This window comes from Vipera ursinii (assembly GCF_947247035.1).
Source record: "Vipera ursinii genome assembly, chromosome: 7".
Lineage (NCBI taxonomy): Eukaryota > Metazoa > Chordata > Lepidosauria > Squamata > Viperidae > Vipera > Vipera ursinii.
In genome coordinates this window covers 42,731,342-42,803,430 of record NC_139521.1, presented here as the reverse complement: position 1 = coordinate 42,803,430, position 72,089 = coordinate 42,731,342, and positions in this window count along the sequence as shown.

Here is a 72,089-nt window from a genome sequence, read left to right as displayed (position 1 = left end):
CCTCTCATCTAACCCATCCTAGACATTTATGTCAGCCATCTGAAACTGAATTTGAGCCCAAGTAGTCCATGAACTAAGCAAAGGGCTGATAGGGTTCTCTACTAAGTTTGACATACAATTATAAGGCCTAACAATATGTCACCTGCTTAGACCTCAGAAGCATAGCTTCATTGGGTCTTTGAAGCAGCACATGATGAGCCCTTGCCAGATCAACTAGATCTTATAAATGTGGGATATATCAGCACTTACTAGGACATCTTCAGTTTTGAAAAGCTTAAAAACTTCATGAACAGACCAAGCACCAGATAACAGTTACTCACAGAGATACCCCATCTTTTTTCGCCTTCTTCCATGAATTTTTGGACATTCTGTTTACTACCAACCTTTGAGAACCAGGTCCAAACTACACCATTCCATTTTTGATGTCCACAGTGGGAGGATTTCTTCCAAATAAAATGCCATTATACACTGACCTGATTCATATAACCTTCCTGAGTTGCTTAACCATGGTTTATTGAATCAATGAAAATTGGCTGGGATACATAGCTCTTTGACATAAACACTATGTTTGGTGGTGTGTAAACACATCAAAGTATCAGCCTATTTAGATCAGGACTAACACTCTAACTTTTTGGTCCTTTTGTAAGGTCTCAATAAGAATTGACAAGCCGGTACGAGCGGCACTTCCAGACATGCAGGAACAGTCTGCTTCCTGCCGTCCATTTCTTTCTTTTTGGGAGGACCCTGAAAAGGGTCAAAAATCACCCTGGAGGGGCGATTACTGAGGGGAGGACTTCCCTGCAATCACAGAAGGGCGACAGCCCTCTGCTGGAATCCGGGATCATCTCCTTTGGCCCAAAGAAGAAGAGACTGGCCATAAAGATGGCCGATCACTAAGCCGCTCCCTGCCAAAAGCCAAAAGCACTACCTAGCACTAAGAAACAATCTGGAGGACCTGGGTGAGCTTTTACCTTTTATATTCCCTTAACCATATTCCTGTGGGACTTTCCTGAAAATCTCCTTCCCCATTTTTTGAGAAAACGGCGAATATCTACTTTGGGAACAAATCTTAAAGCCTCAAAACTACAAAAGAAATTCAATTAATTCAGCAAAGAATTTAAGCAATTTCATCTGTATTTACTAAAAAGCTTCTATTTGTTGCTGAGGATCCACTATCCTATTCTCTCTCTAAGCTGTAAATTAAAGAAAAACTTTGGACTAATCCTATAAAAGTTCTATATTAATTTGGAAGAAAAAAAAGAAAAAGAAATTCTTACATTGCATGTTATATGTTATTGATGACATCTTGTGGTGAAATCTGGTACAGCAAGTAAATTTCCTTTTTCTGTTGTGAGAGCTGATTGAATAACAGAGCTGTCCTTGAAACAATGCTTAAAGATAAGTGTGGGAACATCCAGCACTGAATACAACTCTTCAGGAGGTGGAAAAGCTTTGACTACTATTAAAACAGCCTCCATGGAAGATTTAACTGCAAACAACAAAATGGATGAATACATCCCACCACTTGATTATAAACTGATACTAGACACAATCTTGGCAATGACAGAGCAAATTAAAGCCAAACTCCAAGAAAAATCTGACAACCTAAAGCCACCAAATGAAATTCTGACTGTAAATGAGGAAAAGATAACCCAAAACCAAATAGAACAAGTGGAAACTAACACTAAAATAGGAAACTTCAAAGAACAACAAAAGCAACCTACAGAAAACCTTAAAGTCCAAACTTTAATGGCAACTACAAAACTTACAAGCCAAAAAGCAACAGCACCTGAAGAAAGCAATACCAAGAGTGAAGACACTAAAGGCCTTCAAATATACTATATTGAGAGTTCAATTAATTAAATGACAACCATAATACCAGCTACTACTTTCTACTTAACCCAGATAAAATTGGAAGAACAAAAAGATTTGACTGATTTAATGACAATTATATTATATCAACCACCAAAAACTGAACTACCAAAGCAAAAATACAATGGTTACAAAGGGGACATTTTCCTTGCAAAACTGACATTTGGATACGCTCCCTGGATTCAAATAAGGGGTATAGGAAAGAAAGGAAGATACATGTGAGAATTTAAAGATGCCAAGAGGGAAGTATGATTGGCACAAAAGGAAGGCAAGAGTTAGATTTGAAAAACTGAACTTGTTTTTCTTTTGGGATTCCTAAAAATAGACTATAAAAATATCTTTCTATAGATTAAAGGGAATCTTTAAAAAATATCAGTGATTTTACATTTAACTTTTAGATCTGTAAAGGAAAACAAAAGTAAGCTGTTAGAATATAACTCCGAACTGTATTATAGAATTTGGAATGACATATTAAAAGATAGTATTTTAATAATTGATGTATGGTCAAGATGACTTATAGAATATTCAGTGATTACTTCTGAACTATAGTATAGAATCTAGAATTTTATATATAAAAGATAGCATTTTAATGTTGAACAGTCAAGGCAAAAAATATATTTCTACTAACTGGTGATTTGTTAAGATGAAAACTAGACTTTAATGGTAAAACATAAGAATGTTTTGTAATGAACAATATAAGTTTTGTAGACAAAAGAATTATTCTTTATTGAAATAGGGAATTGGGGGTTACCCAAAATTAAGCTTTTTCCTATATACTATAGGCTATGCTAGAATATCTTATTGCAAAATTTAAAAACAGGATATTGATATGTATTAGTGAAAATATATTTTAAATTTTGTTGATTGACTAGGTGATAATTAGAAGTGTACTAACTTGCTTATTTTGACTATGTAATTACAAAGGGAATTAGAGAGGGCATTTCTGTTGATATAACCTGAACTATTTACAACTGGTTATTTCTTAGTTTAACTACCCAACCACCATATTGTTTCACAAATACATGTTTATGTAAATATTAAAAAATCAATAAAACTTGGGGGGAAAAATAAGAATTGGCAAGCCTAGCCAAGAAGTGTAATTCCCAGGGAAGGACTTGAGACCTTTTGCTTAAAAGTATTTTGGTCTACAACTCAGTAATAATGATTAGCATAATGAATAAAATGTATCCAGAAAATCTATTTTTTAAAACACTTAATAAAGGATAGATAGGTTATTTTATGGGAAAATATGATGCAAAATCAGTGTTACTTTTATTCGCATTTTGTTTCAGCTAGACTTGTCTTTGGAGTAAATTCTTAACAAAGCACCCTGTTCTGCTGAGTTACTTGTTTAAGATAAACATAAATTTTCCAAATGATAATATACTTCAAAATATGACTTTTCCACAGATCTCACTGACATGTGATCTCAATTTTCTAAATTCTCCAATTTCCTCACTTTTTCTTCTTCAGAAACAAAGCTAATAAATGTCTGTCATTTCTAAAATTTATACTTTGCTCCTGAACAAAAACGTTGTTTTGAAAAAGTGTTTTGGAAAAGTGACGAAGGATACAATCCTTACTCTAAAATATGCCAAAATGAGACTATATAGAAATAAAGCACAAATCAGTCTGTAACAGAAACAATATTCTGCCAGTTAAAACCATACCTTGACTAGTATGTATGAAAACTTCTAGCAGAGAGTTGCACATGTGGAACAAAGTGAAAAGAAGCCAAAAAGGAAGATGAAAAAGGTAAGGCAGTGGAAGAGGGAAATTATACCAAAATCCCAGTGAAATAGAAACTTATATCTGATGTTCCCTTCTTTTGCCTGTGTTGAGATGTATTTCTAGCCACCATAGATTCAGCTGACATAATAGTAGTCCAAATAGCTTCAGGATAAGCTCACGTCCAGTTACAATCCAGTTATATAAAATTTATGTATGAGGTCCACTGACATGAACAGGACTTAGCTCTAAATAAAAGAACAGCATTCAAAATATTTTTATAATTTAATACTCCAATTTTTAAAAAAACAAACAAACTCCAAATTTTTATCATTTTATCAGATTTTAAATAAAAAATGCTGAAATACATAACAGTTGCCCACAGAACAAAATGAGCGGGGAAGGGGGAATTTGAACCAGGCATTTGTGAGCCAAGTCCAGCATTTCATCCAACTTCTGTATCAAAGCTCTGACCTTTGTAGTACTAATAGAAATTTTTCCAGCATACAAAATCAACAATTTGGGTAGAAGAGAGGAAAACTGTCTGTCATGCAGCTGCTAAGTTCAGAAGGAACACTTTTTTTAATAAACTACTTAAAAAATCAGTTCAAATTTCACTTCAGTGGAAATGTGATGAATATCTGTTTTATTACTAATTTACATAGATTTATTTATTTATTTATTTATTTATTTATTTATTTATTTATTTTATTTTATTTCTATACCGCCCTTCTCCCTAAGGACTCAGGGCGGTGAACAGTGACATAAATATCAGAATGCACAGATACAGATATTGAAAACAAATTAAACCCTAATTTTGCCCAAATGCAGAAAATAAGTTACCTTAAAACAATAATTACAACAGAACCCGTCAGACCAGACCGGATTGCTCAAACAGATATGTTTTTAGGTCACGTCGGAAGGAGCGAAGGTCGGGAGCCATCCGGAGCTCAACTGGTAAACGGTTCCATAGGTCAGGCGCGCCCACAGAGAACGCCCTCCCTCTGGGAGCCACCAGATGGCATTCTCCGAACGGCAGAACCCTTAGGAGGCCCTCTCTGTGGGAGTGCACTGGACGGAGGGAGGTTGACGCTGGCAGCAGGTGATTCCTAAGGTACTCTGGACCCATGCCATGTAGGGCTTTGAAAACCATTACCAGCACCTTGAATCTTACACAGAGGACAACTGGGAGCCAATGTAGCTCACGGAGTAGAGGTGTAACATGGGAGTATCGGGAGACTCCCAATACAACTCTCGTGGCTGCATTCTGTACCAGTTGGAGCCTCCAAGTGGTCCTCAAGGGCAGCCCCATGTAAAGAGCATTGCAGTAGTCTAAATGAGAGGTCACGAGTGCATAAGTGACCGTACGTAGGGCATCCCGGTCTAGATAGGGCCGTAATTGGCGCACCAGGCGAACCTGGGCAAAGGCTCCCCTAGTCACAGCTATTATGTGGTCTTCCAAGGAAAGCTGTGAATCTAGGATGACTCCCAAGTTGCGAGCCCTATCTGTGGGGGGTAATAACTCACCACCTATAGAAAGAGATGTAATGTTCTGAATATCCCGAGATGCCGGTACGTACAGCCACTCAGTCTTGTCAGGGTTGAGTTGAAGCCTGTTCCTCCCCATCCAGACCCGAACTGCTTCCAGGCAACGGGACATCACATCAAAGGCATCACTGAGGTGGTTTGGGGTCGAAATAAAAAGCTGGGTATCATCAGCATACTGGTGATACCCGACTCCAAAACCATGAATGATCTCACCTAGCGGTTTCATGTAGATGTTGAATAGGAGAGGCGAGAGGACCGATCCTTGAGGGACTCCACAAGTGAGAGGCCTCGAGCTCGATCTCTGCCCTCCTGTTAATACCGACTGCGAACATCCCATGAGATAGGAGGAGAACCACTGGAGAACCGTGCCTCCCACTCCCAATCCCCTGAGACGCTGCAGCAAGATACTATGGTCGATGGTATCAAAAGCCACTGAGAGATCTAGAAGGACTAGGACAGAGGAACAGCCTCTGTCCCGAGCTCTCCAGAGATCATTTATTAGTGCAACCAATGCCGTCTCTGTGCTGTGTCCAGGCCTGAAACCCGATTGGTACGGGTCCAGATAGTCAGTTTCCTCCAGAACCGAAGGGAGCTGATGTGCCACCACACTCTCAACAACCTTAGCAAGAAAGCGAAGGTTGGAGACCGGACGAAAGTTGTTTAATATAGTTGGATCCAAGGTAGGTTTCTTGAGGAGGGGGTCTCACCACTGCTTCTTTCAAGACGGAGGGGAAACAACCCTCACTCAGGGAGGCGGATATCACCGCCTGGAGCCAGATTCGTGTTCCCTCTCGAGCTGAATAAACCAGCCAAGAAGGGCACGGATCTAATAAACAAGTAGTGGAGCTCAGCTTCCTCATAATTCTGTCCACTTCCTTTGGGGTCACAGGGTCGAACCCGTCCCATATAACATCGACAAGACCACCCATGTTCTGATTGTTAGACTCTGCCCAGTCAGAGTCTAAGCCGGTCCGAATCCGAGTGATTTTGTCCGACAGACAAACTCCTCGGCACGACCCTGTAATGGATCCTCCCTCACCTCTTGATTAAGGAGGGAGCCAGTTATCCTAAACAAGGTGGCCGGGCGGTTATCTGCGGATGCAATGAGTGTAGCGAAGTAATTGGACCTCACCATCCTCATTGCTGCGAGATAAGATCTAGTAAAGGATCTTAGTCATGATCGGTCGGATTCAGATCGGGTGGATCTCCAACGGCTCTCTAGGCCCCGTCTCCGACGCTTCATCTCCCGGAGTGCAAGAACACTCATTTCAAAAATGAGCTCTGGCATTGTATCACAAATTCCAGCTCCTGGGAATCCTTACTCCCAAATTGTACCCATTTTTTTCTTTATGAAAGATGTACTTTAATGAACATTTATCTTACAAGGCTTTGCTGGAAACAAATAAATTTTAGACTGCAGCAGAAATAGGTGACACTGAGGTTGTCAATGTGCCCGGACTACATTAAATCAAAATTTGAACAGTTCACTAACTTTAGGAAAAGCTTCTACCAGGAAATGATGTTAGTTTAATTTATTTTTATCACAGAGATTTCAGGTGCTAGAAATCCAAAAGAGCTTTTAACAGCCTAAGAACAATGTAAAGGCAAGGGTGAAAATATTTAAAGAGGATTTCAAATCCATTTACAGCTGCAGTTGTGGTGACAGTTTATTAAGCTTGCAAGGAAAGAGATATTTTTAAAAGTGAAATATTTACTATAAGCCAAATAGAATTGTCACAATGTCTTGACTTACTGCCATATAAAGCTGAGCATTAACATTTCAAAATGAGAACATTATCTGATTGATTCTTTAAGTGAAAGAAATTTGATCAAACTTAAAATATGAAGAAAAAGTACCAAGATAGAGAAATATGTAGGTTAGAAATACAGTAAGGCATATATAGCAAAGGCAAGGAGATATGGCATTTTATTCATCATTAGTCACTTTGTTCTTATAGCTGGAAGCATTATTTATTGACTCGTATATGAATTTAACAAATGAATGGTTTGACCATTGTACTAGACATTTTACAAAAGCCATTAGTGACATTATTTAGACTCCAGTGGTTCTGTTTCATTTGAGGTATAGTTTTTTATCAGATGTTTGTTTCTGCTAAAGGAAGAAGAAGAACATGATTTTGCAGGTTCCTGTGCAAGTTCTTATGCCCTTCTGAAAACTACATTCACCTCATTGTGAAGGTGATACAGGGATTTCAAATGTGGAGGGAAAACTGGACAATCCTCTTTGCTTGTATCAGAAGCACCTGCAAGATCAGAAGGTACCTTACAACAGATGTGGTAAGGACAGTAAACAAACTTTTTTTCTCTACTTCTCAGTATCATCCAGAAGAGCTTTTCTACCTGTTGGAATTTTGGACAAAAAAGAAAGGTTTATTGAACATTTGGTACCATGTGAGAAATTTGCAGAACATTTTGAAATTACAGTTCTTTGCATTTGCCACAACTTGATTTCTAGAGTAGGGCTTTTCAACCAGTTGTATGGGTACCACCTGTGGTACATTGGCACCTAGCAGGTGGTACGTTACCATTCTATAAACGTGGTAGCAGGGGAGGGGAATGAGCTGAACCGGTGATAGCACCGCACAAGCCTGAGCGAAAGATGGCTGGAGCTGCAGGGCTGTCAGGGCTCAGCGGAAGTGCCAGGATCAGTGCCAGGCTCCAGCTGGAGCTCAGCGCTGATCCTGGTGCTTCTGCTGAGCCCAGAAGAAGCATCGATCAGCTGGAACATTGCATAACCTCCAGTGTCTTGTGATTTACTTTTAGATGCTTGGCAACTGATTCATATTTATGACGGTAACAGTGTGCCAGGGTCATGTGAAGTGACTAAAACCTGCTGCAAACACCCAGCAGTTGGGGGGGGTTAATAAAAACCAAACACCCCCCACCCCACCCCTGCTGCCAATCCTCAACAGAAATGCTCACAACAATGAAAACCTCAGACAGGAGGAAGAGCGCCGGCAGGTGGGCAGGCAGGTGTCTTGCTCGGTTTGGCTTGGGGGGCACTTTTTTCTTCTTCTTTTTTTTAAAGCTTTTTATTAGTGCTTTTTTCCTTACGTACATATGTTAATTTTTCAACCAGCATGCAGTCTGAGTTCAAAAACGCTAATACATAGTCAAATCCAAATCTTTGGTTCTTCCCTCTAGCCATTTGTAAAATGACTCCCAGGTTTGGTAGTATTCTGTTTCTTCTTTATCTTTCAATCTCATAGTTAATCTGTCCATCTCAGTGCATTCCAATATTTTTTTTAATTACTTCTTCCTCTGGTGGTATTCCTTCATTGTTCCAGTATTGCGTGAAAGTTATTCTTGCTGCTGTTGTAATATGTAGAACCAAATATAAACTTTGCTTATTAATCTTTTCTGGTATTATACCTAATAAAAAAAATCAGGATTAAATACTACATGTTCTCCCAACATTTTTTCTAACCAAGCATGTATTTTTTTCCAATAAGCCTTTGCTTTATCACATGTCCATCAGATATGATAATACATGTATGAATTATGTTTACATTTCCAACATCTATCTGACATATTTTTAAACATTTTTGCTAATCTTGCTGGTGACAGGTGCCATCTATAAAACATTTTATATAAATTTTCTTTATGTGCAGTTGACATTGTCAATTTATAATTTCTCTGCCATAATTTCTGCCATTTTTCTAGTTCTATATTATAACCAAAGTTTTTCGCCCACCTTGTCATTGTTTCTTTAGTTTGCTCACTTTCCATCTCTAAAATTAACAAAAAGTTATACATTTTCTTAATTAATTTCTCAACAGAAGTTAACAATATCTTATCAAATACAGTTTGTTCTTTATAAAATCCATACAGTTTCACATCTTTTTCATATCTATTTTGTATTTGTAACTGTACCCACCATGACAGGATGATACCCTGATTTTTCAGTTCTTGTTTCGATTTTAATATCCCATCAGTATTTAAAATATCTCTATATGTCCAATTTTTTTTCAAAATCTACCAAATTTGGATGTGAAAAAGCTTCCATCATTGATAGCCACCCTGGAATTTTTACATATATTTTTGTTTTGATATTTTTCCCCATACTGTTATCAAAGCATTTCTAATATAATGATTTTGGAAATACTTATGATTTTTATTTTTCCCGTACCACAAAAAAGTGTGCCATCCCAATTGTAAGTCATGTCCCTCCAAATATAACAACCTTTTCTTCCTAAGAGTTATCCATTCTTTCACCCATGTTAATACAGATGCTTGATAATACAAAGCCCACTCGGGTAGGCCAAAACCTCTATTTTCCTTAACATCTTGCAACGTTTTCAACTTTATTCTAGCTTTCTTTCCTTGCCAAACAAACTTCAAAATTAATGAATTTAACTCTTGGAAGAATTTTTTCTCAAGTTTTATCAGAATTATTTGAAATAAAAATAAAATCTTAGGCAATATCTTCATTTTAACTTTAGCAATTCTTCCTAGTAGTGACAATTGTAAGTTCTTCCACTTTTCCAAATCTAATTTTATTTGTTTCAATAGCCTTATACAGGGCTTTTTTTGTCATAGAACACTCAGAACGGAGTTCCGGCACCTTTTTTGGATGGAACCTTGTAGGGTAGGCAAGGCAGGTTGTATGACATGTGTGAGTTCCGGCACCTTTTTCTTTTTTTATTCATCCTGAAATCACTGAGATAAGATATCCTCAAATAGGATTGAGATGCTATTAATATGCAGAATATGAATATTAATATGCAGATTATAGCCCAGCCAACTTCTACTTGTCATGTAATATGGATGAGTATCGGGCCCAACCCAAGAACAATACAAAATAATCCAGTTAAAGTTCAGCTTTTTTATTTGCTTAGATCCAATAGACAGAATCTTGCTAGATTAAACATTTAGTACTCTCATCCTAATGGATATACTCTAGTAGCTATCCTGACTCTCTTTTTCTGTCTTTTATCCAGCTCTGGGCTGGGTGTCTCTTGTCTCGACCCCCATTCTTTTGAATGTGCTCACTCATACCTGGTAAAATGCCAGTTTACAGTAGTCCATCAAAATGAGGTAGTTGGCATCCTGAATCAATACTTGATTAGGTAACAGACTATATGAGGATCAATAAACAAAGATTAAATCCATAAAAAATGGATGTTTTTTTAATGAGTGTCCTGCTGGTCCTAGATGGGTTTTCTTTTACCCTAAATGCACATATTCATGCTTGGAGATGTTCCTAAATCCAACACTGACACTCGAATGCCAACTGTTTGGTAATGTGGTATACCTTTTATTACACAAACACAGAGAGAGACAGAGACTATATACTATATACCATATACCATACACTATACACTATACACCATATTATAATATATATTATATACTAACATATTATATTATATTTACAGATTTGTATCTTATATTGCAAGCTACAACCATATATTATTATGGTCTCTATATTTCCAAAATTGGCCTCTTATTTTACAATATTGCTGGATCAGGTTGTATTTCTATTGCAATAAATCACAAAAAACAGGAGAATTATATTTATTTGAATTGAATTTATCTACATCCATGTAATAGAGACTGCATACAAACTGAATGCTTTGAATATGTATACGTGCATTTTGCAATTTTTAGTATTTAAGTCTCATGGAATTGCTGGATAATAAACTCAGTGCAATGTTTCTAATTAAAATTACCTGCATGTAATCACATTAATAGATTCAGCATCTTAAGCATCTGTGATTCTAATAGTTATCAAAATAAACCAGTAAAATGCCAGGAACGAAATCTAAAACCGTAGCTACCAAAAGTTGATATATTTAGCATAATACTTTTAATAATATAGGAACAGCACATTTTGCTTCACCTATAATGCAAAGAGCTTGTTTAAAACAGAGAATCATGAAAATTGGAGAGAATAAGAGAACTAGCATGTTAAGTAAATTTACATAATTATTTCAAGACTCGAATCAAGCTAATGATTTTAAAAATTGTATCTATCCAACAGAAGCATCTGTACTCTGTTTCCCTTACACAAAGCTTAATCAATTAAATTATTAGTACTCTGCAAAGAGCACAACTTTGCTTCACAGAGTTTCCTCACTAGGCAATTTATTCAAGATAGAGAGGAAATTGAAACAATCCACCTTGGCATCTCCAATCAAGATATCAAGAAAGACCATTTCTGCTAATTATTCAGTCCTGTACTCAGTCCTGAAGTGTAGTTAGTGTTATGAATCCTCAGTAGATACTTAATGACATTGGAAAACACATGTAGATGAAAAACAGAATAGGACTCAAAATTATATTAAAGGTTTTTTTTTAGAAAGAATTGAGTTTTACCTTATATGGATTTTTTTCTTCATGGTTTATTATCTTATTTTGTTTATCAAATATATATGGCTGCCTATTTTACACCAGGTGATTCTAGGTGGCATGCAGTATGATATATTACTTAAGAGTACCCTACATATCTCACAAATCTGACTGTTTTTGTGAATTTTGTACATTTAGAGCCTTGGTGGAGCAGTGGGCTGATGCCTCCTTAAGTAACACCAGCTGCCTGCAATTAGTGCAGGTTCAAGTCCCACCAGGCTCAAGGTTGACTCAGCCTTCCATCCTTCCGAGGTAGGTAAAATGAGGACCCAGATGTATCTTATTGTTGGGGGCAATAAGCTGACTTTGTAATAATGCCGCTTGGGGTGTGTGTGAAAGCCCTAACAAGCAGGCATATACATAGAATGAAGGCTACTGCTAAGCTTGTAAGCCGCCCTGAGTCTTCGGAGAAGGGCGGGATATAAATGTAATAAAAATAAAAATAAAAATAAATTTATGCAATACTAAAACCATTTAATGGTCTTGCTCTCATGAAGAAATGTGAAAAAAATAAATGTAGAAAAATGATTAATTGATTGATTATATTTCAGCCACTGAAAACTAGGACAACTAATGAAGTGTGATCTCTACACAGCATATCATTGATCATATCTAACCTATATAAACATACACATGTGAAAAAGTATCATGCCAAAAGAAAAGTATAGTCAAAGCTGATGAATCATTTAGTCTGACTAAATTTTCTAAAGAGACTTTTGAAACTCAGAATGGGAAATGGATAAACAGGAATATATAATGGAAGTGCACTCTTTAATTTTTCCTTATAAAGAAAGCTTTTTTTCATATATGCTGATAGAGTATTCATGTTGCTATAAAACTGTAGATTTTAATGTAATAAATCACAGCTGCACATGTTTATAACATAAATTTACTTTAGGTTTCTTCTGTGTTTTGTCAAGAGACAAAAGTCCACATTGTAGAACTGTAGAATCTGAATAATTTTAGTGAGATTTTAATTACTTTTATTGCTGCAATCTATGAAAGTCAATCTGGGAGAACAGTTGCAATGCTAGGAATTCTCATTATAGTCCCATACAAATAGCCAATGAAGATTTTTTTTCAAAACACTACTGAACTGCACAGCTGTCCCATTCAACACTGTTGCAATGAGCATGGCAAAATAGGATTGTATCCATTGTCACAATTATTCTTAGTATAAACTTAGCTTTTAACTTCTAAAAGAAGTACTTCGTGTATGCAAATAGATTCTACTTTTGTAAAGTTTCCAGATGTAAGTTCAAAATGTCTGTGATATATCCCTTAATTATTTACAGAAACATGTTGAATGCATAAATGTAAAGGCTAGCTAGACAATTCATTCAAGCAAATGCAACCCCATTCCACATTATGTAGAACTGGGTAAGGTATTCAGATTCTCAGATTCTCTTGGCCTGAAACTGTCAATTAAATGAAGAGATGGCATGAAAACTTCTTGAGACAGTTGCAATGAGCCTTCTAGAAATCATGGTTTTGCACAGCATCGTTTGAATGTACTGCACAGGTCTAGTATTCAGTTAAAACCAAACACGATTCTGCATGGATTTTACACAGATCAGTTTTAAGAAAATGCCTGTCCCAGCCCAAACAACAGCAAGTTCAACAGGTTTTATGTCTTTAATCAACCAATATGACTCTCAACAAGAGACCAACATGACTTTTTTTCTTCATGGGCATACCTGTAAAAATATTCTTTCAATAAACCCACACTTCCCTTGTTATGTATTGGTGTTGTGGTGTTACACCACGTGCATGGCTGAAACTGCCACAGATAAAATTCTGAGTAGAGTGTTGTCATGGGTATACACAGGCTAGTTGGAAAAAAGTCCAGGCTCTGAATTTCAAAGTTATTTTGTCAGGAGATATGAGTTGTCTGCCCATAAGGGCTGCATTTTATGGGGGAACAGAGTCATAATTCCCACTTCATTAAGAAACAGGGTGTTACACTCTTTACATGAAGGCCATCCAGGCATTGTCAGAATGAAAGCTTTAGCTAGAAGCTACCTTTGGTGGCCTGTCCTTGATAAGGCTGTAGAGGATCAAGTTCATGGTTGTTATACATGCCAGCAATCTAGGCCTGAAATGCCTCAGGCCCCAGTTCACAGGTGGGAGGAAATGCACACTCCCTGGTCTAGGATTCACATAGAGTATGCTGGGCCTTTTCAGGGGCAGCTTTTCCTGATAGTAGTGGATAGCCACTCCAAATGGCTGGAAGTAATTCCAATTCGTAATATGACTAATGCTATGCCCATCCAGGTGCTGAGAAAACTCTTTGCAACACATGGGTTGCCTGATGTCTTAGTTTCTGATAATGGGGCCCAATTCACTGCTGCTGAATTTCAGGCTTTTCTTAGAGCTAACCTCATCAGACATGCAATGTCTGCACCGTTTCATCCTTCTTCAAATAGACAAGCCGAATGCATGGTGAGGACAACAAAGGAGCCACTCTAGTGTACTGTCACATGTGACTGGCATCACAGATTGACAGATTTTTTACTCTACCAGCATTCTACGCCCTGCACTGCTACAGGTAAAAGTCCTGCTGAACTACATTGGGGAAGGTGTTTAATTACTAAACTGGACAGGTTGCATCCAGACAGAGTGGCAACAGAAGCCTCTCGACCAAAACCCCTGAGGGGACTGCACATGGGTGATTGGGTTTGGGCTAGAAACTATGGGCCAGGGAATTTATGGGTTCCTGGTCAAATAACCAAGGCATCTAGACCCCTATCTTACGAAGTGGGGTTGGAAGCAGGGCGACTGGTCAGAAGACACATTGACCAACTCAGGAAAAGGTTTCCAGAATGGTCACTAAGTGAGGACTGTGGCATAAGTCCCTCCCAAGGTCCTCAAACTGGCAGCCAAGCCAGCCCACACTGGAACCACCAGGGTTTCCCCTTCTCAGCAGAAGTGGAATCTGAGGAGGAACCGGGAAGCACAGAAGTGCAACATGGAACCCCTGATCAAGCAAGCCAGCTGAACCTCAGCAACCACTGTGCCTACTCTGCAGAACAGACTGACTCTGGGGTGGACCAACCTGGTGAGGCCAGTCAGAGCGTTTTGATTCCCCTTGACACTGGAGCACAAGGGGACATGGGTCTACCCAGCCCACTGGGTAAACTGGTAGACCACAAAGTGAGGGAAACTCCAAGATGTTCCTCTAGGCCACACAAGCCTCCTGCGTACCTCACAGACTATATTGTAAAATAAAGTAATGTATAGTGTTGTGAAACTTGTACCACTACCTACAGAAACTTAGGCATTTTGAAACTGCCAGTACTGTTTTGTAAGCATGTTCATCAGACGTTGTTTAATCTCATTGTAGTCCTTACTGTATTGGTAAGCCTGTTCAGACATTGTTTAATGTCATTGTAGCCACAACAAATTTATAAGTATTATTTATTTATTATTTTTTTATTATTTCATTACGGTTGTTGGGAGTGATTAATAAGTCTGACAGTTGTTAAGACTATTTAAAGGGTGTCATAGTCTGAGCTAAGAAGGAAGGGGTGTTATGTATTGGGCTTGTGGTGTTACACCACGTGCGTGGCTGAAGGAGCTAACGGCTCTCCAGCAACCCAGACAGGCCATCTCCGGTCCTGCAATTGATCAGCCCCAGGCAGCAAGCATGGGTTCAAACCTATTGGCTGCCACCTAGGGGCTAGGCTATATATTGTGGCTGGTTGTGGCCCAAGCTTCAGTACAGTTCCAGCAAGAATAAAATAATGAGTTTTCCTGTACTCAGTCTTGTGTCATCATTCCTGCTCACCAAAGCCCACGACTTAACATCTCTTATTACAAATTCTTCATAAATACATGCATAGATGCCTATTTGGCTTTATTAATTATGGTTCTTTTAAATGTTATTCAGCATTCAAGGTATCATTATTTTTCTTTCTCTGGAATCCTTGATAAAACCAGAGTTAATTTTGAAATAAAAGATTGAATTACAGAGTGCATTTTTAATGGTTTGCCCAAAATTTATTGTACTTTGCATTTGTTGCAGTTTGAAAGGAGAACATGCAAACACTGAGATCAGTGAATAAGTGACATATGGCATTGCATTTATTTCAGGGTTTGTGGTAACTTTATTTTAAACATGTGATCATTTCTTTTTCTTACTGCAAATCTTCCTTGTGATTTCCTTACTAGCAGAGCAAACACTTCATCTTGCATTCTTACCTTTAAAATTGTCACCTGTCTATACAATTGTTCAACCATCCATGTAAGAAGAAGAAAAGGAAGATCAAATCATATATACTTTCTTAAAAGTTCTGTTCCTGTGGAACTTATTTTTAGTATGTCCTGATCTGAATCGTAATATATATATATTTATTAGTAATAGAATTATTAGTAATAGAAGTATTATTAATTAATAGTAGTATTATTAATATAAAAATACTATTATTATGATTTATGATTTATTAATAAATTATTATTAATAGAAAAAAACTATTTCAATTTTATGCATAAATTATCAGATGGAATATTTTAGTCCTTTCAAGTGTTTTCCTCTTTTCTATTAATTATCAAGTAGCTGACTGCTTGAAAGTGGTAAGGATGAGAGACTTCAGTAATTAGTTAACCTAAGTATTTTTAATAGAGGCTGTGATCCATCATATAGGCCAGGCAGGCATTCCTACTGTTGCTACTACTAAAAAGTGCCTTTTATAGTGACTATGAATTTGGTAATTAGCATTATCCCCTTTATGGATTACTGCCTTGTCGTGGCGAAGAGGCTTGCATAATTCAATGAAGCTATGAGCTATGCCATGCAGGGCCACCCAAGACAGAAAGGTCATAGCAGACAGTTCTGACAAAACATGATCCACTAGAGAAGGAAATGGCAAACCACTCCAGTATCTTTGCCATGAAAACCCCATGGACAGTACCAAAAGGCAAAACAATATGATGCCTGAAGATGAGCCCCTCAGGTCAGAAGGAATCCAATATGCTACCGGGGAAGAGCAGAGGGCTAGTACTAGTAGCGCCAGAAAGAATGAAGCGACTGGGCCAAAGCTGAAAGGACGCTCAGCTGTGGATATGTCTGGTGGTGAAAGGAAAGTCCGATGCTGTAAAGATTTTTTCTCCATAGGAACCTGGAATGTAAGATCCATGAATCAAGGAAAGCTGGATGTGGTAAAACAAGAGATGACAAGACTGAATATCAACATCTTAGGTATCAGCGAACTAAAATGGACAGGAAAGGGTGAATTTAATTCAGATGACGATCAGGTATACTACTGCAGGCAAGAATCCCTCAGAAGAAATGGAGTAGCCTTCATAGTCAATAAAAGAGTAGGAAAAGCAATACTGGGATACAACCCTCAAAATGACAGAATGATCTCAGTTCGAATCCAAGGCAAACCATTCAATATCACAGTAGTACAAGTCTACGCCCCAACCACTGTTGCTGAAGAGGATGAAACTGACCGGTTCTATGAAGCCCTACAGCACCTTATAGAACTAACACCAAAAATGATGTCCTCATCATCATGGGGGATTGGAATGCTAAAGTAGGAAGCCAAAAGATAACCAGAATAATAGGCATTTTGCCTTGGAGTACAAAATGAAGCAGGAGCTGACTGTGGCTCAGACCATGAGCTTCATTGCAAAGTTTAGGCTTAAACTGAAGAAAGTAGGGAAAATCACTAGGCCACTCAGGTATGAATTAAATCATATCCCTGTTGAATATACAGTAGAGGCGACAAATAGATTTAAGGAATTAGATCTGATAGACAGAGTGCCTGAAGAACTATGGACAGAGGTTCGCAACATTGTAGAACAGGTATCAACCAAAACCATCCCAAAGAAAAAGAAATGCAAGAAAGCAAAATGGCTGTCTGAGGAAGCTTTTCAAATAGCTGAGGAAAGGAGGGAAGCGAAAGGCAAGGGAGAAAAAGAAAGATACGCCCAATTGAATGCAGAATTCCAGAGAATAGCTAGAAGAGATAAGAATGCCTTCTTAAATGAACAGTGCAAAGAAATAGAAGAAAACAATAGAATGGGAAGACCAGAGATCTTTTCAAGAAAATTGGAGAGATGAAGGGAACGTTCAATGCAAAAATGGGCATGATAAAGGACCAAAATGGCAAGGACTTAACAGAGGCAGAAGAGATTAAGAAGAGGTGGCAAAATTACACAGAAGAACTATACAGGAATGAGCTTAAGGTCCCTGATAATCACAATGAGGTGGTCACTGACCTCGAGCGAGACATCCTAGAATGTGAAGTGAAGTGGGCCTTAGAAAAGCTGAGCAACAACAAAGCTAGTGGAGGTGACAGTATTCCAGCTGAGCTATTCAAAATTTTAAAAGATGATGCGGTAAAAGTGCTACACTCAATTTGCCAGCAAATTTGGAAAACTCAACAGTGGCCACAGGATTGGAAAAGATCAGTTTACATTCCAATTCCAAAGAAAGGCAGTGCCAAAGAATGTTCAAACTATCGCACCATTGCACTCATTTCTCATGCTAGTAAAGTTATGCTTAAAATCCTATGAGCTAGACTCCAGCAGTACATGGATCGAGAACTACCAGAAGTACAGGCAGGATTTCGAAGAGGCAGAGGAACTAGAGATCAAATTGCCAACATACGCTGGACCATGGAGAAAGCTAGAGAGTTCCAGAAAAACATCTACATCTACTTCATTGACTATGCTAAAGCCTTTGATTGTGTGGATCATAACAAACTGTGGCAAGTTCTTAACGAGATGGGCATACCAGACCATCTTATTTGTCTTTTGAGAAACCTATATGTGGGCCAAGAAGCAACAGTAAGAACTGGACACGGAACCACTGATTGGTTCAAAATTGGAAAAGGAGTCCGGCAAGGCTGTATACTGTTGCCCTGCCTATTTAACTTATATGCAGAGCACATCATGAGAAAGGCAGGGCTAGATGAATCAAAAGTTGGAATTAAGATTGCCGGAAGAAATATCCACAACCTAAGATATGCAGATGATCCCACTCTAATGGCAGAAAGTGAAGAAGAACTAAAGAGCCTCTAGTTGCAGGTGAAGAAGGAAAGTGCAAAAGTTGGGTTGAAACTTAACATTAAGAAAACCAAGATCATGGCATCCGGCCCTCTCAATTCCTGGCAAATAGATGGGGAAGAAATGGAGGTAGTGACAGATTTTATTTTCCTTGGCTCCAAGATCACTGCAGATGTGGACTGTAGCCAAGAAATTAAAAGTCACTTGCTCCTTGGGAGGAAAGTCATGGCAAATCTAGACAGCACACTAAAAAGCAGAGACATCACCCTGCCAACAAAAGTGCGTATAGTCAAGGCTATGGTCTTCCCAGTTGCAATGTTTGGCAGTGAAAGTTGGACCATAAAAAAAGCTGAGCGCCAAAGAATTGAGGCCTTTGAACTGTGGTGCTGGAGAAGACTCCTGCGAGTCCCTTGGACTGCAAGGCGATCAAACCGGTCAGTCCTAGAGGAGATCAACCCTGACTGCTCTTTAGAAGGCCAGATCCTGAAGCTAAAACTCAAATACTTTGGCCACCTAATGAAAAGGAAGGACTCACTGGAGAAGAGCCTAATGCTGGGAAAGATTGAGGGCAATAGAAGAAGGGGACGACAGAGAATGAGGTGGCTGGATGGAGTCACTGAAGCAGTAGGCGTGAGCTTAAATGGACTCCAGAAGATGATAGAGGACAGGAAGGCCAGGAGGAACGTTGTCCATAGGGTCACGATGGGTCGGACATGACTTCGCAGCTAACAACAACAACAACAAATTAGCATTATAATTACTACCTCCCCAAAATTAAAGTAATGTTTCATTTAAAGACAACATTTTCTGTGTCTGATCTCTGGCTACTAAATAGCTGCTCTGTCAATCTCTCAAGTGACACAAAAGATCAGTCAAGTGAAAAAGCTTTAATTGAAATCATTAAATAAACTGCTCCAAACAGAATTCAATGTGAGAATATGTGAGAATATCATTTAATTGAAATGAAGTCCAACTTACTAGAAATTATCAAACACTAATACTTTCTAAAAAATAAGTCATGAGATCAGGAGGAATTCTGATATTCTTTGTTGTTGTTGTTAGCTGCGAAGTCGTGTCCGACTCATCGCGACCCTATGGACAACGTTCCTCCAGGCCTTCCTGTCTTCCACCATCTTCTGGAGTCCATTTAAGCTCACGCCTACTGCTTCAGTGACTCCATCCAGCCACCTCATTCTCTGTCGTCCCCTTCTTCTATTGCCCTCGATCTTTCCCAGCATTAGGCTCTTCTCCAGTGAGTCCTTCTTTCTCATTAGGTGGCCAAAGTATTTGAGTTTTAGCTTCAAGATCTGGCCTTCTAAAGAGCAGTCAGGATTGATCTCCTCTAGGACTGACCGGTTTGATCGCCTTGCAGTCCAAGGGACTCGCAGGAGTCTTCTCCAGCACCACAGTTCAAAGGCCTCAATTCTTTGGCGCTCAGCCTTTCTTATGGTCCAACTTTCACTGCCATACATTGCAACTGGGAAGACCATAGCCTTGACTATACGCACTTTTGTCGACAGGGTGATGTCTCTGCTTTTTAGTGTGTTGTCTAGATTTGCCATGGCTTTCCTTCCCAGGAGCAAGCGTCTTTTAATTTCTTGGCTACAGTCCCCATCTGCAGTGATCTTGGAGCCCAGGAAAACAAAATCTGTCACTACCTCCATTTCTTCCCCATCTATTTGCCAGGAATTGAGAGGGCCAGATGCCATGATCTTGGTTTTCTTAATGTTAAGTTTCAACCCAACTTTTGCACTCTCCTTCTTCACCCGCAACAAGAGGCTCTTTAGTTCTTCTTCACTTTCTGCCATTAGAGTGGTATCATCTGCGTATCTTAGGTTGTTGATATTTCTTCCAGCAATCTTAATTCCAACTTTTGATTCATCTAGCCCTGCCTTTCTCATGATGTGCTCTGCATATAAGTTAAATAGGCAGGGCGACAGTATACAGCCTTGCCGAACTCCTTTCCCAATTTTGAACCAATCAGTGGTTCCGTGTCCAGTTCTCACTGTTGCTTCTTGACCCGCATATAGGTTTCTCAAGAGACAAATAAGATGGTCTGGTACTCCCATCTCTTTAAGAACTTGCCACAGTTTGTTATGATCCACACAATCAAAGGCTTTAGCATAGTCAATGAAGCAGAAGTAGATGTTTTTCTGGAACTCCCTAGCTTTCTCCATGATCCAGCGTATGTTGGCAATTTGATCTCTAGTTCCTCTGCCTCTTCGAAATCCTGCCTGTACTTCTGGTAGTTCTCGATCCACATACTGCTGAAGTCTAGCTTGTAGGATTTTAAGCATGACTTTACTAGCATGAGAAATGAGTGCAATGGTGCGATAGTTTGAACATTCTTTGGCACTGCCTTTCTTTGGAATTGGAATGTAAACTGATCTTTTCCAATCCTCTGGCCACTGTTGAGTTTTCCAAATTTGCTGGCAAATTGAGTGTAGCACTTTTACTGCACTGTCTTTTAAGATTTTGAATAGCTCAGCTGGAATACTGTCACCTCCACTAGCTTTGTTGTTGCTCAGCTTTTCTAAGGCCCACTTCACTTCACATTCTAGGATGTCTCGCTCGAGGTCAGTGACCACCTCATTGTGATTATCAGGGACGTTAAGCTCATTCCTGTATAGTTCTTCTGTGTAATTTTGCCACCTCTTCTTAATCTCTTCTGCCTCTGTTAGGTCCCTGCCATTTTGGTCCTTTATCATGCCCATTTTTGTATGGAATGTTCCCTTCATCTCTCCAATTTTCTTGAAAAGATCTCTGGTCCTCCCTATTCTATTGTTTTCTTCCATTTCTTTGCACTGTTCATTTAAGAAGGCATTCTTATCTCTTCTAGCTATTCTCTGGAATTCTGCATTCAATTGGGCATATCTATGTTTTTCTCCCTTGCCTTTCGCTTTCCTCCTTTCCTCAGCTATTTGCAAAGCTTCCTCAGACAACCATTTTGCTTTCTTGCATTTCTTTTTCTTTGGGATGGTTTTGGTTGCTACCTGTTGTACAATGTCGCGAACCTCTGTCCATAGTTCTTCAGGCACCCTGTCTATCAGATCTAATTCCTTAAATCTATTTGTCACCTCTACTGTATATTCGTCAGGGATATGATTTAGTTCATACCTGAGTGGCCTAGTGCTTTTCCCTACTTTCTTCAGTTTAAGCCTAAACTTTGCAAGGAGAAGCTCATGGTCTGAGCCACAGTCAGCTCCTGGTCTTGTTTTTACCAACTGTATAGAGCTTCTCCATCTTTGGCTGCAGAGCATATAGTCAATCTGATTTCTGTGTTGACTGTCTGGTGATGTCTGATATTCTAAGAAGGCTAATTTTGAAGTATTTAAAGTTCAACCTCTTTCCACTCTGTTTATAAAGAAGATATATGAATTGTCCTAAATTCTTGTGGAAAAATATACCCTAAATAAATATGAATCATTGATTTTTGAAAAAATCTGTCATATTTTGGGCATTTCTTGGCTCTTAACATTGCATATTGAATTAAAATAAATTCTATTATCTCTTATTCACTTTAATTAGGTAACTCTAGGTACGTGTTTTATTAATGAACACTCTTGTGGGTTTTCTGTCATTTTAAAACCTCATTAAAGGTTAATGATTAAATATTATTAATGTCATTGTCTTTGTTCCTCCTATTCTTGTTTTCAAAAATGACTCATGGACTAGAAACCGTATAGGCTTTCTTTAATAAAAGAAACTACCAAAAATGGGTCATGAGAATTCCCTACTTTGTGCAGGGACAAATAACAGAAAACAATTGTCATTGTGTATTCTTCAAAATCAAGGGCAAATATTGTCTAAATGCTAAAAGTGCCAAGTTTATATTTATACATAAAAATACCCCCATACAGAAGCTTTGTGATAACAAATCTCATGATTATGCAGACTGAATCTTGCTTGGCACATATAGGTGCAGTACACTCTAATTTTTCAGGAATTTTTTTTAACATAAACATATGTTTGGGAAAGTTGCATCAATATATTTAAAAACTTGTGTTAAAATGAAATATTAGAGCTAAGGTAAGTACCAATCATGGTTAATTTATTAATAAAAGAACATGCTAAAATATTGAATTTATGTATTTTAATAATATAAACATCATTGTTTAATAATTTAATCATTTACAGTTGCTTTCTTTCTCTTTTGGGGTACTTCTATACCATTTTTGCAATGGATATCTAATATCTTCAATTTTATTTAGATGTTTTATTTCTAGATTGGTTGATTGATTATTAATTTGGTATTAACATCAGTAGATTTTTTCCAAGATGATCTGTTCCTAATCTGGTCCTTCAATCTTCCAAAAGTGCACCCATAACTACTATAACTGCACATCCACCTTGATGCTAATTGTCCTCTCCTTCTCATTCTTTTCACCTTGACCAGCATTAGAGTCTTCTGTATAGATAGGTCTTCATATAATATGTCCTAAGTATAATTTAAGCCTTGTCATTTGTGCCACAAGTGATAATTCTGTGTTTATTTGTGGGATTTTGTTTTGTTTTGTTTTGAGTTGGGTTGGTCATAGAATCCTCAAGTATGACACCTTTCTTCTATATGCTCAAGATATTTAACATGGGATTTATTTTCATATTATTTTCAAGACTGCAAGAATGTGAGCTTGTTTGGGCAACTCAGTGAATTTATATGACATGAGATTTTAGCCTGGATTTCTTAGTCCAATATCTTTATTCCTACATAATCCCAAGGCTCCGATATGGACTTACTTATTGCCTTGTGATCATAACTACCAAAAATGCCTATTGATCTTTGTTTAGCCTTTCCAATAATCTCTGCCACTTTCAAAGTACAACTTTTATAATTTTCACAATTCATAATGTTTTTGAATTGTCCATAGTTTTTACAGCTCTTTTTGTATGACACGCAGTCATGTTTAATGTGATACAGAAAGCTTTTTGCTACATAGATACATAATCTGTGGGTTTGCACAGAGTAATTTGGTTGTAAAAAAAATTGCACTCTAAAAAAGGGAGATTATTTTGATTGACAATTTGGACAGTGGAAGTGTCTATGCTGATTTTTCCACTGCTTGATAGCATTGACCTAAATTTTCAGATTAAAGCTTTACATTTTATTTTAAAAAGTGGTATAACAGCTGAAATGAGTAACTTATCTAAGGCATCTATTACTACTAACCTGAAGAATAATTGGGATTATCAGTTCATTTAGGCCAATTTTCTGCACAAATGGAGCTGAGCATTTACTGGCTGGATGCCTTTCTTTACACCACATGAAGTTCACAGCAGGGGTGGGTTTTTTTTTATTTTGCACCCTAAGAAAGAATGTGTGTTATAATTTCCCTCTGCTTTGTATGTTCTTAATATACATACATACATATATACATACATACATACATACATATATCTATATCTATATCTATATCTATATCTATATCTATATCTATCTATCTATCTATCTATCTATCTATCTATATCTATATCTATATCTATATCTATATCTATATCTATATCTATATCTATATCTATATCTATATCTATATCTATATCTATATCTATATCTATATCTATATCTATATCTATATATATATATATATATATATATATATATATATATATATATATATATATTAAATGCTTGTTAACTATCTAGACCACCTTGCTAGGCCCCAAACATGGGACAAATCCCTATTTCCTGTTTCAGCCTAACCGAAGGCCATCGACAGGCAGTAGTCACAACAGTGACAGCTCATATCTGTGTAAAAAAAATTTATTTTTTATATATATATATATTCATTCATATATATTTTTATATATATTCATTGAGCGTTTTAACAACAATAGTAAGAACTAATACAAAGTAAAATAGAATGGGAAAGAAGAAAGAGTAAGGAAAAAAGAAAAGAAAAAGCTAAAAGGGCAAAAAAGAAAAAGTAAGGATAAGAAGAGAAAAAGAAAAATAGAAAGGAGACGATATTTTAAAAGACATAAAGATGTGACTATTAGATTATCTTGTCCAATCATTAAATTCATAAATTGCAAGTTCATTTTTATGCCCCCCAAAAATCACAAATCAGTCATTGATACATATAGATGTTGTCTTTTCTCTGCTCAAAAAACTGAATTTCACCATTTCAGAAGGTCTGTCATTTTCACCAACTTATTTTTCCATGTAGTATTGCCAAATCTTTCCATCTTTGTGCATACAATAATCTCACTGAAGTTATTATAAAAGAGTATCCCATGGCTCTTTTCTATCTGTTTTCAGTTTCAGGTTCTAGAAGGAAAAGTTCTAGTTTCAATTGAATATTAATCTTTAAACTCATCTTAATCATTGTATGAATTTGAACCCAATATTTTCTAGTTCTTTTACGAGTCCACCAAACATAATAAAATGACCCTTCTTCTTGTTCACATTTCCAACATAAATTTGAAGTAGCCAATAGAATTATTTAATAGTTCACTGTGGAATTTAAGCCAAACAACAGCTGTAGTGCGGGAAAATGAAGGATATACAAATACAGAATATAGGAAGGATTGAGGAATTTAAGCATATTCTTCCTTCTTGGGTTTTTTTTCCTTATAAATACTCCTGAATGTCTTTTTTTAGAGTAAGAAATAATCAAATGCCTTCTTTTCCTTGAGTAATTTCTTTTCTTCAAATAGCTGCAGCTGTTTTTAATAATGATGCCTTCTGTTTATAATGGAGAGGCAATCTCTAATGTGCATATTCAAGGTTAGAGTTTCAGACTCCTCATTAAAAAATCTACTGTTATACCAAGATGATTCATGCTACAATGCTTTTACTAATTGAATTAATAGTTACACTTGCTTACTAAAGAGATTAACTTCTGTATCACCTTCACTAGATGGGTTAGTTGCTAGGCAGCCCACACTAGGGGTTTAGTCCATGCTTCCTATGTCTAGGGATAAAAGCTGTAATACATCTTTCATGAAGAAAATAAATGCTACTCTGCCCTCAGTAGGAATATCTATCTTTATATCTTAATTGTCTCATTTTAATCATTGTAATCATTTTTTCTGTTGTAGCCTTCCTTTTGTTGTTTGTTATTGTCTACAATATATCTTAATTTATGACAATATAGAGAATTCATCTTTAAGATATTTCCTTTTTTTACATCCTAGCTTTTGGATTTTTTTCATCCCCTTTTATTATTTTTTTTATAAATAATTCAATAAGTATAGTACCTAATTTAATTTAATTTAATTTAATAATATTTCTATACCGCCCTAATGCTACCTAATAGTACTTCCTCCTCCTATTTTCTTCATAACAACAACCCTGTGAAGTTGGGCTGACAGACACTGTTTGCCCTAAAGACACCTAGCCCATTTGATGCCTAAAGGTGCTCTAGAACTCACAGTTTCCTAATTTCTAGTCTGTTGCCTTAACCACTAGACCAAATTGGCTCTTTTTTTCCTTTTACAACATCAGAAGAAGTATTGGTAATGTTTTTAAAACTTGGGGTAAAAGGGGAATAGGAACCAAAATGTTAAAATATACAATAATTGGAATCTTGTGAGGTTAGCAGATCTCTCATAATTTTCACAGTATCATACATAGTATATATCCACATGCAACAGCACTGATATCTTGCATAATATTATGTAAAAGTCTAAGGTCTCACATTTAAGATGTTCACTTGAAATAAAATTTAACAGCATTTTTTAAAAAGAAAATCATTATAATCAGTGTTTATAATCCACGGAGGCCACCCACACAGAAATATGATGTCTTGCTAATCCCTATGACAGCATCTTGTATTCATTACCTTTGTCTGACTGGACACAAGAAAACCTACATGCTTTTTAAAATTCATTTCTATGAGCTTCATTAACTCTTTTCTAATAAAAGGTATTTCATTTCCAGGTACTATATTCTTTCACTGTATTCTGACCAAAGGTAACTACAGTACTTGTTCAATTTATTTAATTGGAAAAATTTGAAGAAAATTAAAGAGACTTAATTTTGCCTTGATTGCATCTGCATAAATCAAAAGATCTCATAATACACTTTTTGTCTCAGTTTTGAAGTTGCAAACATTTAAAAACATAAATATGTATATGTAGGTTGAATTTGTATAAATAAATATCTGGATTTATGTTGTTTTGCCATGCATACATATACGTGTGTGTGTGTGTGTGTGTGTGTGTGTGTGTGTGTTTGTGTGTGAGTGTGTGTGTATACACACAATGGATCCTCCATCTCGGGGATTATTGCTGAGGCAGTCCTGCAGCAACTGGAGTCTAAAGTGATGTCCGACTATTGACCCAAATTTTGGGCCAGATATGTCGATGACATGTTCACTATTGTCAAATGGCAAGACAAGTCTATCTTTATGAAGAAACTAAATTCAGTGTTTCCAGACATCCAATTTACAACAGAGGAGGAGGCCAATGGCACTCTGGCCTTTCTAGACATATTGGTCAGTTGCCAAACCAACGGCACCCTCCATATGACCGTTTACCAGAAAGCAACCCATATGGATAGAATGCTACACTATAGAAGCAATCATCCAACAGCTCATAAGGTCGACTGTATCCAAACGTTATTCAAATGAATAAATACACATTGCAACATGAGGAGAGCCAAGGAAAAAGAACAAGCCCACCCATATCATATATGTAGGTGCAATGGCTACCTGACCAACTTCATTTGGTGATATAATAGGCACCAATGGCCCCGCAGAATGCAGAACGATTCAGTAGCGACAACCCGGACATGTCAATGGGGTATCAGAAGTGACGGCATGAATGTTAGCACCATACAATATCTGTGTGGCCCACTGCCCAAATCAAACACTCTGTGCTAAGGTGATGTGCCCCAAGGAGCCACTACATGAGGAAGAAAAGTCATCGGTGATCTATAGAGTACAATGCAAAGACTGCCAGTGTAATTATACTGGAGAGATGGCCAAACGGATTAAAACCAGAATCCATGAACATAAGTTGGCTGTCAAAAGGCAGGAGCAGTACTCACAAATATGGACACACATGGTCAGCAATGACCATTCTTTTGACTTCATGGGAGCAGAGGCTATTGCCCAGGACACCTCTATCTACTGAAGGAAGCCTGGCTGTTGGACATATATTCAATTAATCACCATATAGAAGTACCACCGGCTTATCAGGCATTAAAGGCTCATGAACAGCAACTAAAAACACTGCCCATGCTTGGAAAGAAAGGAGCCAAGGAAGATCATGTGAGTGAGAGAAGGTTAGATACACAGTAGGTTGGAGGAGGGGAACAAGTAAGGAGTGATCCAGTGACAACTCCCAACAGCCAGACGCAGATGGGGCAAGGAGAGAGAGGATTGCATTCAGCCTATGTACGAATGGACGGAGGGCAGCTGGAGGGAATGGGATCAACTGGGAGGGGTGACAAAGAGCAATAATGGTAGGGGAGCAGAATGAACACACTAAAACAGGGGTGTCAAACTCAATTTCATTGAGGGCCGCATCAGCACTGCGGTTGCCCCCAAGGGGCCGGGTGGGTGTGGCCTGGGTGGGCATGGCCTACTGGGTAGGCATGGCTAGAGTGCGTATGGCCTACTGGGTGGGCGTGGCCAGCTCTACATCATTCACATCAAGGGTGCCTATGGGGGCCTGGGCAGGAGTGGGACAGATCTGGGGGTCTCTGGCAGAAGGAGGGTCTCTGGGCCAGGGCCAAGGCAGTGGGGGCCGTTCCCTCACTGTTTCCAGGATGGCTTTGTGGGCCGCATGAAACCACTTCGCGGGCCGGATCTGGCCCCCGGGCCTTGTGTTTGACATGTCTGCACTAAGATGACCAACCAGAGGGCCGGAGGAGATCTGGCAGACTGGCAGAGGTGGAATGATGCAAGGGCCATTGGGGGAAGGATGACAAGTGAATGAGGATGGCACAACTCACAAGAAGGAGGAGATGAAAGATGGACAGCAGCCTGCTGAGATCTGGTGATGGGAAAAGGTGAGGAGTGATCCAGCAACAACTCTCAATGATCGCATACGGATGAGGCAAGGAGAAAGAGCACTGCAACGCGTGCACACACCAGCGTGCAAAGAACAGCCGGTGAGGACGAGACTCACTAGAATGGGCAATGGAAGACAGGAGCGACAAGTGGATGCACTAGAGGAGGAACAGTGGACCGACAATGGAAGGGCACACATATCATTGGATTGGGACACGCAGCCAGCAAGGGTCACAGGAGAGGAAGGATCAGAGGATAGACCAGCAATAGCATCAAATAGTCGAGTGCCTTGGTGGAGCAGTGGGCTAATGCCTCCTTAAGTAACACCAGATGCCTGCAATTAGTGCAGGTTCGCATCCCACCAGGCTCAAGGTTGACTCAGCCTTCCAACCTTCCAAGGTAGGTAAAATGAGGACCCAGATTGTTGGGGGCAATAAGCTGACTTTGTAATAATGCCGCTTGTGGGGGCCACGAAAGCCCTAATAAGCAGGCATATACATAGAATGAAGGCTATTGCTAAGCACATTGATTTGGCTGGCTGTGTTGTTACATCTTGATTGGTTGATGGTGTTATTGTTTGCAGATTAGTTGGCTGTTTTGTATCATCTTGTGTCTTTTGTGTTGTAACGACCTGGATAATGGGCTGTGTGATGACTTCATGAGCTCTAGTGTAGTGATATCCTGAGTTCTGTGTTGCAACATCTTGGGTGGTTGGCTGTGTTGTGACATCCCGAGCTTTAGTATTGATTTGTGCTTAGATTGTAAGCCGCCCTGAGTCTTCAGGGAAGGGCGGGATATAAATGGGATTAAAAAAATATTTATAGAGAGACGGCAGCTCCGATCACGCTTTGCTCGCACAAGCATGAAGCCAAAGACACCAGGCTGAAGATGACGAGTGGGACCTCATCGAAACGTTGCCAAGACACTCTCAATCTTACACGGGAAAAGACCCGAATACACAAAGACCTACATACACACACACACACCACACACACACACACACACACACACATTGTTAAACATTGTGACTTCTGTATTTTATTAGTCTCTTACCTAAAACTGTAGTCTCTGTAAATATGGTTATTTATTTTATACTGAACTCAGTCAAGAATGCTTCTGAAGTAACAAAGATAGGATTGCCATGTACAGTCCTATGATATTAATGGCTCCTGTCCAGTTCACACTGTTCCAAAGGAGCTTGGGAGGAATCAGCTTAGTGGAGATCAGCTGAAAATCTCCTGATCATCTCAGGCTGATGATATGACCTTAAAATATGGGTTAATTTTGGTCTGAGAGCAGACCAAAATGTAAGTCATATACACATTTTTAAAAGGGCATGGGGAAGAATAATTAGCTCAAGTTATTTTTATTTTTGCATTGACAATCTAGAAGTAACGGGGTATTCAGTTAGGTGAGAATCATTCACTTTTTGTAGTCATGCAATGGGACTGTTGCAGTATAAAATAGTTCTTAAATTGCATCCACTCCTCAATATATTTTCTGCTTATGAATAAATACAGAAGAACTGAAATCTAAATACTTATTCATCTGTTCCCTCTCTTCTCTCCAAGTTGCTGAATGGATTTAATGACTTTAAGATGCTAAATGCAATTTAGATACTTTTTTATTTAATGCTCAGGAATCAATGCATAATCCTAAAGGTCATATGATAATACATGTCAGGCAGCATTATTTCACTGACAGGTGTTTTTCTTCATTGGTGAAGGATATTTCATGATGTCTAAAACACTGGCAATGAGGGAATGTTTTCTTAAAGATTCAATATAGCAATTTTCAAATATCTGGATACAATGTTGTTTACCTTCACTAAGCATGGAATCTTAATTTTAAAGCATACTTTATTGTATGTATGTAGAATATAACTTTCCAAGCCATTTTTGAAGGTTTTCCTATTATAATAGGAAAAATATACAATGATTTATTCTATAAATAAATTATATTTATTGCTTGTCAATAAATGGTGGGGGTGTGACGGTGATCGTTAGGGAGACCTTATGTCCGCGGGAGACCACCGTTCCTCAGATAGTCGGGTGTGAGTCTCTCTTTCTGAGATTTGGTTCTGGGGCACAGTTGGGCTTGCTGCTTGTGTACATTTCGCCTAGTCGCGTAGCGGCAGCCCTGCCCGAGCTGCTCGATATCCTCTCAGGGTTGGTGGTTGAGTTCCCCAAACTTATAGTTTTGGGGGACGTCAATCTACCATCCCTGGGAGGTTCATCTGAGCTTGCTCGGGAGTTCATGGCTTCCATGACGGCCATGGACCTGACGCAGGTAATTTCTGAACCAACTCATGAGGGAGGCCACACCCTTGACCTGATTTTCTTATCTGGACGGTGGTTGGATGATCTTGGTGGGGGCTTTCCATTTATTATGCCCCTGTCATGGTGTTCTGAACCAGCCCTCTTCTCGCACCCCTAATCAAAAGAAGAGACTGGAAAGCGTCCAAGGCTAAAAGGCTTCTGCCAAGATTTAATAGTAAACACACAAGAGCTTATCTTCTCAAGCAAAAGAGTTGCTTTCAGCAACCAGCCCCTCCCCAAACACTCCTTTTATAGAGAGCTCAGGGCGTGGTCTCCCTGTGCCTCCTCCCGAGGAGTCCCATAGCCTTCCTTTGTTTGTCCCTGCTCGACTGCCTCCTGCGTCGGGCGTCCTTGAACAGGGCCAGCTGTGGGTCATCATCCTCCGCACTCTCGGGCTCACACAGCTGAGCAGAGGTTCCCGGCTGAGGACTCTGCAAAGTCTCCAAATCATCATCAGCCGGTTCATTTCCCTCCTCCCCCACATCTGAGTCCTCCGATACATCGGAACCGGCTGTCGGACCCACAGGCTGACCCTGAGTCACAACACTATCCCGCACCGCAGGGCCCTTCCCCCGGGTCTGCCGATCCGGATGCGGTCGGGATGGGAACTGTTCGTGAAACGCAGTCACCAACGCAGGGGCATGAACGGCGGTCGCGTCTTCCCATGTGAAGTCCTCCGGCCCGTACCCTTTCCACTCGATCAGGTACTGGAAGCGACCTTTCAGCCAGCGGGAATCCCTGATGCTGGCGACCTCGTACTCGGGGGTGCTGTCGCCATCACGAGGTCCTGATGGGGGAGGTTCCGCTTGGCGAAGTGGACAAGCCGGTTGTTCGGGGACCAACAAGGACCGATGGAAGACGGGGTGCACGCGCAGGGAACGTGGCAGAGTTAAACGATAGGCGACCGGGTTGATGACGGCCTCGACTGGGAACGGTCCAAGGTAACGGTGGTCCAGCTTCCTCGCCGGCCGAGTGGATGGTAGGTTCCTGGTGGACAGCCAGACCCGATCCCCCACCGATAGTGGAGGCGTATCCCTTCTCGACCGATCGGCGAACCTCTTGTAGTCGGCCTTGGCCTTCTCCAGCTGCCGTCGCACCAACCGATGGATCGCCTGTAACTCCGCCATGAATTCGTTCGCTGCCGGCTCCGGTGAGTCCACGAGAGAAAGGGGGAAAAACCGGGGGTGATAACCCACATTGGCCAAGAACGGTGTCATCTGCGTGGAGGTGTGCTGCGAGTTGTTAAAGGCAAACTCGGCTATGGCCAAATAGTCCACCCAATTGTCCTGCTGCAGGTTAACGTAGCAGCGCAGATACTGCTCTAAGATGCCGATGACCTTCTCGGTACCCCCGTCGGTCTGAGGATGATGCGCGGACGAGAGGCAAACCTTAATGTCCAACGCCCGCATCAACTCCTGCCAGAAGCGGGCTGTAAACTGGGCCCCCCTATCGGAGACGACTCTATCGGGAAGGCCGTGCAGCCGGAACACCTGTTGGATGAACATGCGACTAGTGGCGCGAGCTGACGGTAAGCCGCGACAGGGGATGAAGTGCGCCATCTTGGTCAACATGTCCACCACCACAAACACTGTCGTGAAGCCGGAGGATGGGGGTAGATCCGTCAGAAAGTCCATGGACACAGCCCCCCAGGGTCTCTTGGGCGTTGGCAAAGGCTGCAGTAAACCAGGCGGGGCCCCTGTCGCTGACTTGGCCTGCCTGCATGGGACGCAGGAGGTGACATAAGACTGGACGTCGTGTCGGACTCGGGGCCACCAGAACGTACGGGAGACCAGGTTCAGAGTCTTGAACAGGCCAAAATGCCCCGCAGCCGGGTTATCATGACATTGGCTGAGGACGAGTCCCCTGAGTGGCCCTCCTGGAACATAGAGCCGGTCACGATAATACAGGAGTCCATCCGTGACTGACCAAGGCGAATCTGGCCCCACCTCTTCCTTCCGCTGAGCCACCCACACCTCCTGCTGCTGCGCCTCCCGGATCCGAGCCCGTATATCCACCGGCTCCCGCACCGCAGCAAAAGACTCGACGGGGATCACGGTCCTGGGCGGAAGCTTGTCTTCCACTCGGGTGTACTCGGGCTTCCTGGACAGAGCATCCGCTCTCTGGTTGTGCCCGCTTGGTATGTACCGCACCCGGAAGTCAAACCTCGCAAAGAAGAGGGACCACCGGATCTGGCGTTGGTTCAAATTCCGAGCGGTCTGCAGGCTTTCCAGATTCTTGTGGTCCGTCCGGACCTCGATTTGATGCCGCGCCCCCTCCAGATGATGCCTCCAAGCCTCGAACGCCGCCTTGATGGCCAGCAGCTCCTTCTCCCAGATGGTATAGTTGCGCTCCGAGGGATTCAATTTCCGAGAGTGATACGCGCAAGGGAAAAGGGTACCGTTGGGCGTCGCTGCCTGGAGTAACACGGCCCCAATGGCAATGTCGGAGGCGTCCGCCTCCACGACAAACGGCCGTTGCGGGTCAGGATGCTTCAAGATGGGCTCCTTCATGAAGGCGTCCTTCAAAGCTTGGAACGCCTGTTGTTCGGGGGCGTTCCACTGGAACCGAGTCTTCTTCTGCAGGAGCCGGGTGAGGGGGGCTGTCAAGGCAGCAAAGCCAGGGATGAATGTCCGATAGTAGTTGGCAAATCCAAGAAGTCGCTGAATATCCTTCACGCGACGCGGGGGTTGCCAACTCTGCAACGACTCAACTTTACTCGGTTCCATGGCGATGCCCTCAGGAGAAATGCGGTGACCCAAGAAATCAATGGTCACCTGGTAGAACTGGCACTTCTCCAACTTGGCAAACAGCCGATGTTTCCGGAGGCGCTGCAGGACCTGACGGAGATGCTGATGATGCGCTTCACGCGACGGGGAGTAAATCAGGATGTCGTCCAGGTAAATCACAACAAACTGGTCCAACAGATCCCGAAAGATGTCATTCATAAAATGCTGAAACACAGCGGGGGCGTTGGTCAGGCCAAACGGCATCACCGTGTACTCGAAATGTCCATAGCGAGTACCAAACGCCGTCTTCCACTCATCACCCGGCCGAACCCTGACGAGGTTGTAAGCTCCACGCAGGTCCAGTTTCGTGAAGATCTTAGCCTCCCGGAGTCGGTCCAAGAGCTCGGGGATGAGGGGCAGCGGGTAGCGGTTACGCACCGTGATAGCGTTGAGTTTCCGGTAGTCACAGCAAAGCCGTAACTCGCCCGACTTCTTTTTGACGAAGAGCACGGGCGCAGACACTGGCGAGGACGAGGGCCGGATGAAACCACGAGCCAAGTTCTTTGTCAGGAAGTCCCGCAATGCAGCCAACTCGGGCTCCGACATGGAGTACAAACGCCCCACTGGGAGAGGCGCATCAGGAACTAGGTCAATGGAGCAGTCGTAGGGCCTGTGCGGGGGTAATTGGTCCGCCTCTGACTCGCTGAACACGTCAGCAAAGTCGGACAGTTCGGGAGGCAAGGAAACCCCTGGGGAACCCTCCACCTGGCCGGCACAGATATGGCGGGTGTGGTCCACGCACTGCAAACTTGGGAAGGTGACCAAGTTCTGAGACCAATAGATCTGTGGATCATGCGCCCGGAGCCACGCCAGTCCCAAGACCACGGGGAAGTGCAGATCCGAAGTGACGTAGAACTGAATGGCCTCCACATGGGTACTGATGGCCATACACACGGGTTGCGTGGCGGCCGTGATAGGCCCGGACAGGAGCACTCGACCATCGATGGTCTCCACAAGCATGGGCGGATCCACTGGACACTGGGGAACAGCCCATTTGGCCACAAAGGCCGAATCCATAAAGTTAGTGGTAGCCCCAGAGTCAATTAAGGCATGGACCGGAATCCCCTCTGGCTTGCCAGGGAGGATCAGTCGTGCCTCCAGAATCAAATGCCGTGGAGGTTCACAGGCACCGTCGGAACGGCGTCGCTCGGCGTGATCGTTGTGGGTCGCCCGATCTTTCACACCATCTAGATCGGGCTCGGGCCGTTTCCCGATAGCAAAGCAGGGGACTTTCTCGGGGCAGGCTTGGTCACTGACGCCCGCTGACGCTTCTTCGGGCAAGAAGCAGCCAAATGTCCAGGGTCCCCACAGTAAAAACACAACCCCTCCGATCGTCGTCTGTCCATTTCCGTCACCGATAGACGGGACCTGGCGGCACCCAGCTCCATTGGCTCCTCCCTCTGGACTGGGGGCTCACGCACAACAGGGGCGGCAGGGGTCTGTGGGGTGGCACGGCGACTCTTACGCTGCTGCAGCCGGGCATCGATCCGCAGACAAAGATGGATCAGCCCATTCAGGTCTGAGGGAATGTCCACGCGGGCCAGCTCATCCAACATCTCCTCTGACAAGCCATCCTGAAAGGCATCCACGAGCGCAGCCTCATTCCAGGCGGAATCCTGGCTAAGCAGCCGGAAATCGCTGATATAGGCCTGTAGAGGGCGCTGACCCTGCCTCAAAGCTTTCAGGCGTCGGGTGGCGGTCTGCGCCTTAATCGGGTCCTCGTACATGAGGCGCATATGGTCACAAAACCCCCCAAAGTTATCCAACAAAGGGCTAGGCTGTGCCAACAGAGGCGTGCCCCAACGAGCTGCATCTCCCGACAGAAGGCTCAACACGAATCCCACCTTATCTCGGTCAGTGGGGAAATCAGCTGCTCTCACGCTGATATAAAGCTGGCATTGTCCCAGGAAGGCAGGAAACAGTTCTGGTTTACCAGCAAATTTATCCGGCATAGCTATCTGACATTTCCTCCTGGGTGGGGGGGCAGCATGTACCTGAGCCTGCAGTTGTGCCACCTGAGTGGCCAGCAAGGTGAGTTGCTGGTTGAGCTGGGCATTCTCGGCAAGAAGCTGCTCCATCGTAGTATTAAGGGGTGGGTGGCTGAAAGCAAACTGTTCTGAACCAGCCCTCTTCTCGCACCCCTAATCAAAAGAAGAGACTGGAAAGCGTCCAAGGCTAAAAGGCTTCTGCCAAGATTTAATAGTAAACACACAAGAGCTTATCTTCTCAAGCAAAAGAGTTGCTTTCAGCAACCAGCCCCTCCCCAAACACTCCTTTTATAGAGAGCTCAGGGCGTGGTCTCCCTGTGCCTCCTCCCGAGGAGTCCCATAGCCTTCCTTTGTTTGTCCCTGCTCGACTGCCTCCTGCGTCGGGCGTCCTTGAACAGGGCCAGCTGTGGGTCATCATCCTCCGACCTCTCGGGCTCACACAGCTGAGCAGAGGTTCCCGGCTGAGGACTCTGCAAAGTCTCCAAATCATCATCAGCCGGTTCATTTCCCTCCTCCCCCACATCTGAGTCCTCCGATACATCGGAACCGGCTGTCGGACCCACAGGCTGACCCTGAGTCACAACACATGGACCGATCATCACCTCCTGCGGCTGGTCTTCCATTTTGCCACCCCCTGCCGTGGGGGTACGGAGCCAACTAGATGGTACCGTCCCAGACGCCTAATGGATCCTGATAGATTCCAAGCGGCGCTGGGGTCCCCACCTGCCTCCATTGCTCACAACTCGGCGGATGCCTTAGTGGAAGCCTGGGAAAGGGCAGTCACTGAGGCACTCGACCGGGTTGTACCCTTGCGGCCCCTGACCCGGTGCAAATCCCAGCGAGCTCCATGGTTCTCCGCGGAGCTCCGGGAGATGAAGCGTCGGAAACGGGGCCTAGAGAGCTGCTGGAGGTCCAGTCGATCTGAACCCGACCGATTGCGGTTAAGAACCTACATTAGGTCTTATCTCGCTGCGATGAGGGAGGCGAGGTGTAATTACTTCTCCACCCTCATCGCGTCCGCAGATAATTGCCCGGCCGCCTTGTTTAGGGTGACTCGCTCACTTCTTAATCAGGAGGTGAGGGAGGATCCCTTGCAGGGTCGTGCCGAGGAATTTAGTCAACATCTGTCGGATAAAATCGCTCGGATTCGGACCGGTTTGGACTCCAGCTGGGCAGAGTCTGGCGATCAGGACACGGGCGGTCTTGTCAATGTTATCTGGGAGGAGTTTGATTCTGTGACCCCTGATGAAGTGGACAGGATTATGGGGAAGCTGAGTTCCACCACATGTTTATTGGATCCGTGCCCTTCTTGGCTGGTTTATGCAGCTAGGGAGAGGACACGAGGCTGGCTCCAGGCGGTTATATCTGCTTCTTTGAGTGAGGGTTATTTCCCCACCGTCTTGAAGGAGGCGGTGGTGAGACCTCTCCTCAAGAAGCCTGCCTTGGACCCAGCTGTATTGAACAACTTTCGTCCAGTCTCCAACCTTCGCTTTCTTGCGAAGGTTGTTGAGAGTGTGGTGGCGCATCAGCTCTCTCTGGTCCTGGATGAAGCGGATTATCTGGACCCTTACCAATCGGGTTTCAGGCCCGGGCACAGCACGGAGACGGCATTGGTCGCTCTGGTGAATGATCTCTGGAGGGCCCGGGATAGGGGATATTCCTCTGTCCTAGTCCTATTAGACCTCTCGGCGGCTTTCGATACCATCGACCATGGTATCCTGCTGCGGCGTCTCAGGGGACTGGGAGTGGGAGGCACGGTTTTTCAGTGGTTCTCCTCCTATCTCCTGGGACGCTCGCAGTCGGTGTTGGCAGGGGGGCAGAGGTCGACCCCTAGGACTCTCGCTTGTGGAGTTCCTCAGGGGTCGGTCCTCTCGCCTCTCCTGTTCAACATCTATATGAAACCGCTGGGTGAGATCATTCGTGGTTTTGGAGTTGGGTATCATCAATATGCTGATGATACCCAACTTTTTATTTCGACCCCAAACCACCCCAGTGATGCCCTCGCTGTGATGTCCCGTTGCCTGGAGGCGGTTCGGGTCTGGATGGGGAGGAACAGACTTCAACTCAACCCTGACAAGACTGAGTGGCTGTACATTCCGGCTTCCCGGGACACCTGGGATGTTCCATCTCTTTCTATGGGGGGTGAGCTTTTACCCCCTGTGGATAGGGCTCGCAACTTGGGAGTCCTCCTAGATTCACGACTCACTTTGGAGGATCATATAGTGGCCGTGACTAGGGGGGCTTTTGCCCAGGTTCGCCTGGTGCGCCAGTTGCGGCCCTATCTGGACCGGGAGGCCTTATGTACGGTCACTCATGCGCTCGTGACCTCTCGCCTAGACTACTGTAATGCTCTCTACATGGGGCTTCCCTTGAAGACTACTCGGAGGCTCCAACTGGTACAGAATGCGGCCGCGAGAGTTGTCTTGGTAGTTTCCCGGTACTCCCATGTTACACCTTTGCTCCGTGAGCTGCATTGGTTACCAGTTGTCTTCCGGGTAAGGTTCAAGGTTTTGGTTATGATCTTTAAGTCCCTACATGGCATGGGTCCGCGATACCTCGAGGACCACCTGCTGCCGGCGTCGACTCCCCTCCGCCCTGTGCGCGCCCACAGAGAGGGCCTCCTCAGGGTGCCTCCTGTCAAGGAATGTCGACTGGTGGCCCCCAGGGGGAGGGCCTTCTCTGTGGGTGCTCCGGCGTTATGGAACCAACTGCCGGTTGAGCTCCGGACGGCATCAGACCTCCGATCCTTCCGTCGGGGGTTGAAGACCCATTTATTTGAACTAGCGGGTCTGGCCTGATGGGGGTACATGGGTTTTTTATAGGCTTGTTTTATTATTCTTGTTTTAACTTGGGCATTGATTTAATTGTCTTTTAATTTTTGTATTGTCATTTATATTTATGCCCTGTGAACCGCCCTGAGTCCCTTTGGGAGAAGGGCGATATAGAAATCTCAATAAATTAAATTAAATTAAATTAAATATTTGACTTTTCCTATTTTTAAATAAAAAATATGCTAGCAGAATTTTGTTACACATGCTTAAGAATAGAAATAAAAAAATTATTCACCCATATTTATGTTTAATTTTGCAAATAAAGGATGGACATTATATTTTTGTAAGTTCAGTATATCAAATATTATCGTATATATAAATATTAGAATGCTAATTAGGAATCATATGAAAGAAGAGCCAGCCGTGCCATCATTTTTGCTTGGAGCTGAACTCAAAAGGGATGAAAACCCAACAGTGAAATGAAAATCCATTCAAACTGAACACATCATCCCTCTGTATAGGTCATCAGGTCCATAGTCTCTTCACCTCCATTGAAAACTTTCAAAGGCAAGAAAACAATAAACATCAAAGCCATTCTATAGTTGTATACTGCCTTTTCAACACTTCATATTTTGGACCTTTTTAAAAATGCAGTGTCAGCAGTAAATCCTTTATGGATTTAGTCAGGCTTTTGAATCAATATCCCACAGAGCATCACACTACTGTGCCATCTATGAAGTGCTTAAAACATGAGGGCAGAAATGGGACTGAAAGTCTGAAACACTTCCTTTCAATGGCTTTCATCCGCTTTTTCAATGTGTAACCTTTGAAGAAAGAAGATGACATAGTAACTATGCTTACAAACAGCTATAGAAAACTACATGGATGAATCCATAAAGTCAACAAAAGTCAAACTTTATCTGAAGTGACTTTATCTTGTTATCTTTGAAAAAGAAGTGGGCTAAGTACAAATGTCCACTGATTTTGGTTTACCAAAAAGTTGATAAGCCTTAACTTTGTCCTTTTCTTAAATGCCAGTTCAACCTTTTGGATTTATAAACTTTAGCCTTTAAATCCTATCCTTTAAAGATACTTTAATTCTAATGTCTGAGGATATTTACACAACAGGATTAGTATTTTTTTATAAATACATTATTAAGCCAGTCTAGTCCTGGTTATCTCATAATCAGTCAATAATCCACTAATAGATTGATATCTGTTTCTTACCTACTTTTGCATTAGTCAATGGTGAAAAATCACATATTATTTATTTGATAAAATGTGTATAAAGTTTAATGTGTTTTTTTATTTTTCTGGAGAGGCATTATATATGTACATAAGATCTTAGGATACCAATTCTTAATCTGATTACATTATGCCATCCATAATGGACTTAGATTTATGTAAGATGTAAAATGCAACATATCAGAAGGCTGCTGAGCTGGAGACCATTTAAGATACTAACTTTTTGACAAGCCACTTAAATTATGCTTTTATAATATTAGTATTATATAAAGTTATGTGAAACAGAAATACTAATGGGATGAAGTAATGTAATATACATGCAGGATTCTTTGCAAAAGAAACACAATCTCAGTGCTTTTTAAACTTATACTTAATTTTAAACAATGCAAGTTTTATATACCCAGAAGCATGTTTCAGCTACTACATATTGAATTAAGTTTACATTACAGATTATCTATAGGAACATCGAAATGTAGATTGAGATGCACTGGCCAGGAGTCAAAACAATCCATCACTGTAAAAGATACTTTGAACTATTAGTCTGGAGACATTAACCTCATTAATTAGGAATGTATTTATTCAAGAAATTTTCTTCACAAAGACATTTCTTTTAGGATCTAAAGAAATACATATGCCAAAAGAACAAAACGGATTTCATGAATTATATTCTGTTTGCAGATTCATGATTGTGATAAAATATTGACAAATATTATCCATAATCACATAGAGTCAAGGAGTCTATTCTATATGTTATATACTGGGTTCTGTGCTTGACTGAAGAGATGAGGCGAGTGAGTTCAGCAAGAATCATTCTTTATTTGCTTACAGGAACTGAACTGGGAAAACAGGGCTGTGAATGCAGCTATTTATACCCTGGCCTCAAGGTGGCAGCCAATAGGTTTAAAGCAACCTATTGCTGCTCTAGAAGCAGCCAATGGCAGTGCTGGAGACAGGTTGTCTGAGAAGCTGGGAGCCGTTAGCCAGCTTCCCTGCTTAAGCAACCTTCCAGCAATTAACCCCATGTGATATTCTTTAGTAAGACAAAGCCCAATGCATTACACCCCTCCCCCCTAGAATGTACACACATTATAGCAACAAAAGTAATGATTACAGCAATTACAGAGTTTACAGAGATACAAAAGTAATATGCAAAAGTACACGTTGTTCCGTATTTTGCTAATACAGAGGCTCTCCTGGCTAGCAGCAATTCAATGACACATACAACATTATAGCTCAGTTATTTTGGAACAAAATCCTGTAAATACGCAGGAGGCTTGTGAACCCTCGTGGAACGCCTGGGAGATCCGGGCATTCCCCAGACTACCAGCTTGCCCACCAGGCTGGGTAGACCAGGGTCCATGAGTTCAAGTGAGTTTGGCTGACTCGGAATTCTCTGGCTGGCCATTCTAGGTCAGCCCATCCCAGAGTCTAATTCTTCCACAGAGTTAACACAGCGGTTGTAGTGTTCTGGTTGACTATCTCTGTCAGGGGCCCCATACTCCTGGGCTTTGCCCCTCTACAACCACCTCCCTGTTGCTCTGACTGCTTGGGACCTCAGAGCATGTGGATAATTTGGCCTGGCTGCCGGTTTGAGGTCCGTGGATAGGACCTGGGACAAAGTCCTCGTTTTGTGGCCGTTCTGGAAAACTCTTCATAAGCTGATCGATATGGTGATGAACAACTCACCCACCCTCTAGGCCCACTTCGTATGAGAAGGGCCTGACATTTTGGTGATTTTTCCTGGCACCCGCAAGTTCCCATGCCCATAGTTCTGGGCCCACACCCCGTCAACTACTTTCAACTCCCTCAGGGGCCTTGGGCAAGAGGCCTCTGCTGCCACCCGGTCTGCAACCTGTCCAGTTTCCTGATTAGTTGCCTCCCCAGCGCAGCTCTGCTGGGCTTTTGCCTGTTGCTGTGCACGGTGTGGAATGTTGGCAGAGCAAAAACTCGGCCAGTTTGTGGTGCCAGTCCCCAGTCACTATGCACTTCAGTGATTCTTTTGTGGTGCGCACCATTCGTTCATCTTGCCCATTACTAGATGGATGAAATGGAGCCAATGTCGCATGCCTAATGAAGTTTGCCCTCAGGAAAATCTGAAATTCTGTCACAGTGAATTGGGTCCCATTATCAGACACTATGACGTCCAGTAGCCCGTGCATTCAAAGAGTTTTCTAAGCACCTGGATGGTCCTAGCAGTAGTCATATTTGTGATTGGTACAACTTCTAGCCATTTAGAGTGGCTGTTGACCACTATAAAAAATAGCTGTCCCTGAAAGGGCCCAGCAAAGTCTATATGAATCCTCGACCTGGGGGGTGTCTCCTCCCATCTATGGACAGGACCATGTGGCATTTCAGGCCTAGACTGCTGACATGTGTAACACCCGTGTACTTGAGCTTCAATGGCTTTATCTAATCCTGGCCAGCATAAATAGCTTCATGCCAAAACTTTCATGCGAACAATACCCGGATGACCTTCATGAAGCTATTGAAATACGCTGTCCCTTAATGATGTGGAAACATTGACCCTGTTCCCCCATAGAATATAACCCTTATTAGCTGAGAGCTCGTGTCTTTGTGTGAAGTAGCTCTGGAACTCAGTATCAGGGCTTTTTTCTAGCCACCCCATGTGGACCCAAGATAGCACTTTGCTTAGAGTCTTGTCTGCCACCGTTTCTGCAGCTATGTCCCCTGTGTGGAGGGGAAATTCCGGCAAGTCCTTAATGGACAAAACATGGGCTGCTGGGGCTGGATCTGGCTCAATTTGAGGCAGTGGAAGCCTGCTCAGGCCATTGCCGGGTTTGTGAATTAGCTTAAAGCTGTAAGCTGATAAAAAATGGACCAACATTCTAGGGGATAAGATGTGGGGCGTCTGTCTGTCTGTAGTGAATAACCCCAATAGTGGTTTGTGGTCTGTGAAGATCATGAAGTCCCTGCCATACAAGTGGTCATGGAATTTTTTTTACTCCAGCTACAATGGCCAATGCCTTCTTATCAATTTGTGCATAATTACACTTTGCAGAGGACAGTGTCCTGGAATAAAAAGCAATCGGGACTTGAGTCCCATCACTCTCCAAGTGACTTAGGATAGCCCCCACCCCATATGGGGATGCGTCACATGCAAGGCATACCAGCATCGGTTCCTTAAAGTGAGTGATTGTTGAACTGATGGAAAGTAGAGCCTTCAATTCCTGAAAGCTGCTTTTATGAACACTAGTCCACTTCCATGCAGTATTTTTGTCCAAGAGCTGGTGTAATGGCTCTGCCACTGCAGCCTTGTTAGGAAGAAATGCATGGTAAAAATTTAGGAGGCCTAGGAATATCTGAAGCTCTCCCTTCATTTTAGGGCTGGGTGCCATCTGAATGGCTTTCACTTTTGACTCAGCCATCGGCATGGATACGGAAACCCAAGAACTCAGTTGAAGGGACTCCAATGCTACACTTATTCTTTTTAAGCTTGAGGCCTGCTTCATGCAGGCTTTGAAGGACGGCTCTGAGCCTCCTTGCCAGCACCTCAGTGGACTCACTGGTGATGAGCACGTCATTGAAATATGGGCAAACCCCCAGAATGCCTTTGAGCATTTGCTCCATAATGCCCTGAAAAATGCCAGGGGCTATGCTGACCCCAAATTGCAGGTGTTTTACTTTAAATGCCCCTCTGTGTGTTACAATTGTCTGTGCCGCAGCTGTGGCCTTGTCCACAGGAAGCTGTTGGTAGGCCTGAGCCAAATCTAATTTTGCAAACATTGTACCACCTTGCAAGGATGCCAGGTTGCGGCTTACTACTGGTACCAGGTACGCATGCTGTTTGAGAGCACGATTAATTGTGCATTTGTAATCAACACAGATTCTGACCTCCCCATCGGCTTTTAGTGGCATGACGATTGGGGTTTCCCATTCACCCCCATCTACAGGCTGCAGTACCCCTGTTCTACGAGTTTATCTAACTCAGCAACTATCTTGTGTTTAAGAGCAAATGGCACTCTATGAGGTTTAATCCTGACCGTTACTACAGTAGGATCTAGTTTAAATGTTATTGGCGGGCCCGTGTACATCCCAAGACCTGAGTCAAACACATCTGTGAATTCCTCGCATACTGTCACTAGACTCGCGACTTGCTTCCGGTTGATTCCAGTTACTTGGATGCCTAGTGCATCAAACCAATCGAGCCCAATCAGGGCACCTAGGACAACCCCTTAAATTTGACAGCCAATGTGGCCTCACCTTTGACTGCGTCTTTGGCATTCTGGAAGTCGGTCAGTATAATGTCAGATGGTCTGAGCTTGCCTCATCTCTTCCTGCGATTGCAGATGAAATTAAATGTCTCAAGTGATATAATGGAAACTGCTGAGTCCATGTCCAGCTCCATCTTGCAAGAGACCCCTTGCAGCTCCACCTGAAGTCTGAACTTTGGCTTAATAGGGCGGCGAGCTCCCGTGCAGCAAATGCTTCTGTGACTGGAGCAAAACCCTATGCTATACTTCCCCGGGGCCCTGGTACCTCTCGTAATCGGAATGTCCAACTGGCGATTTGATTGCTGGTCCCTCTGGCAACCTCTACAGAAGGAAGCGATGTGGCCGGTCTTCCCACAGGCCCAGCACGTGGCTGTCCGGAACCTACAGTCTGTACATTGGTGGCAGCCACCACACCCTGGGCACCTAAGGAAGGGATATGCCTTGTAAGTTGCCCCTTGTTGCTTGTTGCTGTGACGCTGTTGGTCGTTGTGCCTTTGTAGCTTGTCAACTTCCATGTTGTCTTCGGGGTCTTCCACATGTTCAGCGTCCTCATGGTGGATGGCTTCCTCATGCTGTGCTGTTTGGCAGGCCACATGGCTCGTACGGCCCCGCTGGTGGCTTCATCCACCATGATCTCTTTCAGTGCATCTGGGAACGACAGGGTCTCTTTGACAAAGAGTTTTTACTGTAACTCTCGATTCCGTAGGCCACAGATGAGCCAGTCCCAGAGCCTCTCCTCTACACTGGAGAACTGACACAGGCATGCGGCCTGTCTCAATGGTGCAATGAATTCAGATGCTGTTTATCCTTGCTGCTGAACCCTCTGTTCTAACGTGTGGTGCCAAGCAATTACTGACAGCTTGGGCTGGAAATGGTCGCCAAGCCGTTTCTTCAAGTCCGTGAACGTTACAGACTCCAATGGCGTCAGCGCGAACAAGTTCTCTGCATTGTTGAATGTGGCTGGGCCGCAAACACACAGGAGCGCAGCAACCTTCAGGCAGTCCTTGGTGACTTGATTGGCACAGAGATAGTTCTCAACCCTGGATAGATATGAAGACCATCTTTCCGGGTGAGCTATATCAAATTCTTCCAGCTTTCTGACCTTTGCCATTTCTGTAGGTCTTCACGGCTGAGGCCCATCATATTCTTATCCTGCTCCTCCGTATGCCCAGGGACTGGTCCTCTAGGCACATGGTCGCTAGCGTGGCTGTGCTAGACCGACCGTAGGGGGTGGGAAATTGCTTTTCCCACCAGGTGCATTCCAGCCTCTCCCCTAGTGACTCTTAGCTCTGTTGGAGGAGCAGGATCCCATCCTCATCGCCAGTGTTATATACTGGGTTCTGTGCTTGATTGAAGAGATGAGGCGAGTGAGTTCAGCAAGAATCATTCTTTAATTGCTTACAGGAACTGAACTGGGAAAACAGGGCTGCAAATGAAGCTATTTATACCCTGGCCTCTAGGTGGCGGCCAATAGATTTAAAGCAACCTATTGCCACCCTAGAAGCCGCCAACGGCGGCTCTAGAGACAGGTTGTCTGAGAAGGTGGGAGCCGTTAGCCAGCTTCCCTGCTTAAGCAACCTTCCAGCAATTAACCTCACGTGATATTCTTTAGTAAGACAAAGCCCAATACATTACACTATATTTTTACTGCTGTTCTTTTTAATCAGTGATAGTCAACTTCCTGTTCTCCTTACTGCATGGTAATAATTGTATTATTACAATTCTTATGTAAAAATCCTTAGAATTTGATTGTTGGAACTAAAGAATATCTGTAATACTAATGCTGAACTATCTATAATAGTATGCAGTATTTCTCAACAGAATATCAGACAAGTAATCAGGTGTATTATTTAATCTATATCAGTGCCTTGCTAACTGAATACCTCAAATATCATAGGAAATTATTTTTACAAATGATGGAAGTTACACAGACACACACATGCATTTACACAAAGAAAAAGAGAGAGAGATAGAGGGGGTGAGAGAGTCTGCATTTGTCATAATTTACATTTATTTCTGTGTATCTTGCTTCAAATACTTTTATCTAAATGCAATTTTGCTTTCTCAATTTTTCTTTTTCACACCTTTCTAAAATGTAACTTTCTAAAAATATTCATGTCATTCATATTCTATTACATTAGCCTCATAAATATTTTGTAAGTCAAAACACTGAGAAAGTAAAATATTATTTCACCAAAAATAAATTACACAATTTAATGTACAAAATTCCCAAGGCTATCATAGTGTTATCTGATTTTATTCCCAAAAAATCATGTGAGTAATTTACATTTAAGTCTAAGATATGCCATTATAAGACTCCAAGCCATAATTAGGGAACTGGATGCTAATATAAGAGAGCAAGTTTCATGTTATGGTAAGGCATCAGTCTAGAAACTGGGAAACTGTCAGTTCTAGTTCTATTTTAGGCACCAAATGAACTGAATGAATCTTAGTATTCATTTACTATTATGGAATTTATAACAGATTTTATTTTTTTTAAAAAATCTGCCACATGAATTCCAAGACTTTTAATAAAATATAAAATTAACATATTTTGTCTGTACATTTAATTCAGGATTCATAATGTGTCTCCTTGTATTATACAAGTGTGATATAAGAATAAATCATCACCAAGGGGTATTTTAAGTATTTATAGTATCAGTATTGTCATATAAACCCCTAATAAGTAGAAGCATCTGCCTCGAAAGGTCAGATTGTTGACATGTTAATAATTCCTGCCATAGTTTTGGGGGGGAAATCTGCACATTTTTAGACTGCCTAAAGAAAAAACTTGTGGTAAATCTTCAATTGGATAAAAGGCAAAGCAATCCATTGCAAAAGACTCCATTTATCTAAATCAGCAGAGACACTTCCCACTGCATTGACCTTCACTGAATCTTGATTTCAAGACCTTAAGAGCTGCTTTTGGAGGAGGAAAAACCCCAAGGGACCTCTGTATGCTGCCTTTCCCTCTGTTATGATAAAATAAAGGGGAATTATCTGAACTAGGGATGATGGCAGCAAGATATATATATATATACTTATATTTATGTTAGGAAAACAAGTCATTGATGCTCTTTCATCCACAATTCTCCTTTTTGTGATCTTGTTCCAACTGCTCAGTTCCAGCAAATTATAAAAAACTGCCAGTTTCCTAGCATTTTTCTTACTACTCTCTCACCTGAACTATAGTTATTGGTGAAAAAATCCAGCTACAATATTCAACATCCTTCAGAATGAAAATATTTCCTCAGTCTAATGTAAAGTTGTTATTGAAGACAACAGCTATGAGGAAGTATATGTGAGTTCAGTATCAAGAAAGTATCTAAAATTCTTGATTTGCTATTTATTTGGGAACATAAAGGTTTTTTTTAAAAAAATCAGTCATGGAAACTGTTATATTTTCAGTTCGAAGGCATTAAGCAAGACAAGGTGTTGAAACAGCAACAAGTTTATTAACTCAGAACAGAACAGAAGCAAGCTAATGGCTGCTGCGCAGCTATTTATATGGTTGGCCTCTAGGCAGCGACCAATAAGTTCAAAGTAGCAGTTTTCTGCCTCAATCCTAATTATCAGCCTGGAGACAGCAAGTCTGGCTCAGTAACAGCAACTGTTACATAACACAGAAAAAGTAGGTCAGACATTAAGCAAGTGATCAGACCTTAAGCAAGTGATTTTAAACAGAAATGGCCAATACATTACAGAAACATTAGTCAGAAATGTGGACAAACAGAAGCTTTGTTTAGACTATGCATGACATACTGTTGGAACCACGGTATTTGCTACTGAAATTTAAGTACATTTGAAAATAATCTAAATTTATTGCCATTTATTATTGCCTGATATCTAATTTGTTTGTTTGTGTTTTTAAGTCACCACATTAAAAAAATACCCCACAAAAATATAAAATAATAAAACTAAAACTAATAAAATTGCTTAAAGCCATTATAACAGGCACAATGGTGACCATTCCCTTCTCACCACCTCTCTGGAGGAATTCTGTCATTAAGAGTTTCTGGATAGTCAGATAATTTCTGTTTGTGGCCTCTATATCTTCATTTCCTTTCTGCTATTTTCTTTGCCTTCTCCTATCCAAATATCAAGTTATTACGGTAAGTGGTCTTGGGGCAGGAACAAGGGTTATTATTATCTGAATTATTTGTACTTGCTGCAAATAATTCAGGTTATCAGACAACAATACGGTATTGTTTGCAAATAAAACTACATGAACATTCATATCTTCAACCAATATACCTCTATTCTCACCCCAAGAATTCCTGATACATTTTTCCATACTTTAAAAATGAAAGTGACATCACACATTCATGTCATATTCTTTTCTCAATGTTAAACCATTTACATACAGCATTCTTACTACATTCAGAAACAATCGCAACTCAATATGCATACAAAGCATTTTATAATTTAATTGTATTCACTTCATGTGTTCTCTACCATAAACTTATTTTTATTATATATAAATTTGCCTGCTGAGGGACAAAATAATTCATACCAATTTGAATTATTTGAATTCCACCCCCTTTCAGCTTCAGGCTATTACTTAGAAATCTTGTTTAAAATGGCTAATTCCCTTTTAGAGAATGGGAAACAGATATCCATTTAGTGCTGTTTGGTTGACAAAGCCACTCAGATATGCCAAAATTGCAACACGACTTAACATTTAGCTCTGTTATCTGAGATCTATTTTGGTAGGTGAAATTGATAGTGTGGTCTTCTGGTTAACCCTAGCCACTGGCAGCTTAATTCCTGCCTCTCCAACTCTTGAATAATCACAAAGACCACATCCAGAATGCTTACATTCCAGGTTCCTATGGAGAATAAATCTTTACAGCATCGGACTTTCCTTTCACCACCAGATGCATCCACAGCTGAGCATCCTTTCGGCTTTGGCCCAGTCACTTCATTCTTTCTGGCGCTACTAGTACTAGCCCTCTGCTCTTCCCCAGTAGCATATTGGATGCCTTCCGACCTGAGGGGCTCATCTTCCAGCGTCATATCTTTTTGCCTTTTGGTACTGTCCACGGGGTTTTCATGGCAAAGTGGCTTGCCATTTCCTTCTCCAGTGGATCACATTTTGTCAGAACTCTCTGCTATGACCTGCCTGTCTTAAGTGGCCCTGCACGGCATAGCTCAAGCTTCATTGAGTTACGCAATCCCCTTCACCACAACAAGGCAGTAATCCATAAAGGGGCATTGATTAATAGTACCATATAACTTTCAATGTCATTTCACACCTAAGAGATATGCATTCAGGCAAAAAGCACACATTTTTGTTACTTTGTTTCTTTGCTGTTACCTCTTCCCTGGATTGCTACCATTTATAGATAGCTTTTCTGCGCTCAACTATTTGTGCGAGCTTTAATACTGTTTCTGGCATATCATAAATATATGCAACTATGCATGTTTTTATGGTGCATCCTGACATTTTCAATTACATTTTGGAGAGCCTTGAGTACAGCATTCCTCAGTCACCCACATAAATTTCCTAGGTTCTACAGAGTCCTCTGCATGATTTATTTACTCAGTGGTTAGCTCTGGTTATGCAATCAGATTCTACTGATTATTTTAGATAAATTTATGTGCAGAAGTGGTCTATTTAAATGGAAAGTAAGGACAAGGTCAAATTAGTAGTTATGTTTGCATACTTAAAATTAGGGAATATAAAGACCTGGATCTTCTTCTATTTTTATTATTTTTGTAATATTCTGTACCTTACTGGGTTACTAAATAAGGAATAATTGAGTATAACCTAGTCTCCAGTTCAATTTTCAAGTTTCAATTTCCTAGATATATCCTCCAAGAAGAAAGTACACTTCTCAAGATATATTGTCTATTTCACACATATTAGCTTTTGTCCCTCACAATATGAATTTTTCCACCATCACTGTTCTCTTTTTCCTCAATGTACACCTTTGATTCTATTGTCTCTTGCAGAGTTGAGAATCATTTTTGTTATTCTGAAATAAAAAGATTTATTGAGATTGAACCTTGCCTTCCATGTGCAGAGCCTCAAATGATGATACAGGCCTCTATCTGATTCATTCTTTCTTGCTGCTTTTCTTCTATATAGACTACTTCTGCTGAGAGCAACTTTTTTTCCTACCTCTTGAGCACCAAGCTTTTCTCTGGTAACATTCAAGAAGAGTTTACTCTGTGATATGGGTATGCTCTTCACTTTATGATAGTTTAAAGGAAAAGGGTGAGCTTTCAGTCCTATCATTTTCTCCTCCAGCAAGGAGAAAATCTTGCACTTGTAACATAATAAATATAGTATATTCTTCAGGTAAGAAAACAAACATATCGCACATTTGTCAGCTCTCCAGCATTGTTTCCTTGGGTACCATCTTTTAGGCAAAGGTCAAGATTTGACTTTTCTGCCACTCTTTATAAAACTCCCCTATAGCATTTTGTCCTGTAGATTGTGCTTGAACAACATTCCCTGACTCCTTTCTAAAGAATGTTGTTTGAGATTGAGATATCAGTTGTGAAATGTGTTCTATTTCTAACTGAATAATGAGACCCAGGCCCAGCTATAAGCTGCTCTGGCTCAGACCATTCCCATAGCAAATATCCCATTTCACACAAAAAACTATTCATTCCCAAACGATTGGCCAAATTCAGGAACTCAGCTTTCTTGGAAAACTCTTTTATTTCTGATTGTTTTCGTTTGTTTGTTTGTTTGCCCATTCTGATCACGAACTCACAATTATTATGTATCACTTGTATTTATCTTGATATCTTCAAAAGGCAATGTATGCATGTTTGTGACAGGATAGTCAACAAACCCAAAAGCCTTAATTCTCCAGATAATCAGATGCTTCAAATCTTTCCATATTTCCAGAAATAACATGAGATAGTGGTTTTGCTGCATAGATTATATGAAAAAATGGATATTTCCATTCAGTTCAAGATACAGTTCTGTTCATCCTTAGGAAATCAATCACATATCACAAGACAGATTACATAGTGTGCCATTAAACTTGTTAGAGAAATGAGAAATGGTTATGACAGTAGCATTTTCTTATTTAATAAAAGAAATTACAGAGGTACTGTACGTATGTAAAAATCTATGGCAGAAATATTACAACTCCAGTATTAAAACACTAAGAAAGGAAGGCAGGCTGCCTGGAAGACAAGAAGAAAGGAAGGAATTATTTCAGTATGTCTGAATAAAATTGTGATGGTTTTTTTCTGGGAGAAAGGCAATATAAATTGAAGTTGCCTACATTCCGGGCATTTAGAGCAACAACCAAAAAAAAATATTTCTTGTGTCCCTACAAGCTCTTTCAGCTACAGTGGAACAGTGCAAATTCATTGGAGAATGTAATATCTTATGGTATTCCAATTTATGTGTAAAGCACAGGAAATAATTATAGGTCTATTGTATGCTAATGTTTCCTACACAATTTGAACTACTAATGGTCAAAGTTAATTGATGGTAGTTAACAGTATATAAGGAATTCAAGGTGGGCTGGACTTAGATCTCTTATGGATGTAAAGATACTCAAGACTGGTAGCACATTTAACCCCTCCCTCAGGCTCAGACTGGTTGTCTCCTACATCATGTATAACTTATTGATTAGTTTGATTAGTTTCCTTTCATATCACTGATAGGATGGAGACTAGACTTGGATTAAGGATAATATTCTGAAGATCATTTGACTATTTCAATTAACTTCAATTTCAATTAATTTCACAAAATATGTGAAATCTGGCAATGTCATATTGGGACATTTAAATGGTTAAAAAAAAATTAAAACTGCGTCTCCTTATCCCAATCCTAAATGATCCAGATAACTTTGTTGTGGGAATTGGTCTAATGTAACTATGTCATTATTATCAGATTTCTCCTATTTCAGGAACAGATGCAGTTAATATAATAGCCTTATCTGTATGTATATATTTTTGGCTATTTCCAAAATGTATTGAGAATTGTACACATTAAATCCATAAACTGTCTGGGCTAAAAACCTTAGTGAATCTGTAATCCCATCCTACAAAAATTGAATCCTTATTTCATATAGTTCTGATCAGATTCTGAACTAAATCTTGATTTTGATCTTACCTCTGAATTTTAAAAAAATCATATTTAAATCCATTCTGTCTTCTGAAACATTACTACTGACTGCAACTTAAGGAACTAAATTAGAATAACACTCATCATATAATCCAGGGGTGTCAAACTTCTGGCTCGTGGGCCGGACACGTCATGATGAAGCCATGCCCACCCCATTGCCAGCAATGGCAAAAAAAATTCTGAAAGATCACACGAGGTCACATGATGTCACGAGTTTAACATGTCTGATATAATCTATGCGTTATGTCTTCTACTTGTGCCATTATGATATTTAGAAGTGGTATTCATTATATCTGAAAGAGTTATCTTCTTTGCTTGGCACTCTCATAGAAGATAGAAAGATAAATAAAATGGGCAAAGAAGTAAATGATAACTTTTGCTAAATTATATAAAATATTTTAATTATTTTAGTTAAATATCTTATCTTAAACTTTGCCACACTAGTATTTGTAGAAAAGTTCAGAAATATTAAGGTGACATCACAATTTTACTAACTTTTTCCCCTTTCTCATTTTTTCTAGTTTTTTCCACTGCTTGCTTTTGGTCACTTATATTATCTTGCTGTGTCTCCTACTATAACATTTGCCAGTTTTTCCATTTTTCAACAATGACATTGGTTTCTTTCCCTCCTAAAAATCTAGTTACTGGCTATACTTCTATTTTCAGCTCTGCTGAAATCATTACATTTTTCAATTATCATTCAAATTTAGATGGACTGCTGTGGAAAACAGCTGCTTTTCAAGTCTGCCTTTAATTCTGCGCCTGTTATCCAATTGCACTGCAGGTAAACTGGCTTAGTCTGTAGAGTGTTCTGCCTATTGGTCAGGATAGTTAAGATGGAATCTTCCATGACATAGTTGTACTCCTGTTTTCATTTACAACTGAACTTCTAATGTGAAGTCAAGAAAAATAAATTTGAGGACACAAGGATTGGGTCACTTTATTTATTAGACTACTGGATTTGGAAAGAAACGTCTGTACCATGTAACTTGGGTTGGAGGCATTTAACATTTCTGATATTGTGCTGACTTTTCTTTCTAAAGATAGCGACTCTTTATGCTGCATATTAAGCTAAAAACTCCAGCAGATTTGGCACAGTTGGGGGACAATCATTCAGTGGCTTGTAAAACTGAATTTAAGATCAGCTATAGCAAGCAGTATTTCTGCAAATAGAAAAAGGGCTGATTGTATGAGAAAAAAAATCTTGGGGGTGTAAAGATTTTAAGAATCTAACTGTAGATATCCCAGACCTACAAAAGACCCTTTTTATTCCTATATTAAAAATTACAAGGTTCTCCCTTCCTGTCTCCAGTGATAATATTTCTGCAAGTGTAAAATCTGCTTTCCTCTACCTACAAAAGACCCTTTTAATTTCTATATTAAAAGTTATACAGTTTTGCATTCTTGAGTTGTAGTGATAAATCTCTTTACACTTGTTCATAGTTGTCCTTGCTTCAAGATGGGGCCTCTGCCTTCCCCCATTTAAGTCTGCATTCCTGTGATAAACCTTTGCCCCTTGCTTCATTTATAACAAAGACTTGTCTTTTATAATTGTCTATGTTTCAAGTTATGTTTCAAGTTATGTTTCAAGTTATGTTTCAAGTCATGCCTTTCAAGTCATGCCTTTCAAGTTAAGATATGCCTTCTTGACTGATGACAACCCTTGTATTCTCTGTTAGCATTTGTAATATGATAAGCTATGTTTTATTGTTTCCAGTGATGACCTTTGCTCTCTTCATTAGCAGATGTGTACAATGAGTTATGTTTTCCCTTTGACCTTCTATACTTCCATATGTTGCTCCCTCATGTGTGTACCTGCCCCTCCCAAATGAAACAGCCTAATAAAGAGAGGGTTTCCAAAGCTGTTCTGGGGGCATAACATCCACCCCGAGCACTTTGTGCTCTCACCTTGAGCAAACTTGTGTTGGTGCCTCAGTCTTTCCTAGGATTCTGCTCTAAACTATCGCAGTTCCCAAGTATGACCGTTGGAACTTCCGGCATACTGGGTCGGTAGCAAAGGGCCAGATCCTTCCATATTCAAGGTGTTCACCCTTGCGAGGGTCCCTCTAAATTCTCACCCCTGTTACGGGGCTCTAAGAGTTGAGGCCAGAACCCTGACCAGTCGCTCATCGCAACAACTGGGGGCTCGTCCGTTGGATCGCTCAGCTTCAACTCCACAGCACGACTCCTGTCCAGGCGTGTGCTGCCTGCATTCCCTGTTCTCACGCACCTCGGAGAAGGCTTCAAATCGTGAGTAAATGGGCTCTCCAATTTTCAAAGTTTCGTCAGATCATAGGGACGAACTTTTTAATATAATGCAGAAGGCTAATTTTGTTCAAAAACACAATGGCACCATGGTCCATCTTGTAGGAAAGAGACTTTTAACAAAACTTTTATGATATATTAACAAAAATTGTCTGGCTTATCCGGAATCAGGCACTTTGTCTGTTGTAACCTGGGAAAAGCTAGGTAAATATTTTCACAATCATCCCAGGGTGCCTGCTGACATTCTGTCTGCATGGCAAGCCGTGATGGCAGCATTAAAACTCTTGCCATCTCCTTTAGATCTAACATCTTCTATCTCTAAACCTCTTGATCACTCTTCTGATCTTCTGCCTTCATCCGTGCCACCCCCACCCTATGAAAAATCAGAGAAACTTCCTCCTATTGCTGTGCATGTCCCCCCCTCTGCTCTGCCTCTGGAGAATCTTCCTTCTGCCTTTTATTTTTGCCCTGCTGTGCCTGTCTCTCTTTCTGCTCTCGGCAAAGAGGAAAAAGCCTCTGAGCTTGTTGCCATTTCTAAACCCCCCCTCCCCCCTTCCCTCCTCCTCCTTCTCCAAATCTCTCTCCTCACTCAAGAGGCACCTTTTGTTCACTCTATGCTTATGGCTCATGCCTCCGGGACATTTCTTTTCCTCTTAATGATTCTCTTTTTCATTAAGCCTTTTCAGTTTCACCGCCTCCCCCTCCTTATGAGGAAGATTTGTCATCTTGTTATCTTGTTAATTTTTTGCCGCCACCAGCAGCCGGAGGTTAAACAATCCACCCTTGCATCATAACTTCATCAACTATGTGCAAGGATTTTTAATAAATATAGGTAAGCTACCATGGTTTTGATTCTATCACAATATCTTGTTTGGGAATCTGAATATAAATAAAAAAGAAATAGAGAAAAAATTCTTGCTGGATTACCTCAAGGAGTAAATAGGGATCAATTATTTGGCACGGGACAATTCATTACTAATGACCAACAGGCTCAAAGCCCAAGGGAGGCTTTTAATTTGAAGGGGCTTTAGCAACTTTCCACAGGATATCCTCACGGAAAAGCTAAAATGTCTTTTGCAAAAGTTTATCAAGATCCCAATCAGGCTTATTCAGACTTTGTGGATAGATTGCAGGAAGAAAATACAAGGCAAATAGACAATGAATATGCCCGAAATGAACTCCTGTTAAAATTGGCTTATGTGGGGCTTGAAAGAGCCTCTTGGGGCGAGCTGTTCTCAGTAAAGTCCAGGGGCGCGCCTGTTGAATTCAACTGCCTGGACCTGCCTGAGATCTAGCTAGCTCTTTGGATTATTGTTTTGGCCTAAAACCCCAAATTGATATGTGTGTTTTGTTCTGTTTTAAATAAATGTTGTTTCATATGTGTGTTTTGTTCTGTTTTAAATAAATGTTGTTTTAATAGTATCTGTGTATATATGTCTGTCTGTGTTGTTCTGTGTTATTTCCAAGACTTGGAAGAGGGTCAAAATCCTCTCTGATAACACCAAACAAAAAGGCCTTATTTAATAATGTATGGTTTGTCTGGAGAAAGTATGAAATGGAATTTTTGTAATGTATGGTTTGTCTGAAGTCAGTATGACATGAAATTTTTGTATGTGAAATTGTTTATGCAAGCAGTCAGAATGGAAGTGAATGAGTTAATTTGCTGATATGTACATGTGAGTGTGTTAGCCCTCTAAATTGCAGATTTTATTGTTGTAAAAGCCATGGATGATGTGTGAGAGTAAATGCATGTAAAGGAGAGCAAACTATTTTTATTTATTTTATTTTTTGGTGGTGAGATTTTTGTAAAGTTTCTTTTACCCCCCCCCAACCCTGCTGTGTTACTTTAAGAGTGAGAAAGGGAGAGACAGCCAGAAGAAGGGGGGGGTGGCTGGTCCTTTTAACCATTTTTTTTTCTCTGCTTGGAATTCCAGTCTGAAAAAGGGGGGTGGATGTGAAACTTGATGCCCACTCTTGCAGTTTCAGCTTGCAATTATTTTTACTTGAAAGAGGAGAGATTCTTTGTTGGACAAGTTTTTTGAATTCTTTGAGTTTTAGTTAAACATCACCCAAAAGAAATTACTCTGATCTTTTTGTGGAGTTGTTTTTTGTTTTTTTTTTGTTGTTTTTTGTTTTGTTTTTGATGTTTTTGTGTCTGTGTGCAGGACACATTGATAGAAGGTGATATCTGGGAGAATTTCCCTCCCTTAATCAGCACTAGCCTGTGGATTTTATACCTTACAACAGGCTCTGAGATTGTTAATACAGGAAAGGAGGAACATATACACTGACTCCAAATATGATTATGGAATTTTCAATACTTTTGGAGAAGAGAAATGTAGAGGAATTGATTAATAGCTAAGAGAAACAGTTGGCTCATGCAAAAGTTGATAGAAGCTGGAAGCAGAAAAGACAGAAGTTAGGCCAGAATGGCAGAAGGGCAGTGAATGAATGGAAAAGAGAAGGGAGAAACAGAAAAGTGGTTTTTAAGTTGGTTTGCACAGATTTGTGAACTGCATGCATGAATTGTATGCCTTAACGCAAGCCTTAGAATGCTGAAGGAACAAGAATGTACTATAGAAATATGGATAGGGAGAAACATGAGAAGTAGAAGAAAGAGAAAGGTGGATGTTGCATGATGTGAGTCTGTTCCTTTTGCTGCAATTATTTTAAACACGCCTGGACTATTTACTGCTAACCAATTGAAAATTTTGGAGTGGATTCATTTATCCCACACGCCCAAAGTTTCTATTTTAACCAGAGAAGCACAATTAGCTCAATTGATTTTTAAAATTTGTCACCGAACGAAAGCCTTGATTGGGCTGGAGATAGACACTCTTTTTGTGCCTATGTCTTTGCAAATTTGGGAATCATTTTTTCAAACCTCGAGTGAATTACAATTTTCCTTAGCTGATTGGCATGGCAAGGTTTCTTGCCACCCACCACCGATTATCGTTTGCAATGCAAATTGTTCACACTAACCAAGCAAACAACACCCCAGCGGTCAGCTCAAAAAGCTGAACTGGCTGCTTCAATTTTGGCTTGTCAACTTTTTTCCTTTCAACCTTTGAATCTTATTGTGGATAGCTTTTATGTTTATCACACAATTCAAGTGATTTATGGATCTTATTTATCCCCCTCCATTCAACCAGATTTGTTAACCTTGCAAAATTTGCTTTTTGAACACCAACATCCTATTTTTGTTGCTCACATTCGTAGTCATCAGCCTTTTCTAGGTTTTTTGCAAGAGGGAAACAATGTTGCAGATCAGGCTGCCTCCGGACCTTCAGCCTGTTCTTTGCAACCCCTCACCCCCTGGGAAAGTCATTCATATTTTCATCAAAATTCCAAAGCTTTGCAAAAGCAGTTTGGCTCATCATGGCCACCCCCCTAAGGGGAGAAGCCACTAAACATGTCATTAATCGTTGTATTCAGACCTTTGCAGTGCTGGGATGTCCAAAAAGAACTCAAACCAGATAATGGCCCTGCTTATAGCAGTCAAGCCATGGCAGAATTTTGTCATCATTGGCAAATAACACACAAATTCGGAATTCCATATTATAGCCAAGGCCAAGCCTTGGTGGAAAGGGCTAACCAAACTTTGGAACATGCTTTAGATCGTTATAAAAATCAGAACAGGGGAAAACGAAACCCCAACCTCCCAGCAATGCAAGAAATTCTTAATCTTTGCCTCTACACTCTAAACTTTTCAAACTTGACTGGCTATCCCTTAACCACAGCTGCAGAGCAGCATTTTTCTTCTTCTTCTTCTTCAGATCTCCCTAAGCCACAGGTTTGGTATCGCCAACTTCTAGACCTAACTTGGAAAGGCCCTGCAGACCTTCTCACTTGGGGAAGAGGCTACGCAGTTGCTCAACTGCCAGACAAAGTGCTGTGGATCCCAGGTCGCTATGTTCATCCGTATCATGCCTCCACAAACACAACTGCAGAACCCATTAAAGATGACAGCATGGTTTGTGACTTTTTTCAGCCTTGCTCTAACACCACTGACTGATGCCACTAAAACACAATTCCATCTGAAAGCTAACCCCAGACGTCAAAGTCTTGCCGCCTCTCACACCTTTGACATTGGTTCCAGTCAAAAATGACTCTTTTCACACTGTTTTTGCCCATCGCATGGACCCAGAAGAAACAACCTGTTGTTAACAACGAGTCTACCATCATCATCTATGTGAACTCTGTAGCTCATGTTCCTGTCCAAACTTGAAATGGTTTCAACTTTCAGGAATTACTTGGCTCCTGGTTTCCCAAAGTACCTGGTTTACAAGCTATTGTAGCTTTTATTAGTATGATTGTATTAGGATGTATTATTTTACCTTGTGTCTTGCCTATTTTTATCAGAAGTATTACTAACAGTATTTCTTTGACTGTGCTTGACTCCATGGCAGAATTAGACAAATGATTGAAAGACAGAGAAAGGGAACGCTCCCAGCATTATACTTGGTATCAAGGAATGTTTAACTTTTCTCCCTGGCTGACCACCCTTTTCTCAGCTATAGCTGGTCCTTTAATTTTATTACTACTTGCATGTGCAATTGGCCCATGTATTATGGGTAAACTTTTAAATTTTCTACAACGAAGGTTGAGCAGCATTAGCGATGACATTCTGTTGATGAAAAACACTGTTGACAGTGAATACAAACATCCTCTTTTAGAATTCACTTCTGACCCAGAGACTGACGCACCCTCACACCAACACTCTTTGAAAGGAACATTGACGCAGGCTCAGGAGGTATCGGAGGATTTCTCTTTTTCCAGCGCAAGTATCCTAGAAGAGAAAGTTCTGGATTTTGAGGGGCCTTCTCAGTAATTGGCTTTAAAAAAAACAGAAAAAGAGGAATTGTAGATATCCCAGACCTACAAAAGACCCTTTTTATTCCTATATTAAAAATTACAAGGTTCTCCCTTCCTGTCTCCAGTGATAATATTTCTGCAAGTGTAAAATCTGCTTTCCTCTACCTACAAAAGACCCTTTTAATTTCTATATTAAAAGTTATACAGTTTTGCATTCTTGAGTTGTAGTGATAAATCTCTTTACACTTGTTCATAGTTGTCCTTGCTTCAAGATGGGGCCTCTGCCTTCCCCCATTTAAGTCTGCATTCCTGTGATAAACCTTTGCCCCTTGCTTCATTTATAACAAAGACTTGTCTTTTATAATTGTCTATGTTTCAAGTTATGTTTCAAGTTATGTTTCAAGTCATGCCTTTCAAGTCATGCCTTTCAAGTTAAGATATGCCTTCTTGACTGATGACAACCCTTGTATTCTCTGTTAGCATTTGTAATATGATAAGCTATGTTTTATTGTTTCCAGTGATGACCTTTGCTCTCTTCATTAGCAGATGTGTACAATGAGTTATGTTTTCCCTTTGACCTTCTATACTTCCATATGTTGCTCCCTCATGTGTGTACCTGCCCCTCCCAAATGAAACAGCCTAATAAAGAGAGGGTTTCCAAAGCTGTTCTGGGGGCATAACATCCACCCCGAGCACTTTGTGCTCTCACCTTGAGCAAACTTGTGTTGGTGCCTCAGTCTTTCCTAGGATTCTGCTCTAAACTATCGCAGTTCCCAAGTATGACCGTTGGAACTTCCGGCATACTGGGTCGGTAGCAAAGGGCCAGATCCTTCCATATTCAAGGTGTTCACCCTTGCGAGGGTCCCTCTAAATTCTCACCCCTGTTACGGGGCTCTAAGAGTTGAGGCCAGAACCCTGACCAGTCGCTCATCGCAACATCTAACCATACCCTACTCTCTTATTTCTGCATTCATTATTATTATTATTTTGTTTACAACTCAGATTTTTTCGTTCTGTGTGTAAATTAATGAATTCTTCATGAAAGATAGATGGATGAATCTTTGATGCATAATTTTTTCTTGAATAGTTCATTTTTAGGATTATATTAATAATGCATACCAACATATATTTTATTTCAATATTTATGAAGCATTTATTGCAACTCATTTTTATTTGAACTCAGTTTTTTGCTCTCTACTTATGCTCATACATTTTGTCTCAAATAGATTTTACTTTTCAGAGGACATAATTCTTTTAGTGACATCGTTCACTGCCATTTCTAATCTAATGTGATTTTATTCAAAAATCAAAAATGTCAAAAAAAACAACAAATCAGACCTCTCATTTTTGATCCATAAATTTTCATCTGATACAGTTGATCTCAATTTTTAGCATCCCTTTCATGTTTATAGTATAATCAGATGATATTTAAATATTTTTACATGGAGATACCTTGATTGCTTAAGCTTCCATTGTAATTCCACTACTAAAAGCTTGTAAACACAGCCTTTCCAATGGGAAGGAAGCTGATTATATTATATCCATAGCCACAAGTGATAATGTAAAGCATTTAAGGCTTATTGAAATATGCAAAAATATTATCTGGTACATTTTTATTTGATTATACCATTTCAGTTTTCAGGAAATTAGATATCTGAATATACTCCAGAACTAAATACAGAAGTATTTCAGTCCCAGCATCTACTATAACTCTTACGCTCTTCTGCAGAAATATGGAGGTTACTGATATTATCATCACATTTATTTGCTGCCATCTCTCAGTTAGAATTGATATGCTAAACTAGTACTACAGATTACTTAATTTCAGAAGAATGTGGCAAAAATTACTAACATAGGAGTCTCACACAATCAGATAGCTCATGTGCCTAATCTAGTACTCTCCAGATGTATCAGAATTCTAGTCTTAAGACATTATTACAAGGAAAAGAACAAAAGTCACAATTCAACTCACAGTATTTATTTATTTATTTTATTTATTTTTATTCCATTTATATCCCGCCCTTCTCCGAAGACTCAGGGCGGCTTACAAGCTTAGCAGTAGCCTTCATTCTATGTATATGCCTGCTTGTTAGGGCTTTCACACACACCCCAAGCGGCATTATTACAAAGTCAGCTTAATTGCCCCCAACAATCTGGGTCCTCATTTTACCTACCTCGGAAGGATGGAAGGCTGAGTCAACCTTGAGCCTGGTGGGACTCGAACCTGCACTAATTGCAGGCAGCTGGTGTTACTTAAGGAGGCATTAGCCCACTGCTCCACCAAGGCTCATAGTCAGCTACGTAAGTATATCACTGTTTTTTTTTTACAGTTCATGACAGTTTGGGATAAACTGATGACATCTTAAAATCTCAAAAAGAAACTACCAATAGGATTTATTAAACATCTCCCAGCACTACCTTTTGCATATGGTAGTCCAGGTATGAGTGAAACCACTTCAAGGTGATTTTATGAATACACCTTGGTCAACCTAGCTGGAATAATACTATGATTGGTGCTAATAAAATCATTGAGAAATCAAAGATAATTAACAGAGCTGCATTATATAGTCTATATTCTATATCCAGAAAATATTGTCCAGCATGTCAAACAAGACTATTTCAGTGCCAAGGCAGGCAATGAACCAGGCACATAAAATTCCTGGAAAAATGTAAACTATGAAATCAATAGACATTGATTAAATTTGATAAATTTCAGCCTTGTAGCTTGAGAATAGGTGTTTATTTCATTTTCCACCATCTATTACTCTTTAATTCTACACAACATACATAGGTTTATAAAAAATAGGTTTTTCTTTGGGCTTGATTCTATTATTGATCTTCTTTAATTTAGGAATATTTTTCACTGATTAATAAACAATTCCTATAGGAATATTACACTACTCTTTAGTTTTCTTTTAACAATCACTATTTACAGTTTTAGTAACTGAGCATTTTTAAATACCACTACTTGTTTACCTTTTTTTTCTTAATAGGAGCTATTTAAAATATTCTTAATTCTGAAAAGACACATAAAACAAATACATACAACAGATGTGAATTGGTTAATGTTTTCTTATACAGAGCAACATGAGCCTAGATTATATGCAAAAAGCTCCCCTACTCATTGGAGAACTAATGCTGCAGCTGGGACTGAAATCCATGTCCCACAGCTAGATTGCTTACAAATCTATCCAAAACTAGTAAATCATTTGAGAAGTGAAAAAAATGTAAAAAATCATGAGACAGAATGGATGTACAGCACTATTTGGGAGTCCTGCGGGAATGTTTTCTTGGCTGGATGGGCAGACAAATAGTTATTGATGTTCCTTTGATATTTTTAATTGGCAATATATATTAGTACTGTCTATAACAAAATGCTTTTATTACGAAGAAAATATTTTTTAAAAAATCACATCAGGAAAGACAAACACTATTTTAAATTCAAGTTGTAATAATGCCATGATTTACCTCAGTATAAAATGGAAAAATGTACATGACTTAATGTATTTCAGCTTTAATCATTCAACATTTTCCCCTCTCCATGTCAAATGTATTAAGAATGCAAAAACAATTGTAAACTATTTAATAGTGATTGCAGAAAGTGGAAAACAAGAAATGTTAATTATACATATCACAATAGAAGTAACAGCCATCTAAAGAGTGTCCCACATGGCCATGATAAAATCATCTGGCTGTTTCACTTAGTGCTTTTCTATGGGTACGGACTTTGCATTTTCTAGGAAGTAGTACATTTATTTTCACTTGTCCAGTTATTAAAAGCTTTTTATTATTCATCCTATTTTGTGTACAATAGACCTGTTATCTCTTTAGAAGCTATATAGTGTTTTCCCTCACTTAATTGCTTCAAGTATGCAACTCTCAATTCATCATCTCTGCATTTGCGTTTTCCATTAACAAAATGTGCTCTCTGTATACACACACACACACACACACACAAACAAATGCTGACGGCTTATATGTTAGTTACACATAGGTTTTTATAAGAGCAGTGTAACACCTCCTTCTGATGAAAACCTGTTCAAAAGAAAAGGATATGCTTATTCGTTCAGTGGTAATGACAGAAACTGTCAGGAACCTGCACTTCATATACCAGTATGTAAATAATGAAATGCCTCAGGCCTAAACAGCAACTACAAATTTCTTCCATTGTGAAATGATAGTTTCTATATGTTAATGACTCAAAAAAATCTACTTTGAGGTTGAAAAACACTCTAGCTGTAGTGTTCCAAAATGTCTAACTTTGGACAGCCCAAAGAGTTAGTCTTAGAATTCAGATAATATTGACAAGCTCTTGATAATGGGAGAAGGAAAAAAAGCCAATTAGGTCAAGAGAAAAGCCTAAAAGCCCTGAGATATTTATATTTTAAAAAAGATTACAATTTCATACTTTTCTTCATCAGACTGTTAGTTGTTGCTTTTGCTTTTTTTTATTTAGTTTTTAGTTGTTTCTGGATTTCAACTATATCAATTCAACATCATCAGCCGGTGCCTTTAAAAGAGGTAACATTTCAAATTGTTTTCTTTCTTAGTTCAATGTACTTCTTCCAATCTTGTAATCTGCTTGATTCTAGCTCTTCTCTTTTTGTTCAGAAACAAATAAGATAGTTTGGTAGTTCCCTATTCTTGTTTTACCCAGTTTCCCATTTCTATAAGATTTTAATTATAATTATCAATCTGGTAACAATTTTTCAAACTACAGGTATCCTCAACATACGACCACAATTGAACCCAAAATTTATGTTGTTAAGCAGGTGAGCTGTGCCACATTTTACTATAGTCAGAGCTTTTTTTTTCATAGAACACTCAGAATGGCGTTGTGGCACCTTTTTTTGCAAAAAAAAAAACAAAAACCTCCCTCTATTGGCTTTCGAAAGACTATTGCAGTGGTAGGCAATCTTGGCTCTTTTTATGACTCATGGACTTCAACTCCCAGAAATCCTGAGCCAGCCATGTTGAGGGGAAAGAGAGAGGTTTCCAAGCTGAGCCATGCTGGCTCAGGAATTCTGGGAGTTGAAGTCCAGGCATAGAAGATGATATAATTTATGCCCAAATAATTTTTACACTTGAAGTAAGTTAGGCAAATAGTAAGGAAGAGAAACGACACTACAAAGGACAGTTAATTTTTTCCTCTTGGACCTCCAATTACTCTCTTTCATGTAGAAATTATATTATTTTTTAAAAAAACTCTCAATTAACAGCAAATGAGATTTGATCAAAGCTTAATTGCTGTGCAAGAAGATAATTATAAGGCAAGGGTGTCAAACTGCTGGCCCGCGGGCCAATTGCATCATGTGGAGGCCGCGCCCACCCCAGGTCCAGCAATGTGGAAAAAAGGTCATGATACATTGTGACAAATCACATGACGTGGCGAGTTTGACACCCATGTTATAAAGGATATCTCAATATGGGGGAAGGAAGGTAGGTGTATTCCTTCACATCCCCATCAGAGATCTATTGAAAAGATTTTCACATCCCATGAAGCAAGTAGGTCTTATAAACACTTCTATTTAGTGTAAGTGTAAAATGTTTAAAAACATAATTACCATTATGGAGAGATGAAAGTTTTATAGGCCTACAATAGAAGTCAGTAGTTTAAAGCATGCTACCTTTGAAAATTTGTGCCAAATAGTTCTTAAGTTGCATGACTACAATAAATATGTTTAGAAAGGAAGGGGATTAAATCTTTTCCCCAATAATTGAAATCCCAATGGGAATTTCTATCTGAGAATGCTGTTTGACAAATGAGGGAAGCATCCAAGTTGTGGGGGCTAGAAATATCATTCTGTAAGCTGGTATTAATTTTATTATAAATTCTAGACATGGTAATTGCAGTCCCATTTCTCTCAATTTCTATCATGCTCGCTGAATTTAATTAAAAATTGATAGATTCAGATAAGTAACTTTTCTTCATTAAGAATTTCAATATAATTCTCTGAATCTGTATTATTGAGACATGCTAAGCATATATATATACAGAGCCTTGGTGGAGCAGTGGGCTAATGCCTCCTTAAGTAACACCAGCTGCCTGCAATTAGTGCAGGTTCGCATCCCACCAGGCTCAAGGTTGACTCAGCCTTCCATCCTTCCGAGGTAGGTAAAATGAGGACCCAGATTGTTGGGGGCAATAAGCTGACTTTGTAATAATGCTGCTTGGGGTGTGTGTGAAAGCCCTAACAAGCAGGCATATACATAGAATGAAGGCTACTGCTAAGCTTGTGTAAGCCGCCCTGAGTCTTCGGAGAAGGGCGGGATATAAATGGAATTAAAATTAAAAAAATAAAATAAAAATAAAATTTTTTCATCTGCTTCTGTCTTTTGGAAGGTAAAATTAGATAACAAAATAATCTATTTCCTATGTTAACATTTCTGCAATGAAATCAATAAAGGTAACAGGAAAGAAATGAGAAACATTTTTAACAATGTAATATGTCTAATTTAGCTGATGCTAGAAAAAAATAGTATCTTTTGTACATACTCTATTACAACTAAACCACTTTAAATTAAACAATTATTAAGAATGAACTATTCTTAATTTGGACTTTACTTTTACTGTTTGGACTGTTCTGTGTTTTGAAAAATAGATTATTTAGAATCTAGTTATGTTACACTTCAGTCTTTAAATAATTAACCTAGTATATACATAACAATATATGATGTTTTCCATGGTGAGCTTAACATCAATAACAACATTTATTAAAAAGGCTAAAATAATTTCTGGTGGTATTATCTGTACATTAAAATTTTGTTTAGTCACAATCTTTCACTTTTCACATTCTGGACAAGCAATGGTTATGTATCCTAGCAAAAGATGTTATATATGTGCATAAACGTATTCAGTAGCATATGCCTTTTTAAAAAATATCAAACATGCAAAGAAACAAAAATAAATCCAAAATATCTGTATTACATCCAGAAATGCCAACTTTGCAACCAATATTTCTCATCCATAACTATGGCACCCTAATGATACCTGCATATATGGAAATGCTTCTCTGGGATCAGCAACGCAGCAGGGATTGCTTTTTCCTTCCAGTAACAGATTGCTGGGAAATACCAAACATGGCCTTGAGAATTCCAATGTTTGTTACAAATTTTTCTGGATGTGGTTGGAAAGAGGCCTAGAAATGCCAGCACAAATACATCACACTTGCTGAACGTGCACACACAACTAATTACAATCTTCAATTATATGTGATATATCTAAAATGAGATGGGCTATCTCAACTGCAACTTGCAAAGCGTTCCATTTTGCGGCAAAACAATCCAGGAAAAGCTGATCAGCAGAGCTTAGAGAGGACTCATTAACACAATTTTTGGGAAGGAAAGAAAAGAAGGACAGTTTAACATCTTCCAGTTGATGTTATGTTATGTAACATCTTCTGGGAGTTGAAGTCCACGAATCATAAAAGAGCCAAGGTTGCCTACACCTGGCCTATTGGCTTTCAAAAGCCAATAGGAATTGCTGCTGAGTATGCCAAAAGACCCAGCCAGCAAATGTTGCACAGGCAAGTTGTCTGCAGTGAAGGCAGGAACTTTGCACCCCTCCCTGCTGCCCAACTACACCATCTCAAGTAAGTAAGATATTATTTGCAAATAGGATGGCAATAAACAATTTAGGCTGCATTTACATCAGGGCTTTTCAACCTTTTCAGAAATTGTACCACTTTTAGGACATGACAATATTCAAGCACCACCAGTGCTTAACAAGGTGTCAAAAACTTGATGACTAAAAAAAGGGGTGGGGGTATTTTGGGTTTCATTGGTTAGATTCATTTATTGTTATAGAAATGGCTAATTTATAATATTATAGAAAAGCAAAAAGTTGAGGTTCAATGTTAATGCTTCCTTCTACTCCTGTAACAGAGGAAGTCAGAAGTCAGTGCCTTTTCTTTTTCCCTTCTTCCCCTCACTTTTCCCTTTTTCTCTCACCCTTCGCTCGCAAATGACTCCCAACTCACTCACACTTTGCTCACAAAAGCCTCCAGTCACTCTCACTCACTCCTCCGTCTCTTTCAAAGGCACCTCGTTCAGTCTTTCCCCCACTCTGTCTCTTTCAAAGGCCTTTTGCTCGCTCGCTCGCTCACTTACTGCCCCATTGCTTTCAAACGCCATTTGCTCATTCACTCACTCACTTACTGACCTGTCGCTTCCAAATGCCATTTGCTTGTTCACACACTCAGTTACTGCCCCATCAGTTCCAAACGCTTCCAAATGCCACTTGCTCACTCACTTACTTCATTTGGAAGCGACAGGGCAGTAAATGAACAAGTGCCGGTGCTGGAGGCCATCAGCTGTTTGGTGCTGGAAACCACTGCCACAAGGAACAAGCTCGGGGTTGGGGTTTGGAGCAGCTCTGGGTGGGGGCTCAGCACAGGCCACGGCGTGGCAACTGTGGGGAGGAGAATCCCCATGGCAGCTGTGGTGAGGGGAATCCCCGCAGCATGTGGCTCTGAGCCTCAGGGGCAGGGGTGCAAAGGACAGGTGGCGACGCCATAGCAAGTCACTGGCATCACTCCCAGTGACAGCACCTCTGAGTTCCGGCACCTTTTTTTTTTAGAAAAAAAAAGCACTGACTATAGTTTATTTTTTTATTTTATTGAATTTGTATACCGCCCTATTCCAGTAGGACTCAGGGCAGTTTACAGGGCAGTTAAAACCATGAAATACAAAAAAATAAAATCAATTAAAACAATTAAATTAAATTCAAGCCCCAAGAGTAAATCTAAAACCCAGTTAAATTAACAACCCCACAGTCTGGACCAAACAGATCAAAGAGCCAAGTTTTCAGGTCCCGGCAAAATGAGCGAAGGTTGGGGGCAGTCCTAAGTTCCATGGGTAGTTGGTTCCATAGGGCAGGCGCACCCACAGAGAACGCCCTTCCCCTGGGAATAACCCACCGGCATTCGTTAACCGGCGGTACCCTGAGAAGGCCCTCCCTGTGGGGGCACACAGGATGATGGGAAGATGATGCCGGCAGCAGGTGTTCCCTTAGATAGTCTGGACCCAAGCCATTTAGGGCTTTATAGGTCATTACCAGCACCTTGAATCTCACCCGGAGGGCAACCGGAAGCCAATGTAGCTCACGGAGAAGAGGTATTACACGGGAGTATCGGGAAGCTCCCATCAAAACTCGCGTGGCTGAATTCTGCACCAGTTGAAGCCTTTGAGTGATCCTCAAGGGCAGCCCCATGTAGAGGGCATTGCAGTAGTCTAACCGGGAGATCACGAGCACATATTTGATTCTGCTGCTGTGATTTTGAGATCAAAATTTCCAGATAACACTGGGATGTGATCTGGAAAGCTACAGCTACTGACAGTTTGCTGGGATTTGGGAAGAACTTGGTAGAATTCTAGTCCCTAATAAATGAATTGTCTATTTATTAGAGATATCTTCTGTTATGTAGCCGGTTCTTTGCAGGCAATAAGCGAGATGGAAGGTTGCAAACAGGAACATGCTTTATTTGAGTCAAGCAGAACAGAACTGAAACAGTGGCTGCTATGCAGATACTTATATGGTTGGCCACTAGGCGGCCAATAGGTTCAAAGGAAACCATTCCCACCCCAAATCTACCAAATCTTCTTGAAGACAACAAGTCTGGCTTAGTAACCGTTACACAGACGCACCATTAAGCAACCTTTAAGCAGCATTTAAACAGACATGTGAATCAGTACAAGTAAAAAACCCCAGTAGATTACATCTTCCCTTCACTAAGCTATGCATTTGCTTAGGATGCACAACTTTCAATCCATTTAGAAATAAGTGTAAGTATTAAATTGCATGTTTATTTAGTAAGTGCAAATTAGGTCACACTAAGAGTTTTGACTCACTAAAATTTCCTGACAGTTAGAACAATTAATCAGTGGAACAACTTTCCTGCAGAAGCTGTGAATGCTCCAACCCTGGAAGTTTTTAAGAAAAGATTGGGCAGTCATTTGTCTGAAATGGTATAGGGTTTCCTGCCTGAGCAGGGGGTTGGGCTAGATGACCTCCAAGGTCCTATTCAATGTTATTGTTGTTGTTATTTAGTCCAAATACTGTTTTATCTACCATGAGTCTTCTGCTTGAGATTAGATCAACTGATTCCAAAAGAGATTTCCAAGGGTTTCCCCAGTAGTTCCTTTAAAAAAAATTCTTTAAATTATTCTCTTTCGTGCTGATTATGCCGATATAATTTTTGGTTTTACATGAATTTATGCTTGTGGAAGTTAGAAAAGGCTATAAAACTTGTATCTTTTCCATTATAAGATTTTTTTCATATTTGCCTACAGTTAAGCATCATGTTAGCTAATAAGAGATAAGTTGACAGAATTGAATGCAAGTCAAGTGAATGACTTACTTATGTCCACATTTAAGTGGACAAAGTTAGAAAGAGTAGAAAAGCTGAAGTTAGAAAAAGTTTTAAAACTTCTATCTTTCCCATTATAAGATATCTTTTCCAATTTCATGTGCAGTTAAGTATCAGGTCAGTGATAACATATATCCGAAGGATGGAGTGAAAATCAAATGAGTAAATATTTCTGCCCACATATATTGCCAGAAAACAACTTTTTATGCATTAGAGTAATATAAAAAAGTAAAATTCTAAAAAAAGAAATATAAAGTTAGGAATAATATCTCTCTCTCTCTCTCTCTCTCTCTCTCTCTCTCTCTCTCTCTCTCTCTCTCTCTCTCTCTCTCTCTCTCTCTCTCTCTCTCTCATTAATTAACACTCTAACAATACAAAGTGAACACATTTCAGTTCAAGCACAAGTGTTTATAAGGAAAGACAATTGCTGTGGGAAAAGATTTTGCCTTTGCAATAAATCATTAGCAATCTATCATAAAACAAAACTAAATTAAACTTCCCCCTTCAAATGCACACTAATTTACAAGGGAATTAAAAACATCCCTGTTCGCAAACCTGGCAAAAGACTATGAAAAATCGAAAAATGTTGGCACATACATTTTCTTTCTTTTGACTGCAGGATGGGGATTCTTGTGTCTAATCTTCTAGTCCAGTAATTGCATCAAATAAATTATTTCATAATTGCATCTAATGCAATTATCAGACACAGAAACAATTAGTAATTCAGAAGGATTGAATTTAGCCTTGCCTCTTCCGCTTCCTATTAAATAGAACAATTAAAACATTCTTTTAGGTAGAGTTCCCAGAAATAATATTAATAAATGAAAACTTTCCTTTCAGTTCTGACTTTTGCTGCTAATTTAGCAGAGCTTGCTACAGCTAAAATGCTGAATGTTGCTCACTACATGTCTTGTTTTATTTGTTGCACAAAACAAGGTTGGAAAAGGAGACAGAAAGCAAATGATATGGAAAAGAAAATAACCTAAAAGCATAACTGAGAGAAGAAAACGGCAGCCTGAATAAGAGAATTTAAAAAGGAAGACTAAAAGGGGGAAGATGAAGTGACACTAAAAATAGATCACATATTCCAGACTGAATCTCTCCAGTCCTACATCAATGTGTATATCACTTCATGTACTACTTTTCAGAGAAACTAAAAAAATAAATCTATATCAAAGACATTGAGAGTAATCTACATCAAGTGATTTCTTTCTCAGAATAAGGTATTACGAGTCAAGATCCTGGTAACTTTATTTATTTATTTATATTTAACTTATAAGCACCTTTACTAAGAACAACTCAAGGTATCATACAATACATAACAGTCCTGCCTTGTAATTTCTCCAGCTCAAACAGATGACTGCTTAAGAGAAAATTAGCACTTTTCCAGTTTCTAGTCCAACACTTTAACCTTAAGGCCATTAGCCATTGTAGTATACTGTAATTGATTATTCCTGCTGCTACTGTCCCACTGATACACAAAAAACCCATACTACTGTCAAACCAAGTTGTAGGCCAGGGGTCTTCAAACTTGGCCCTTCTATGACTTGTGGACTTCAACTCCCAGAATTCCTCAGCCAGTGTGCCTGGCTGAGGAATTCTGGGAGTTGAAGTCCACAAGTCATAAAAGGGCCAAGTTTGAAGACCCCTGCTGTAGGCTGATAGACTAAGACTAGTAAAAGAAATCTAATTTAACTTTCTAAATCAGCATGACAAAGTCTGCCTAAAACACCATTACAATCCATGTGACAAGATTGTTATTGGCCAATGTCCTTGTTACATGCTTTAAATTAAACATTATTAGTTTAACTTGCTTGTTTCTTCATTTTATTTTTCTTATTATGGATTGCTAGAATAGAAAGTAACCTATGAATCTTTTAAATAAGCAAATTTTGGAAGCAATTTTTTTCTGCTTCCTAAAGGATTTAAAATGACTTTGGACTTTTAAATTAAACATCAGTTGTAAAAACAGGTAAAAATGCCTCTTATTATTCTATAAGGTCACAATTTATAGCATTTTTTAAATTTACTATGCTACATACAGGCAAAAATATAATATATTGCTGACATTCCTCATAATGCATCCTCATGAGCAGGAAATTTTTCCCAGCTGACCATAATTTATTTGTTGTAGCAGCACAAAAAGGAGCTACTGTATGATGTGTAAATGAGATGATGTGTAAATGAGAAAGCTGAAATCATGTCTGGATCTCATGTTAGATCCCCTTTAGGATATAAAATTTAAAGCTAGAGATATTAAATTTAAAATATCAAATATGTACAGTACAAAATGTCTCAAATGCTCACAATTGAAACAAACATGATGCTAATTAAAATTTCAATGTTATCATTACAAAACACATAATTGCATATATACTACAGAAGTCATATGAAGCAAATTGTTATATGAAGCAAATTATTCTTATACTGAATTATCTTAAGATGTATTCAAATTCCTAATGCAGTAAAAAAGATAAGCTTTTCCACTTTACCTGTAAGCAAACCTTTTTAAAAGTTAGATATCTCTTTTTTACTCACTGAAGAATACATTTGAAGATCTTAAAAAGAACTAAAGAAATAACAGAATAAAACATCTGTCAGACTAAATATGTAAATTATAAAGGTGAGACTGAGGTGGACACTTAAATTACAGTACTAGTTTTCAAGAAGTTGATGAAAGTTGTTATCACTATTAGGAGGCAGCTGATTTTATCTGT